At 38.1% G+C, this 72,089-nt stretch overlaps 2 protein-coding genes across 8 annotated transcripts; both read right to left on the reverse strand.

The window, feature by feature from the left end:
* Window positions 1-5,279: 5,279 nt before the first annotated feature.
* LOC149078026 (TD and POZ domain-containing protein 4-like) lies at window positions 5,280-6,266 on the reverse strand. Its single transcript, XM_089242088.1, has one exon. The coding sequence runs from the start codon at window positions 6,264-6,266 to the stop codon at window positions 5,280-5,282; it is 987 nt and encodes a 328-aa protein (XP_089098214.1).
* A 9,028-nt stretch (window positions 6,267-15,294) lies between these two features.
* On the reverse strand, window positions 15,295-45,300 carry LOC149078027 (uncharacterized). Of its 7 annotated transcripts, none has more exons than XM_089241587.1 (9): window positions 45,123-45,300; window positions 41,680-41,849; window positions 37,852-38,013; window positions 34,750-34,828; window positions 29,294-30,587; window positions 23,858-23,981; window positions 21,865-22,040; window positions 19,583-19,759; window positions 15,295-15,592 (listed from the first exon to the last, which is right to left on the reverse strand). In XM_089241587.1, the coding sequence occupies exons 2-9, from the start codon at window positions 41,830-41,832 to the stop codon at window positions 15,421-15,423; spliced, it is 2,337 nt and encodes a 778-aa protein (XP_089097713.1). In that variant the 5' UTR covers window positions 41,833-41,849; window positions 45,123-45,300; the 3' UTR covers window positions 15,295-15,420. The 7 variants fall into 7 exon arrangements, with proteins under 7 accessions (XP_089097713.1, XP_089097712.1, XP_089097711.1 ...); XM_089241586.1 differs by having other exon boundaries at window positions 29,294-30,584; window positions 45,185-45,292; XM_089241585.1 differs by having other exon boundaries at window positions 45,185-45,292.
* Between the last annotated feature and the right edge of the window lie 26,789 nt (window positions 45,301-72,089).

Below are 72,089 nucleotides of genomic sequence, written 5' to 3' on the forward strand. Positions count from 1 at the left end.
GAAAGCAAATAAATAAATTGAATGGAGAATATCATTTGTGGAGAATTTCTTAAATAAAAGAAGCTAAACTCAATCAAGAAGAAAGAAATTAGGAAAAATCGCACAAAAAAAGACATCCTTAATCTTTACTTAAAACAAAAAAAACTCCTCTCATTTTAAATAAAGTAAATACAGAAAAAAATGAATACATCATCTTTCCCATTTCCCAGTCATAAATCTTGGAGGAAAAAACTTATTCCTGAACAAAATGAGAACTCTCGGAAAAACGAAACTTATTTCAAAAATGAAATATATTTCTTCAAGTATGAAATGACATTTCACCCTTGAAGAAACGAATCAGTGACATGAAAAGCGCATTCGGTTTGAAGGAATCGAATTTTGATTGCTTTTGAATCAAGTTATTTGATCGGTCGGTGAAATTCTAATTTCAATTTTTGGGTTACTGTATCACTAACATATTCAACGGGGAAGTGTCCGGTGTCATAAAAAAATTTGTGTTCATCTCAATGTTGGTATGCAATTAATAGCTCATGTGCATATCTCACCACAAATACATTCATGCAGCCATTCATTTTAAAATTCGTATAAAACCCCAGTCACGTGTGGTAATCATTTTTTTTTCTCCAAAATACGGAAGAAAAAACTACACGTTTCGTATGTCAGAAATACAGTCATGTATACCAGGAAAAAGTTACGCTGAACGAACACATATGAAACATAGTTTCAAATCTAATGTCACATCTGTTTTTTTAACAATTCCATTCCTCCATTCCTCCTTTTTAACAATTCCTCCCATTCATATTAGCATCCTATTGAAATAGGGTCGCCTATCGATGAATATACTCAGTAATATGCCGACAAATTTTGCAGACTTGCCTGTAACAAAAATTTAAAAGAAAAATTAGCTGTTTTTACAATAATCAATTTTAAAAGCAGAGTGCTGCTTACAAGATTCCCCTGCATGTAAAAGAAAATTGAAATTAAATGGTATTGAAGCATCTATCTCCTAATAATTAAGAGATAAATGCTTCAATCTTGAGATTAAATTCCCTAATATTGGAAACTATATCTCAAGATCAAACCTGCAACCGGTCGGTCGCAGGAGGTAGATCGACCAACATTGTGTAAGGACGACAGTGGTCTCGAGCCCACTGACCTGGAAATTGTCCATTAAAGAACTGCAGGGAGAAGCAGGACGCTTACCACATCCTCGAAGCCTCTCCACCAAGCGGTCCTTGCATATCAATCAGCTCTGCTTCCCAGGGAACTCCTCGTAACCGTATCCTCATCCTCTAATGTCCCATCCTAATCACAAGTTCGATCTTACCTATCAGTAATCCTGGATAACTTCAAAAGCACCCAGTATAACTGTCCCAACCCGAAAAATTAAATAAATACTAATATTTTTTTAACTAAATCCCACCCGAAATTAATACAAACATCTCGTAAGCGAAATGCTGTAAAGATAATTTGCTTAAATTTTTAAGGTTATTGATCAAAAAATGGATCTTCACAATTAATGGTGTTCGTCTCGCCCTTGGGTTTATATAGTATTCCGATCCATTGCTGACCTCAACGAATAATCAAAATCATTGTTGACCAGCTGAAATTTACCGATACTGTTGTTGCACTAACAACAGTATCGAAAAATAATGAAAAAATTTTTTGTTGCGGATTACGTTCTGTTGTGTTGCACGGATGTCACCAATCTACAAATTTGGAAATCATTCAGATAATAATGATTATCGTCCTGTTTTACCCTGCTTTAATCAGGGCCGGGCTTAGGAATTTTGCGGCCCCTCCAAAAAAAAGTTTATCAGTCACTCTCCAACTTGAAAATTTTTAGACTTACGAACATAAATCTTGAAGGAGAAAAAATTGTTCAGGAAAAGAACTCATTTTATTACACTTATTTTTTAATTATTTCAGGAACGCATTGATAGTTGAGATCGTAATCAAACACAATATATTGAATTTTGAATTCAATATATTGGGGGGGGGGGTATGGGCGGGGTGCATGTGTGGTGTAGAAGTAGTAGGTAGGGCCTCCAAAAAATGGCTCGGGGATCCATGATGTTCTTAAGTCAGCCACCTCGTTGGGCAATTTGCCTGTTGTGGCGTTGTATTTGTATTTGAATGTAAATCGCGTTTTAATTAATTTGACGAAATTTATAAATGACTAATAATAATTGGCGTGGTCCACTTGCTTACACTTCTTCGTGGCTCGAATCATATTGAACAGACATACATTTCTGACATACTTTTAAAGCGTTGCATCATCTTTAGCAAAGATATGTTACAACTTTGATCATTTTTCGAATCTTTTATTGTTGTTTTTGCTGAACTAATGTATATAATAGTAGTAAAGGAATCAAGAATACTGGGATTCACTGGTATTCACACAAATAAAGTGTATTCCGTTTAACGTTCCCACTTGGAAAGTTCTCGCTGTGAGTACGACTTTTATTTTCGTAATTCTACCTTTTACTAACACAAGATACTTGGTCAGCCGAGCGAGCACACATTTCGGTGCCACAGTGTGTAAGGGGCGCTTGCAGGATGAATGTGAAAGTTATCTTTGAGGCCTACTTCAGTGATCTGAAAATGCCACGAGCCACTTAAATGCGCTGGAATTGTGCCGCTTAGTTCATTTTTACAAAATTAGGTTGGGGTGGGGGGCAAGCCACAGCAGATAACCTTCAGGGATACATTTGGTCTGCGGGTCAAGGGTTTACCATATACGGCTTAAATGGTGAGTCACAATGAATTTCTTAAAGAGAAATTTTCAGTTCTTATCGTTCAAATACCATTGAAATTAACAGAAATCGGTTATAATAACGCGTATAAAGGTATTTATCGGGGGAGGTGCAATTGGGCTCTAGGAGTGCCCCATTCTGAGCTCACTCGGGCTCCATTATGTAAATTAAATCGTAAATTAAGGTATCCGACTACGTCGAAAACGCCTTTTTTGTTAAGAAAATAAAGCCTTATTCTTTGCGATTCCGAAACAGGCCTTGTATTTTATATGACGTTCAGAATCGAAGCTACGTCCACTTTAGTGTTGCATTTTTACATTCAAGTAATCCACCAACAAAAACTTTGAGTTTGAAACATGATTTTTAAAAATATATTCCCATTTTCTACCATTATAAAATTTTGATAAGATACTCTGCTATATATTGTTGAGATTATGAACCAAAATCTATCACTTATGTTTGTTTAATTACAGTGTATTATGGACGATATGAGAATGAAATTTAAAGAAATTTTCACTCGTACATTAACAGATTTGAGTGTAACTTATGTGAGCTTATGATACATTCCGTCTCTCTCTATTTTATAATTTGGTTCGTAACCCGCACCATTACACCATTTTCATAGTACATTGCGCTGAATGTACTATGGAAATAACAAAGGATCCCATTCGTGGAATTTTTTGCAATCGTGTTTCGAATATCACTTGAATTTTGCTCAAAATTTGACATAAAAATGACTTTTTCATTGAAAATCGCATAGGTAGTCGAAATTTTTTCATGATTTTGTGACACTGTCTATCGAAAAATGTTATTTAGCCAGTCAGGCAGTTACGACGGCATATGCCATCGCGCCGACTTTTGATCAAATTATTTCAATGTTTGAAAACTAATTAGCAATTAGTAATTATTTCAATTACTATAATTTTGATGGTTAAAAAACAAACAGTTAAGAACACATGAGACGAAGTCAGTTTAAATCTATTCCTAAAAAAATTTAATCAGAGAAATTCATTTTATTAGCTTTAAACTTTTAAAAAGGGGAAAAAGGGGAAACTGATTGGTTTTAAATTTACTCCAGTAACATTTTATAGAAAAGTGCTCTCGAACGTAATCGGATACCTTAAGGAGTGACCATTTTATTACCGGGCCTTTACGCAAACTATGGGTGCACGGACTTGAACCCAATGGGCCGACTTGGCCCATTCCAGACTCTAATCATTCCACAAAGCCACAGAAAAAATATTTTGATACATCAAAATATATACACCATACAACATAAAGTTGAATTTAAACGAAATAAAATTGAAAAATCTACAAATATATATATACATTATACAGTCGAATCCCGTTTTAACGAATACCGTTATAACGGAAATCTCGTTTTAAGGAACACTTTTCTAATCCCTTAGATAAGCGTACATAGGAACAATGCAAAAACCTGGAATCCCTTTATAACGAAGTGATTTCTCCGGTCTATTGGAGTTCGTTAGAACAGTATTCGACTATTCGATCTGTGCGTCAAATTCAAGCAAACACGTTTTAGGGGAGAGGGGACACCTTTTAACATAGTAAAAACCTTCTTATGTTATTGTGTTAATATTGACAATATTATATTATGCTATATTATATATATAAATTATATATAGCTTTATTGCCTTGTGTATTGATTTCATTATTTATTTCAAATTTTTACCACATATATTGCAGATGTTATCCTATGACAGTATAAAATTTTACATATCACTAATATATACTTGATGTTTCTCAAATCTTTTTTTGATATTCTATATGAACTAAATATTTTATTTTTAATCAATTCATCTTTATCATATATTTATCTTTATTAGTATCAATTTTACTTTATCATACGTGGAGAAACTGATGTTAATGCATTCTTTCTAAAATGTATTCAAAATCAAGTATCAGAGATGTGTTAAATTTTGTACTAGCATATAGTATAGCATACACAATCAAATACATGCGGTAAAAGTTTGAAATAAATCAATGGATATTAACAATATTTTCTATAATATTTGTATATACGAAAGTTTTTACCATGTTAACATTAGGAGACCCTTAAATTAATTCCATCGAAATGTTTTCAAGGAGTAATGCAGTTCCTATACGTCCCGGAAAACTATTTCTGCTCAAAAAAAAAGACCAATGCAGAAAACTTCGTGCGCTCCCATGACATAAACAGTTGTAGGAATCATTTAAATTTATACTGAAGTTTTGAAAATTTATACAGAATTTTTTTTTTCAATGGAACCAAATTATTCACATTTATACGAAATTTTTAAGTGCTATCCGTCCCCCAAAATTTTCCTCTATTTCGCTTTATAAATAAATCCAATCGAAACTAATTTTAAAACGTCAGGAAATACGACACGATACCAATAAATAAAATCGACAAAGATTTAAAATTTAAAAAAAAATTAAAATTTATTACATTTTTACGGCACTGAAATAAAGTAGAAATTACCTCTTTTCGTCATACATTGTCACACACTCGGGGTGTGGACGTCATGGAAGGTCCGCAACAATAGTATACGACTTGTATTTGGACATGGCCGTAAAACTACTCACGTACAGTTCCGGGTCCATCTTCATCAACGTTTCAGTCAAGTTCCTGGACTCGATGTCCAAGGCGAACCTCCTCAGGTACTGCACACAATTCACTTTCAGATCCCTTGCACGGACGAGATCAGCGACCCTAAGAATGTCCGAAACGTTCTTCGAGTTGACCTGGTAGATCAGGTGCTTCTCGCACAGGTCCTTGAGCTCCTGGATCTGATACTTCTCGGCCACCATCATCAGTCCCAGAGCGGTGTAGACCGAACACAACTGGACTTGTTTGGTACGAGCGAAACGGATCAGCTCCATACCGACGTCGTAGTCGGTGTCGTCCATATTCACGGTGTTGCTACGTCGCTCCACCATATCGTGTCTGAATATGGCCCGGAAGACTGGCGAACAGGAACTCAGGACGCGTTTCTCGACGACGTGGTCCCCTCCGTTGAATTGTAGGCTCACGGTCCCCTCGACTGACTCGTCATCACTGGTGGGTTCTGGGCATTTGACTCTCTTTCGTGGTTCGGACGTTGTTATGGTGCACCTTACGGTCAGGGTCCCGTCATTGCCGAAAATATCGCTCCGGCTGTTGATGAAGTCCCTCGTTATAACCAAAGAGTTTAGTTCCTTCTGGTAGTAGAACTTGACACCCAACATGACCTCGTCCTCGGACGTGTAGGCTTCGTCGCCCTTGGCGTCCAGCAGCACCAGCTTCTTCACGATCCACACCGGACGGGGTGTCTGCCAAGCAGTTATCTCGTGGACCTTCAGCACGTACTCCAACCCACTCTTAATCATCCTCAGGCTCATGAAGAAGCTCATCCAGGTCGGACTATTGCAACTGAACGATGGACTATGCACGTATTTATAGCCTACCTGCCTGAAATCATTGATCTTCCATACGCACGAGTGCTCGTGGACTTCCTCGTACTTCTCCATAGTTTGACACAATATAGGCCGCGCGTTTACACTGGTCATCACTGAGATACGACAGAGTTCTGAATAAGTTCGAGAATGATTCTGGACAATTCTACTGAGGGAGGGAGGGGGATACCTACAAAGCCCTCGCAAGACCTCTAGTGGACGATGAGACAGCCAATGACCAAGCTGCATCCTTACATGGGAGATTAACTCATTCTCAACAATAGGCGGACATTTCGTTCTGGTGGAAGCATCGTAATCAAGATTAGCCCCTAGGTATCGATGTAATTGAAGGTTCTCAGGAAAGTGACCTGACAGGTACCCTTGGGACAGCGATAAGGAGGTTTTATTTTAACCTCTATGGTGATAATGCTACTGACTTGCTCTTTTATTTAAATTAAAGTCAATAACATTATCACGATCGATAAACATGCTGAAATATAAAGGGGCGTATACATTAGTGCCCCGATCTTGCAACGTACGACCCCCTGCAGCTGCTCTAATCTGTTCGCGGGCACCACACAAACTTCCTTTGTGTTCCTTTCTTCCCTTTGTGTTAGTTGAAAACCGATTCCAGTTAAAACAGCTCAAGAATTCGTTCACAACACCGTACAAATCACTGAATAACCGATTGCGAATGTTTTCATTGCATGAATCCGCGCGCTAATGTAATATACGCGCCTTTATATTCCTTGCATCCCCTCCGCCCAAGGCTCTAATGTTGCGGCCCAGCGCTCGAATTTGTCTATCATCTGTTTTCTTTTTTGCGGTCTGTAAATCAGGGTCTTCATCCCGTGGGCCAAATGTGGCCCTCCGATTTTCTTTTCTGTGACCAGCCGACCATTTTTAGAAAACCGCTAATATTTTACATAGAGAAACGATTATATTAAGAGGCCGTCCATCATCGATGGGGGGGGGGGGGAAGGTTTCCGAGATTTGTTGACTTTTGATGACAAGGGGGAAGTAGGGGGTTTTGGATAATGCTTACGTCATCAACCACCCTTTATGAAAATATGAAATATTTTTAATGGATCTTACTCTGTGCGCCAAAAACGAGAAAAACCTTTCGATAGTTTGTGGGCACTTGAAGTAACATCCCCTTCCCCATTGATAAGTGCCCTACAGAGTCACTTTCGTGATCTCTAAATGGTTCGCGGATCCAAGTGATCTGGAACTGTGCCATGCATCACTCAAGTGATCCGTAAATTACATGCGGCGGATCACTTGAGTGATGTAGAACCGCACTGGGAGGCCACTTACGTGCTCTAAAACTACGTTACATGTCACTTAAGGGATCTCTAAATGTGTCCCGGATCATTTAAGTGATCTGAAAATGTGCCACGGGCCGCTTAAATGTTCTAGAATTGTCATGGGACACTTAAGCGTTCTGTAAATGTGCCGCTTAGTTCATTTTACAAAATTAGGTTTGAGGAGGGCTGGCCGCATCAGATAACTCCCAGGGCCATATTTGGTCCACCGACCATGGGCCTTTATGCGATTTATCATTATATGGCTTAGAGGGTAGGTCGCAACAAAGCCTCCTAGAAGTAGTATCTAGGAGGCTTTGGTCGCAATGAATTTATTAAAGATAAATTTTGAGTTCATAGCCTTCAAATAGCATTGAAATTAACAGAAATTGATTATAATAACATATAAAGGAGCCCCCCCCCCACCCCCCGTGTACGTCTCTGATCCCACCAATATCCGTTAGGATTCAGATAAGACGCCTTCATATACTGTATTAAGGGGTTCTAGATTCAGAGGGGCAGAGCTGATGACGAAATTTTGCTGACAAGGGGAGGGGGGGGGGAATTCAGAGTTTTGCTGACAAGGGGAGGGTCAAAAATGGCTAAAAATTTGCTTACGTAATACTTGAACTGCCCCAAAAACAAATCGTTGAAAAAAGCTCTGGTCACTCAAATCTGTCTGCTATATTTAGAACTGAGATACTTTCCAGATTCAACTATAATGCTGTGCACCTGATACATTGGACTTGATAAAAATACAGTAAAAAACCTCTCTTTTGCGGATACCGTTGAAACAAAAACATTCGTCCGTAAAAGAGGGGTTACTGTTAATCAGTATTTAAAAGCATAGTTTCATTATTCACTGGGAAATTATTATTTGGCCGTAAAAGAGGGATGACCACATCTGATGGGTGTCCGATAAGAGGAGTTTTACTATAAATAATTAATGAGATTCATTTCCGAGGAAATTAAACTTCCCATGAAACTTTCCCGAGGGCCACCAAGAGTCGTACCGCGGTATTCTCGGGTATTAAATAGGTTTTTTCCAAATTTACTGAACACATTTATTTACTCTGAATTTATTTTTTTTCATTACATTTCACTTTTTTTATTCGTTTTCAAATAACTGCCTTTTATTAATTAATTAATTCTTTTTATTACATCTGTCCTGATAATTCTAAAATCATTGTTTTCATTAATTTCCAATTTTCATTAGTTATGGAATCATTTCTCTCATAAAATTCAATTTTTTTTCATGAGATATTACAATTAACAATTCTGAAATTATTCTTGACAATGCTTAAATTATTCTCAATAATTCGGGAATTATTTCTATCAGCAGTTACTTCTTTCAGTAATTATGTATAACTGCTTTTTAATTAGTTATAAGTTATCAGCTACGAAATTATTTCTTTCATTAAGATTTTGTAACATTACGCATACCTTCTGGACGCCGAATTTGGACTATCGACACTTGTAGCCTATATGAAATCATGAGCCTCAAAAACTGTTTTTGCTCGGGTCCCCACCTCCCGAATTTGTTACGACGGCTTTTTTTAATGTATCAAATGCATAACATTATACTGTTGAATCTGGGAAGTATCAAAGTTTTAAATACAGCAGTAGCCATATTTCAGTGGCCAGAGCTCTCTTAAACGATTTCTTTTTTTTTTTGGAATTTAACTGTTTTTCTATGTAAAGTAGCTATTTCCTAAAAATGGTCGGCTGGCCACAGCGAAAAACTCAGATGGACTTATTTAGCCCGGAGGCCCCGTGTTGCAGAGGCGATTGTCATTACATCCAGAAACAGCAGTTTAACATTATAGAAAAAGACATTTCCAAACAAGACCTGAAATAATATCGTTGTAGTGAGGTTTTAAACAACTTTTTTAAAAATATTTTTGTTTATTTGCGACCACTTTGGGTGAAGAGGAGAAATATCACCCCCCCCCTCCACGTGTCTTTTAATTTTTTGGGGTGGGGGGTCTCAGGATTTTACAAGATGCTTTGTTGGGGAAAACCGAATAAAAGGGAACTATATTGGTTTAGACTTTGTTTTCTAGTTTTCGATGCCCGTTGAATATGCATTCTTATGCCATTTTGAGAAAACGTGATATTCAAGATGTATAATGATGAGTACATGAAGTTGTGGATGGAGATAAGGTCCGAAAAATACTGGACAAAAAAGGTCAAACAGTATTCGGCTTTGTTCAATAACTCTCTTTTCTTTGAGAGCGAAGTAAACAACCGTCGACACGCAATTTGAGTCGAAGATTGTATTGTGTCGTAACGTGGACAATACCGGGCTTGACGTCCACTCAATCTCTGTGATGGTCCGAGGAAATCCCGTCTTTATCGCCTCCTTGAAACAAACGGCCATTATTCCATTATAATCGTTGTTCCTTATCAGTTTACACAATTTTGCAGTGAAAACTCGGTTTAGATGTAAATAAAATAAAAATGAATACTTTCGGATTTCTCTGTTATCTTATAAACGAAAGGGGTATCCAAACTATGGGGAACTTCGTATGGGGAACAGTTCCCCGGAGAGAGCCAACAGGCTTTTCTGGGAAAGGCGAGAGAACTGCAGAATTTCTGTGATTAAAAAATGAGGTTTAATAAATGGTTTTTTTTTTAGCACAGCCCAAGGCAGTTTTAACACATGGGCAGACCCGATCACGGTCCTGGGATCTCTATTCTCTAGTGCAAAAAGGGGCCTCTTAAAAATAAGATCTGGTTAAACTCTTCGACAATGAGCATGTAAATTGGTAGGCAGACATTTTTAGCAAGGTATGGGGACAAAAAAAACCGCTTTATTCTGGGGCCCACGATGCTCTAAAGACAGCCCTGGCACCAACTTGACGAAAAAGAGGCATGGGGGGGGGGGAAACATGCGAATTTTAGATAAAAATTTATATCGTATATAACCCCTTACTCGTGTATAAAAAGCCCCCCCCCCCCAAAACAACAAAACCCAACGTTCGTCAAGTTTTTTTCTCTGCCAAAAGTAGAGGCCCCCCCCCCCCCCGGAATTAAATTTTGGTAAAAAAAAGTAGGGCTTACACACGAGTGCATACGGTATACAGCCTTGCATACACTGTCAAGGCTTCCCACATCGTGGCTCAAAGCTCGGCCGCCCTGAGAAGTGTGCGACACAGTGGCGTAGCCAGGTTTTTGGTCCGTCGGGGGGAACGGAATTGTGAAAGGCGACATTTTTTTGTTCGTGCTTAAGGCACAAACTTAAAATTATGCATTAATGGAAAAAAACTTTAAAAATTTCCCAATTTAAAAAAAATCGAATTTATTTTGTTTTCAGTTGATGGTATTTTTCAGATTAAATTAAATTACCTTTCAATTAATGTAACTTTTTAATTAATTTTAAACTCCATTTTATGTTTTGTGTACCAATATACAAATGCAAACGCCAAAAACAACTGGGAAGTCACCCTAAAGGGTAGTTTGAAAAAATTTAGATTAAAATATAAAAAATGATATAAAATAAAGAGGAAAATATATATTTTCTCTCTCACTAAAATTAGTCCAAGATATGAAAGTACAGAGAAATCTTCATGCTTCCATTTAATCGCCTTTATCATCTTACTCTTATCGTAAGCACGTATCACATGTGCATGGCCTCCACAAGGGGTGGGCTGACAAGGCTGATTTTAATCATTTTTTTTGTTTTTCACGCTATAAATTCATCATAAAGGGGCCCCCGTGAAAGTCTGGTCGGGGGGCCCGTAAAAGATCCCAGCCTAGGGGGCCCTGCTTCAGGGTGTGGGGGGGGGGGCATGCACATGTGCACTACTACTACTCAATCATGCATGTACTTCCCAAGACATTTGTCTAATGGAATTTCTAACAAATTAATGCACGCCGGAAAGTTCTTTCTTATATTATGCGTGACCATAACATATATATGATGTCATAGTTATGCATGGTTTCAGTTCGAGAAGTTTTGCCATCTGTCTTCCACATTAGAAGTAAAACTGGCAGAAACCTAAAATTTCGTGTTATGAAAATCACGGTGAAAGCCTGCCTGCTCTCAGGGGGAAGGCTTTCTAAACACAAGATCGGTTAGCATTCGTGCCTAGAAATTGAAAAAAAGAAGCAAAAAAAAAAAAAGACTCGCTTCAGTCAACCGTCACTGCGCCACTAGTGGGGTTCAAATCGGGAAGAATCCATCACGATGCTCGTACCATCGCAGTGGTTATCACATACTACTAGGTTGCAGACGCACAAGCAGAGGGTGGCCTGAATCCAAAAAGGTTTAGGAACCACTGCTTCAAATGAATTGGCGTGCGCCAGAAATTGTCGTATGTGTCCGTAATCTACTTAAGTATCTCTGAGGCGGGTTTGTAATGCCACTGCTCATCTTCCGAATCGAAAGGCGACTTCTTGAGCCTGAATCTTAGAAATTACTTAATAGGTTCAGTGGTCTGTCCACAATAGGTTCCCATGCCTAATTTCCTCAAAAGGTGCCTTAGTCAATGCTCTTGGTGGCCCTTCAGAACAGAATGAGCATTTTGTGAAAGCCATATCTTCATACCTATGAAAGGTATTTCTAGGAGCTCTACCAAGAACGACCATTCAATAGCCAGAGAAAAAAGTCAGAGCTAGAAGCAGGCAAGAGAGATTCTGTCCTTTAATAAACGTGGGGGAAAAGAGGCTGATCTGAACGTACTTCCAGATGAAGAGCTTGAGAGCAATGGTCAAAAATGGTAAATGAAAACCTCCATTTTCTTTTTTTCCTTCTCTTAAACATTAGTACAAACCCAATCACACACACTGTGAAACTGCAAGAGGCGCAAATATAAATGTAGATTTTTCTTTACTCATCATTTTAGTCAATGAAGGTAGAAAAGGAAAAAAAAGTCAATATTTTTCAAGTTTTTTATAGATCAAAAGTCATTTAGAAAAAATAGGCGTCAATTTAGGCAAAATTTCGATTGGGGGAGCAATCGCTTCCTCTGCTCCCCCACCCCCTGGCTACGCCACTGACCATGAGTAACATAGCGGAAGGGCTTCGCGAGTTCAATTCAGCAATAGATTGTTTTCATGATATAGATCCCTCTATGGTACGTTCTTCACATGTATAAAAATTGGTAGAAGCCTTGTCAACATACTTGATATGAAGAAGAGCATCGCCAACAATCGCTGCCCCCTCTTTTACCTCTGCGTCACCCTGCTTTTCTCATGCTGTTCAATAAACACGATATACAAAGAAAAAACTATGGTTTCGGTTATTCACGGTCACCCCCGAAACGTAACCCCCGCGAATACGGGGGCCGACTGTACTTAATTCTACCAGAATCCGATATCTCCAATGGTTAGTGGTTCAGGCCTGGATCCAGAAATTTCGTCCGGGGGGAATGAAAGTGGTATAATGTGTATATATAGATTTGGCCATCTTTTACCCTCTTTTTAAACATTTTCTTACATTGCGGGGGGGTTGCGGCTGGCAGAACCCCGGTATGTCCAGTGGTTAGAGCAGTTTCCCAAACTTTTTGTTCCATCGCCTCCTTCTCTAGAAATTTTTTCTCTCTTCGCCTCCCCCCCCCCTCCCCCCAACTCAAGCGAACCCATAGGATCCTATCCCCAGTAGCACACTGATATAGAGCGACGTAGAAATGACATACATTTGTCGAGGCAGTTCGACATAAGAAATTCAGATATTCGTTCCGACGTCGAATGAATACCGAACGTCGTAAAGAGGTCGCAAATTTTTACTTGTCCGATATAGTGAAAATGCATCGCTCTTCTGGACCATTCCATTGTCCACCAGGTGGCGGTATGGCCCACTTTAGGAAGCACTGGGTTAGAGCTTGAGAAAGTTAGAGCTTGAAACATCATGAAAGTCGTGGATTCGAATTCCTCTTATTACCCACACACATAAGAGATATTTTTTTCCTCCCTACCATCCTTGCTTCTTGATCTTAAATTTACATTTAATTTTTTAAACCGTTGCGCAGGTTAAATGCAATTCATTGTTATATTTCACCACCAATCACCAGATGCACGGGGTAAGTTTTTCCCCAAACAACGAATGTGGCGAGACGGGGCCGCCTCCCATACATTAACGTTAGATTCCTTTATATATAAAAATACTTTTTTTTCCCCTTCTGATTCAATCCAAATGCGGTCCAGCCGCATCAAGTAGACAATAATAACGGCGCGCACAGCGAAGATGGGTCCTGCTATCATTTATTGATTCATAGGGAGAAGACCATTTCTTTGTTATTGGTTCATAATGAAAATAGATTCATTAGGAAACGAAACACAGAACTTACATTGCGGCAAGCCATTGTATTCTCTCTCTCTCATTGCATGTCAATATTATATATCATTATTATGTTATATATATTATCAAATTATTTATATTATCGTGCGAGCAGCTAGACGTCATGAAAAAATGAAAGTGAAATCGTCAATGAACCCTGGTGTTTGGCGATAAGTTGCCAAACGTAACAGTCTCGCACACAATTTACTGGAAAAAATAGCCTCCTCTCATATCACGCATGCACTTTCTAGTAATGTTCAACACTGCAGCAACTCTCGTCTAGGGGGGAAGCAAGGGACAAAAAAGGAAGGCTGCCTCCTCCTTAGTCGAATGGAAGAGAAATGGAACTATCTTGTTTTTACAGCATACTCTTCAATTGTGTATAATGCTTTTTTTTCTTGGTAGACGATATATTAAATCGATAGGCTTTCTGGATATTATGCCGAGGTGAGCTTGGGAAAAAAGTTCTGTTGGCTCAACTGGGTATCGAACCTAGGACCTCTTGCAAATCAATACAACAGACGACGAAATCCTTTTCCTCCCTTGAAACACGCACAGTGGTGTAACTTGCTGAGTAGCAAAGCTGCACTGAGTGTAATAACTTTCAAGGAGTTAACTTACTAAGGTTACCAAACATCCTTTTTTTTATGTCATTTTAAGTGTCTTCGAATGTTTTGGAAAATTCACCCTCTTGCTATCCCTGTCAGGTTTCTGGAATAATATTTATTTTTTTGGCAATTTTTTTTTCGCAGTCTGAGAGAGAGAATCATATATCTGTTGATACGAGTGTTTTCTCCATGCAAAAATAACACACTTTGATCAATATATATTGAAATTCCCAGAATATAAGAACCCAAGAAGCCTCCAAGAAAGGAAGATGCTATTCTAACCATAGCCCAGTTAGTTCCAGGATAACATGGAAAAGATAGTCCGAAACAGATCTGAAAGAAGAAAACCGCAACATCCCTCTTCAGAATATCATTGTTTGCCCACCAACAGCTAATGATGTGAACTTAAGAGTGTAACCTCTTTCCTTCAGAAATAAAGAGAATATCCCAGCAGCACAAAGATATTATTAGGACGTGGAATGAACATTGGAAAGAGGCAGCACCTCCTAGAGATAGGTCTTCGCACAGGTTGCCAAGTTCATCTGTAATGTCATTAAGGCTACTTAGCAAGTTTGTCAGATTTTGAACCACAGCATTCTATTTCATTTTTCTTATTTTGCATAGAATCATCCTGGTTGGCTCACAAATACCGCATAGTGATTGGATGTGGGGCATAAAAATCGCGAATTCCGATCATTTCTTTTCTGATACTGGCACGAGCAGGGAATAATTTTTTTCCCCTGAATATTCTGAGGGAAAATGGACTACTTACAGACATAACGAGAAACATGCTGAGGCCTATCTGTAGGAGGTGCTGAAACAGGTCGGAAATTTTTTTGTCATACTAAACAGTTTTCGAGAGAGAGAGGTTTGACTGCATCACAATACATGAGAGGAAAAATAAAAAATTGTTTGTATAAATAAATATTTTAATTTCTCCCAAAAAAAAACCATTTCTGTTTGGGAACTCAATTCAAATCACATTGTTTTCAAACAAAATAAATTTCCTAATTTTTTTTGTAAAACAACTATTATCATCACAGATTTTTTGGCAGAATGCCAGGCGGAATCAACTCGTATTTGTCCATCGACCCACCACTTTTGAGTATATTGAAGATTTCTCGAACAGGGTACTTCCGACTGATGACTAGCTCCTTACCACTTTCCACGGCTCTAAATGCAACCTTCATGTTATACCTATGGGCTTTACTGCAATGAAACAAATTAAATAATTTTAATGCAAACTAAACTAGAAAATGCTTTCCATGACATTTGCTGTTTAGATCACCTAATTACATACAAGCAGGGTTATAACTAGGAACAAAAATCAACTTTGTTAAACTGTGGCATTTTGGAATCCCCTCTCAGTAATTTAGAACAAACATAGAATGAATTTTCATAGCTCAGTACACCACATCTACCTGCTCTTTAGTTGCATGTGAGAAACAACAACTATGATAGTTGTTTTTTGGATCTTCATCTATCACCGCTATTATCAAGTCTATGGGGAAGGACAGAAGTACAACATAACTTTTTCAAGAGAGTACAATTTCAGACTAGAGTCGATTGGCAGTAAAATGCTGTACGGCAATGTGACTGGAGTCGACTGGTCTTACTAGTAGTAGTTAACAGATCTGATTTGTTATGTGTGTACTGGATCACATTTGAGCCACACAGCATTCCAAGCAACACAAGGTCTAATTAGACAAGGGCCTGCAATTTATAGCAGATTTCAAACAGAACTGCCATTAACTTATTCAAACAGTCGCATTGGACTCTTGGGGGGGGGGGGACAGCACTCGCAGAATAGGCTTAAATGTACAATGATTGTACATTTAAGCCCATGTCTAGGAATTCGAAATATATCTGTCCATCAACCAAGGATATTGGAAGATTTTTTGGCTTTTAACTTCATATAGGAAATATATGTTTTATAATTAACGCTGAGAGGATAGAAAGGCTTCAAAAACTAGTTGATGCCAAGATAAATCCAGGAAAAAAAATTCAACTGCTTTTGTAGGAAAACGAACAAACGTCCTCTTACTTACCTTGCTACAAGGGCGACAAATCCTTTCTCTACAGGGCTAGTGTACCCTGAATGGCACTGTACATGGACAGCCAGACCTAACTGACGTCAAAGAATTTTCTTGAATTATTTTTTCCTGGATTTGTCTTTATTCCTTTCCGGCGCGGTGTCCCCATAGCGAAACCACCTTGTCAAAATTCCATTAAAAAAATAACTAATTTTTGCACAGTAATCATTTAAATCCTATTAAATAGCTTAAGATTCCGATTTTTTGTCAGAGATGGCAGCATCATACTGGTTTTGTTTTGCAAGTGGTAAAAAAATCCATCATTTTTTTCCATTTTTATGGTACTTGTTTTAAAATTTATTTCCTAATAAAAAAATTTTTTTTTTTCAAAAATTGATGGTTTTTTATATATTTTGCCTTATTTGTTGAAATCAAGCCATTCAATAAACTTAAGAATAGTTTAAAATCAAATTATTGAAGTTTTAAAAAGGTGGTTCCATACTGAAGACACTGAGGACCTAGAGCAATGACATACACCAAGTGACGTCAGTGCGAAACCACCTCTCGGAGACGAAGCGACCTTGTTTTTTTCTTCATTTTCTCCCCTCTTTCTTGTTTACTAGAAAATAGGCGACAGCAGCCATGGTGTTGAAACGTTTCAGGGGTTAGAATGGAAGACATAACATATGCTATTTTTCGTCCAGCACATAACCATTCTTTCATTCTAGTGGTTTTAAAGCAGCCTTTTCTTTTGATGACTACTTTCTATGCTCTCTCTCTCTATTCCTTTAATATTTATTTTCTGGAATTTATTTTGCCTTGAGTCCCCCCCGATTATCGTGCATTTATTACTTTTATTGGTAGTGAAATGCCTATAAAATTCCTTAGTATAGAGGAAGCAATATTATACTAATATCAGAGCTTTTCTCTGATCCGGAGTCTAATGCATCTGATGATATCCCAGATAAAGAAAATAAAACAAAGCTTACTGCATGGATTATGACAAAAATGATGCTGATGTATACACTGCCCAATGCCTGGATCTTCTCGACGGTTTCATATGGTTCGGGAGAAAAAAACCAAAACTTAGATTTCAAGGAAGAAGTGGGACCATCTCAGGAAATTCTACCAATGCCGGATGCATCGCAAAACTTGATCTTATTTCTTTCAGTGCCACTGATGGAAATTTAGCATTACGAACAAATTTATATGCCACTCAAGAAGGAAAATTTACACTGCCATCTCATTGAAAGAGATGTACCAGCTATTAATATGCTTATGTTGGTCATTTTGGCCTACAAAATCGGTGTGGAAAGGGAATTTTTTTAAAGAAAATGTTGATTTTCCTGCATTACACCCTAGGGAAGCTTTCGGTGTTCTAGGTGGGCGGTGTCCCCGCAGTGCGGCCACATGTTGTTCGCTGGATTTTGATGAAAATAAAAGAATAGTTGCAAAATACATTTATATGAGTCCTATGTATCAAGTATATGAAGTTAGTTCGGCCGAAATTTTTTTTTTTTTATGTAGTGCCCCTCAAAGGGTTATATCAGCCAGTAGTTGAAGCCTTCTTTTTGATAGCGGAGAGTGACTTTGAATTCTATAAGGGTTCCAACACACCCCCCCCCACTAAAAATACTGAGTGTACTATCAGCATCTTTGGCTCTGATGCCACTGACATAAACATCTTTAAATACAAGCTTTAAGCAACAAATTTGGACAACATGCAGTTGAACTAGCAGAGATAAATCTCAAAAACTGGTATCATTGAGAAATGAAGGAGAAAACATGAGAGGGGAGGAGCGCAGGTTTCTATTCTTGCTCCCCTCTCTCACACAGCTACCCTTCCTATATTTATGTAATATTATATGTATTTTTAATTATCAAACTGTAGCGAGGGATCAATTTTCTCTACCCTGGGTTACCAATGAAGAGTCCCAAAAAAACAGAAGAGATAAAGTTCAAATGTATTTCTTTTACACAGGGTCGAGATATCTTGTTCCTGATAGTTAAGGGGTCAATGAGAGGTGCCCTCTAGCCGGCAATGTTCATGCTAGAAGTTCCACCATATAAGAAATTAGAGGAAATTATTCGCATTCGGAAGCGTCTTAAAAGCCCTAATTTCAAAAAAGGATTGTAGCAATAAACACTTTTAACAGGGACTTTTTGTTGCAGCCACATGCTTGCTGGTGGTTTCGGTATTACTGTAATGATGAAGAATACTTCTGGTCAGAGGAGAACCTGACACGAACTAGAATAGTTTGAATTCAGGAAACTATGGAATATCAGTTGGTAGTTTTTTTTACATGGATGTCTCAACTATGGTATATCACGTGTTTCACATCTAGGTATCAGATCCCTCTTTAAAACATGATAAAACATCAATTTTTGATGATTAAAAATAATACAAAGCAGGACCATATTTAGATCTACAAGACAAATTACAGATATATAAAGTTTGTTGCAAAGATAACATAAAATGGTGATCCCACAGACCAGACTCTGACACGAAGCTGGGCTGGAAGAGATCTCGGCAACGGGATAAGTCCAGTGGCAAAGTTCTGGATTCATTCATTCAGACCTACACTTTGAAACCTATATTTGAAAATATTACTCAGGATAATGCTGCACTCACCTTACTCCCTACTACATAACCGTACATGCACCTTTTGCATATTCTGCAGCTAAATTTTTAACGAGTCCATACATGCCAGAAGGTACGCGTGGCCCTAACATTTATGTTATTGCAGTTCTGCTTGTTTTGTGTTCTTGCTGGTACTGCCATCCATATTCCATATTTTGAGGTATAGATTATGAATGCTGGAATAATCATGTTATGTAAGTATCATGTCGTATCTCTGCAGAGAGATTTTTTTCAAATGGGAGGTCAGCTCGCATTTGTATCCCAAACTTTAAAAACTGCAGAAAACTAACTTCAGCTGACCGTCACTAAGCTGCCAACAAGGATTGAACCTGGATCTTCAGGATGAGAGTCCATATCGATGCCCACAAATGGCCCAAAGCCAGCTACACACCTCGAAAGAACAAAAAGTTAACCAAAATTTGAAGGTAGATAGAACAAAGAACCAACTTCCAAATGTTCTTCACATCTATTAAACCTGATCAGTTTACACAGAAACAAGAACATGATCAGCAGCATCATACATACTTTTGAATCTTTTGCTTTTGAGCTTCGGTGAATTCCGAGGAAAATACCAAGTCACTTGAGGGATTTGAAGCGGCATAGCCACTCAATATGGATTCCGCTTTGACATGAAAGTGGTGGTCTGAAGTTCTTTCGTCAGAGAATCCAAGACCCCTTCCATGAGAGTATGTGGCATCAGCCCTGCAAGAAAAAGGGGATAAAATTATGATTTACGAACTAACCAGAATAAAAAAACTGATTAAAAAAAGGTAATTTGCTCAACATTTTCCATCATCGAAAATTAAATGAAAATCACACTCAAACAAAAAACTATAATTAAATGAGGAAGAAATGATGAAATTTTTTTTTTTTTCCACACATGTAACGTTGTATTTCAATTTGTCTGACAAAAGACCTTGAAAGAAATAGTGCAATTCTCAGCATCTGGCAATCTTCAGACCACTCTCCCCCTCCCCTTCTCATTTTCTCCATATTTAAGCATAGTATTGCTTGTTGATCATTTTTGTCGCACCACAGTCTTTTTCTGCACACGAGGGCTAATTAGACCGGGACCTACAATTTATTGCTGATTCCGAACGGCAGGCTTGTTTTTTTATACTCATCGAGAGGTTGGTGTGCTAACCCCTCGACGGGGGACTCCCTGCGGTAGTAGTTTTTTTGCTGCGGTCAAATCACCGTTTTTTGTTGTACCCCTGTGTCAGGAAGTTTTCAGACAAGGACGAAAACTCAAGGGTATCGAACTCGCGACACCTCTAAACATCCTTTGGTACTTTAGGCGAGCATCTTATCGACCGGGCTACCGCGCCCCTTAGTATTGCTTGTCTTCCCACTACATGCACACAGGCTACTCTTTCTCTAACCAATACTACATGTTACAGCCCACTTAAATGGCATTCCTCCTATTTTTTCGCTTGTTTCTCAAATGTGAGAAAATCCTGTATAGTTTTGGCAGTTTTGCAGCAGCAAAACTCAGAAAAATATAAAGTTGATGCTTGCTATAACAATTGATCAGTTACAATGACTGATATGATGTGTCTCTCAATTGTCTTCATATAATGATTACCCTCAATGCTTTTCTTTCCATATAACAACTGATACAATGTCTACTTTTGATAGAATGATGGGGGTTGTTATAGCGAGCGCCAATTAAGGAACATGTATTAAGGATTTTGAATGCAGTGTATTCTGATTGTAAGTAAAGTGCTCACAAACATTCACAAAATGATGAGACTAGGGGGTTTGCTTAAAAGTACAAATGTTAGTTGATAGACTTTTTTTTTTAAATCTTTAAAGGTTTTTAAAAAAATCCATGATATAACCTCAAAAGACTACTACTACTTAACCGTACCTTGTTCCGCATTCTTCTATAGAATTTTTAATGTATTCGTAAACACGAGAACATGTTTCATGTGTATGTATATGTGTAGCTTCTAAGTGTTTATGTTGTAACAGTTATGCTTGTTTCATGTTCTTGCTGGTGAGGTCATCTGTTTTCTACATTTTGAAGTGAAGATAACAAATATTTGAATTTTCATGTTATATAAGTGATCCAATGCTTGTAGTGACAAGATAAAACACAATCAAAACTTAACAATTTAATATACATATATGAAAGAAATATAACGAGAAGGAAGACACATGTTTATACAAATCAGTGGTACTATTTTAACTGACATTCTTTGTTCTTTTTCACAATCACCAGGAGCGTGAGGAGGGTGCGCCATCTATACGGATAAGAACTCACTACATAAGTATCATGTTGAATGTCTGAAATGATAAAACGTAATTTCCATAATATGAATCATCCTTTCTGACAGATGATTTACCATGTGCAGGTTCATTGGATACTCCCATATTTTAACTGGCAGACCAAATTTTCTAATTCGATTCTTGGGAGGGATATAAATCTGTGCTTGGCCCAGATCGACATGAAAAAAAATTAATAATTATAAATTTAGTTATCGACAAAAACCAATTCATTAAGTAGAAAGGATCTCACTCCTTTATAAGAGAAAGGAGTCCCTTCCCTAGATCAGACAGGTTGCCATGAGAAGAAACTTTGGTTCAAAGTGGTCCATGGGCTAAAAAAAGGCACAAGAAACACTGATCATATATCACTTTGTGAGATTTTTTTCTTTTTTTCATATTGTTGCTCAAAAAATGTAGAAAACTCTGAACTCTTTTCTAATTACCATTTTTCTCATAGTCTAAACATATTCCGCCACCCTCCCTCCCACTATAACACATAAGTTAAAGATATGACAATACATGAACAAAACATTCACCTAACAGGTTCAGTGATTCCATCACCCATTTTCCCTATACCTCCACCTGACCAACCCATTGTCTTCAGCAATTTGCAGCCAATATTTTCTTCAGAGAGTGTAAAGATACTGTTATTGAGACCACCATCGAACTGACTGAGAGTGATCTTGATGTCTTCTGACTGCACCTTTTTCTCCTATTAAAATGGAAATGTAACACAAGTAAATGCCACATAAAATATTAATTGTATGACAATGTACCAAGTGTAATGAGAAGTCCATGGATTTTTAAAAAATAATTTGACATACATGAAATTGACATAAACCAGCATTATTTTTAATTTCATCATCTACTGTCATAGCAGATTTTCTACCCTAGAAATCTACTTATAATTATATCGGGACATATAGTTGGCAGACATTCTTTCCATGACACTCACAGAGACTGTAACTGTGCTAATAGCTCGGTATGAAGACTTTCTATGGTAGAAACATGCTGTAGACTATCCTCTTGATGCTGCTTCTGTGTCGCTCTATGCCGTTGATTCCCAATATGGGACAGTTTGATTTTTCAGGGGGGGGGGGGCAATTTGAGTTTTCCATGAATGCTTGTATACCCTTCCAGACTCCATTTATATTCTTACAGTTCAAAATTTAAAATTTTAAACAATTTCTTGTGATGTGATTTATTTCTTTTATTTTTCTCTTTCAGTGGAAGGGGTTTGACTAAAGGGTTCTTAATGTTTTGTGTTCCACGGGAAATTTGTGCCAGTTAGAAAAGACCCACAGAACACTTGTGCCAATAAAATGAAGAAAAATAAATGCCATGAATTCCTTTAAAAAATGATATTCTGTGTATAGCAAGAATCTTCAACTCATTGCTTGCGAGCACCATGGTGCTCCCTGGAACATCCAGAGTGCCCGATGCTCATGTCCGATTTCATGCTCGTGAGCACAATTGATCAAAGTTAAAATTAAAAACCTTGTACAAATTTGTAAAAATTGCATTTAAGGATTGAAATCGATCCTGATTTAATACATTCATTTTCATTTTCTTCCCTAGCCTGCAGTGAAATCACGTTACTATACATATGTATTAAGAGATTTCTGTTATACATCTATTTGGTTATCCATCACAGCCCTGGTCCGGAAGGTGATGGTTAATCAAAGTTTTACTATACTCTCATAAAAAATGCGGGATATCACCAAAAAAGTTGTCACGGCAAGTAAAGTTATCAGTTACAACCAAAATAATTATCAAAGGCAAGTAGAGTTTTCAGTTACAGCCAAAAAATAATACTGCAGATGCTGCTTATTAGAATCATACATAATGCTATCATTTAGGATTGTTATTACCTTCACCTAAGGTTTGTTTTCTGAATTCCGAAGCTGAGATACAACCAGATATTCATTTCCTCCCCCTTCACAAGTCATAGTTATCAGCCTGCAGACTCTCTGTGCCCTCCTCTTTCCCTTGCTGACAAACATTTCCCACCCTTAACAAAAGAGACTTTCTTTATATATTGATGTGAACATTTCGGAAAAAAAACATTGGTAGTCTCCGATAGGAATCAGACACTGATACTCTTACAATGCTCTTGTGCTTGCTACTGTGTATTATAAAGAAAGAAATTGTGTCTCTGTGGTGTAGCGGTCAGCACATTTATCTGAAATCGTGTCTGGGTGTGTTTTGGATATAGTTATCAATTAGTAATCATTATCAGAAACCTCAAGTCCCAATGTGATCACATTAAGTGTAGTGCACTGGAGTTTTGAAGTCTATTTTGTTCTTATTTTCATTCTAGCAGAGACTATGCGATAAAACAGAAAAATATCAATAGTAAGGCTAAAAAAGTGCCTTCTGCTTATCTTGATCTAGGTCTGCACGAATAAGAAATCAGAATTCAGTTTATCTTTGAACAAAGTGATGAGCATGTTATTTCATGCATAGAGGTTCTTTTCATATCAAAACACTGATAAATCTGATGAAATTAATGTAGAACAAAACATTTACCTTGATAGTGTAAAATTTCCTTCTGAGGGCTTGAAGTAAACTTACTACAGCACTTTTTGTGGAATCTTTTTTTGATCTTGCAATCGCTTGGCACACTAACTGATCACACATGTATATCTCACAACTATAAAAGAAAAATTCATATTGATCAATTAAGGCACACAATGAAAAAAAAATAATTCGCCTGAAAAAAACCAAATTAAAAATGCACATACCCTGACCACGGCCCCCCACATCCAGGAGTAGGGCTCATAGGATGGGATCTTTAGTGGGCCCCCAAACTAGACTTTTCGCAGGCTCTTCTGTAGAGAATTTATAGCATGAAAAAACAAAAAATGATGGTAATTATCTCAGGCCCCAGGGCTGAAGCACTCTCAGTCCCACCTCCCACCCTTGAGGGGACCATGACCCCGACTAAACCATACATATGCTGCACCTTGTAAGGATTCTACCAGAGCATTTCTAACAAATTTGCAAATGCAGGGAACTGTTGATTACGTTTGCGTGTGACATTAATGTATTCATGATGTCAAAGTTATGGGGCTTTCATGTAGGAAAAAAAAACAAGTACGACATTGAATTTATCTTTTGTTCACGTTTGAGAGTCAGTTGAAACCAGCACCTAAGAAACAGTTCTTTCTACACGTGCCTGCTCCAGAATTTTTTTTGTCATAGCTTCCCTTCCGACTTAAGACAGCTATTATAGTCTGTTTCAGGTTAACTCTCTCTGCAGTGAAGGGGAAGCTACGAGGGAACCGCATCACTCGTTACTATGGAAACGAAAGCCTCTAAACCAATGTATCGTTGCTTGACCTTGCTAACGTATGGCCGATTCTCGCCAATCTCAATGAGAAAAATCTTTTTTTTATGTGTAACGTAATGCATGTAAAAAAATTGCACAATGAGTTAGTAATAATTATAGAATTAAAAAAAACACTATTGCCAATACTTTCAGAAATTCAGGTGAGGTTTTCTTAAACCATTGTTTTTTTTTATTGAAAAGTATTTTGAAATTTAGAAAAAAATAATTATCTTATATCAGCGCGTCACTAACCTTTGACTTTTCTCCCTTCCCTCAGCTGAAATTTATTTATAAAAAAATTCCAACCAATAATATGAAAGCAACGTATAATTTTAAAACCCTGTATATTAACCGTGGCTCTCAAAAACTTGGGAATTTTTAATTGTTTCTTCCAAATTTATGTGGAAAAAATGAACATTGAATAAAATTTTTGAAGCCAATCAAAAAAAATAATAATTACGGTTGATGTGCTGCTCATGGTTATTATGGATGATTCTTATCGAGTTTTGCTTACAGCGAGTATTCAAAAACCAAAAATACAGTATTCAGGAATGGAAGAGCAGAGAACTTCTAAGCTTGGCTATCTCTGGTGAAAAGAAACATCAGGGCCGTCATTTCAACTTTTCCCGCGGGGGGGGGGGGGGGGGCAGGCAAAGCACATGTACTCAATGTATGTATATATATATTTGTATATATAAACTGAAGAGCCAAAAAAAACTGGTACAGGCATGCGTATACAAATAAAGAAATATGGAACCAATCAGAGTACAGCGCTGCGGTCGGCAATGCCTATATAACACAACAAGTGTCTGGCGTAGTTGTTAGATCGGTTACTGCTGCTACAATGGCGGGTTATCAATATTCAAGTGACTTTGTATGTGGTGTTATAGTCGCCGCACGAGAGATGGGACGTAGCATCTCCGAGGTAGCGATGAAATTTGGATTTTCACGTACCACCATTTCATGAGTGTACCGTGAATATCGGGAATCCGGTAGAAAATTAAATCTACGACATCGCTGCGGCCGGGAAAAGATCATGCAAGAACGGGACCAACGACCACTGACGAGAATCATTAAACGTGACAGACGTGCAACCCTTCCGCAAATTGCTGCAGATTTCACTGCTGGGCCATCAACAAGTGTCAGCGGCAAACCATTCAACGAAACATCAATATGGGCTTTCAGAGCCGAAGGTCCACTCGTGTACCCTTGATGACTGCACGACACAAAGCTTTACGCCTCGCCTGAGCCCGACAACAACGACATTGGACTGTTGAGGACTGGAAACACGTTGCCTGGTCTGACGAGTCTTGGTTCCAATTGCTTCGAGCTAATGGACATGACCTATGGAGACAACCTCATGAATCCATGGACCCTACATATCAACAGGGGACTGTTCAAGCTGGTGGAGGCTCTGTGATAGTATGGGGCGTGTGCAGTTGGCGTGATATGGGACTCCTGATACGTCTAGATACGACTCTGACAGGTGACAGGTACGTAAGCATTCTGTCTGATCACCTGCACCCATTCATGTCCATTGTGCATTCCGATGGACTTGGACAATTTCAGCAGGACAATGCGACACCCCACACATCCAGAATTGCAACAAAGTGGCTCCAGGAACACTCTTCTGACTTTAGACACTTCCGCTGGCCACCTAAATCCCCAGACATGAACATTATTGAACATATCTGGGATGCCTTGCAACGTGCTGTTCAGAAGAGATCTCCACCCCCTCTTACTCCTATGGATTTATGGACAGTCCTGCAGGATTCATAGTGTCAATTACCTCCAGCAACATTAGTCGAGTCCATGCCACGTCGTGTTGCGGCACTTCTGAGGGCTCGCGGGGACCCTACACAATATTAGGCAGGTGTACCAGTTTTTTGGGCTCTTCAGTGTATATATATATATAAAATTTTTAGTGTATTTTCGAAAGCCAGGGGGGGGGGGACAATGGCCCCTCTGCCCCCCCTAAATGACGGGCCTCAGAAACATACAACAGTCACATAAAAGATGCAAGCCGGAACCCTGTGGGTCCCCCCTTCTCTCACTTATTTTATCTGAAGAGACACTAAAGGCAAGGGGCGCATCTGGAGAAACAGTCCAGCTGTGCGTGGAAGATGGCGTTCGTGTGGGAAGACGTGACTCGTGTCAACACTCTGTGATCCGCTAGAGCATTTAGAAACAATGAACATGGCAAGAAATAATTAAAAAAAAGGAGGACCTAAAACCAAAACTTCTGCACCCATTAAGCGCGTCTCACAATGGTATCTATCAGCGCTCGCGCGGAAGCGGAACACTTCCTGTAATCTATGAGCGAATACTTGAATTCCTAGAAACCTATTTTCAGGAGAAAAAAAACTGACCGAATATTCATACTGATGTTCATACCTCATGCCTATAACTGCATGTAAAACTAAATGCAAAATTGCATCGTTATGGAAAATTCAAGCAAATAACGATATAAAATATATATATACAGTATATAATCGTGTAACGAAAAAACACAACAGTGATATTGAAGAGGAAAATTTCTAGTATATCGAGCCAAAATGTTGTTGCGCCTGCCATGGATTTTTGGTAATGGTAACCAATATTTTTTCTAATTTAAAAATTTTAAATGAATATAAACATCGGTTTGAAACTATTTTTTTCAGTATTTTTTCGAAATCATGAAAAAAAATTGCAATATTTTGTATTAAGGATCATCGTAAAGTAGTCATGAGGGGCTTATATAGCAAAGGCTATATGGCACAATCATCGCTGAGGAAAAGCTATAAATATGAAATTCGGCGGCATTATATTTTTTAATATGGAGACTCCCGTCAAGACAGGATTTCTGGAATTGCAACACCCCAGGGGGGTCATGAGGGATTCAAATGTTTTTAGAAGGAATAATCACCAAGCAATTTCCAGATTACCAAATCTATGTGAGCGAGGCTGCGGGTAACAGCTAGTAGTAGATAAGAGAGTAGATTTACCTTTTCACACTTCACCAAATATGTTTTATTTTGCTCTTACATGTATATAGTAGAGAGATACATTATATGTAGAGGGAAAAAAATCACTGACAGGAATATGGAAAAAGCAGAGGGAAGAAACAACTTTGGTTCAGTTATAATAAAGCTTCCAGATGATGAAGAGAGAGGAAAGAAAACACAAAGAACTGGATTAATTTATTCCACTGGCATTTGGACGAAATACTTCATCTGTGATTGAAAAGGGGTTAAGCAACTGCACGCTTTTGAAACTTTTTGTAACTAGAAGCATGTTTTAAAGTCAACAGTTGCAGAAATATCTGCTGTGCAAACAATTTGGGCCTAATAGCCTAATATAATATATATATAACCCTACATATAATAACCCTTATAGCCTAATATCCATAGTTTCCACTCTGTCCTTCTTCCCAGATCATTCCATCACCCACTTTAAGAAACACTAATCTAAATCTTCATATAAATAAGCGGAGTATACATTGACGCTTAGTGAACTCTTAACATTATGAGCCCAGAGACGCACGAATGAAATTTTTTCTGAGGATGGCCAATAATTTCAGGAATAACAGAAGTTATGGTGTTATAAAGCATAACCCTTTACACTCAATGGCAATAACCTACTGCTTAGTATGAGGCTGTAATCTATCCAACAACAACAACAGAGTCAAGCTTTTGCTGGGCACCTGGTCATTGAGGTAATGAATTGACTGACAATCTGGCAAAAAGGTGGGGGCGGGGGGGGGGTCTGCATTCTGTTCACTGGTCCTGAGCCACCAGCTTTGGGCATTTCACGGGAATCTATTAGAGATATTGTTTTTGGGAAAAAACAGTACCAAGATTGTCTGAACATTGATGGTCAGCAACAGGCAAAAAAGGTAAATTCTGACTGCTCTAGTTTTAGGCAGAAGCAGATGAAGATCTGCAAAAATGGTATTCGTAGCGCTGTTGGTCTACTTACTGGCCACTGCACTCTTAAAAGGCATCTTAATGCCATAGGAGTTGATAGTGTAGAGCAGAGGTCTGCAACCTTTTTCTGATTGCAAGCACTGCCTGCAAATATCATCAAAAGAAGAGCACCCGTACAGCAAAAATTTGAAATATGTATGCCTGAAAAAGCTGCGTGGTTTTAATCCTTGAATTTTTACAAGGTGTTTAGCTGGAACGTTGGTAGAGTACTCGTGATCACATCAAACAAGAGCATTGAGTACTCCGGATGCTTTAAAGAGCACCGTGGTGCTTGAAAGCAACAAGTTGAGGATGCCTGCGGTAGAGGTTATTTACATAAGTAAGAAACATCTATCACTAAACGTAATTTCACATAACTATGATTCTAAGCCACATCTATGGTCCAAACACCTGTGCTCACTAAATTATCGATAATCGAAATGCTAACAACATCTAGTGGACTATTTAAATACTAAAGCAAAGAACATAGTGTAATATTTTGATGTGGTTAGAATGCATTCTAATATAAGATTAGAACACCTCGTTATAAAACCATTGTTAAACTGGGACAGTGGTCGCACTTGATAATGGAAAGTTAAAAAATTGAATGATAATATCTCACTAGAGCAAGTCCAGAGTAAAATGCAATATACATATAGATTTTTGTATGCAATGATAAAACTTACTAACTTTTGAACGCAAGTTTCACCAACAGTGTATATTCTGTGCTGGAAATTGACAGGAATATTACAAAGAGTTGCAGACAATCTCAATGTTGAGAAATCGCTGTGCACATTGGTGACTTCAGAATTGTCATAGATAACGAATTTCGGTAGTGGTGCAGCAGGAATAAAGTCCACATTTTTTGCCAAGTAGACAACTTTTCCTTCCCCTTCAGGAGGAATGTCGGCACTAATATTTTTGGACATGAAAATTGTCTCTTCCAAAGGTACTAGTTTGGCCTTTTTCGATTTTTGCTTAGACACAGTGTTGACATTTTTCAGTGCAGCTTTGTTCAACTTCATCTGCTTTTTATTTTTCTTACCTTTAGGTACATTTATGACCAAATTATTTTTCTTTTCCCTTTTCTTCTTTTTCTTATTTGCCCTTGCCCGTTTTGGACCTGTAGGAGGTGCTGGAGGTGGATTTTGATGCGATCTTTGCTGGATGCGCTTCAAACACATCACTCCAAATTCATTTACTTCGATGCAGAAAGAATGACTCAAAATCAGATCATATGCTATTTTAACAGCCCGAGAATGGGCCTCGTCTCGATCTCTGCTAACATCTTCTGATAACAATATATCTTTGATCTTGACTGCGCAAGAATATACCACTTTCTGTCCTGAAAAATGCTCGCAGGGGTAAACTTTGGTTAAATATTGTATCGGCACCTCAAACCTCACGCAAGCACATGCAAGCACGTTCGTGACTGTATAAGTAATATGACTGGGTCTGTTCGCTCGTATAAAGTCAGCCATAAGGTGAAACATAGACAAATCCGAAAGGAAGGAACTATCCAGGTCTTTCTGTACACAAACAATATTTGGCGCAACAGTGGAAAATGACGGCTGCAATGTTGTTTTTGAAGTTCCACAATTTTCAGGTGGAGGATTTTCAGAATTTTTACGGTACCCCAATGGGGGATTTTCCAAAGTTTCACAGTTTTCCAATGGAGGATTTTCAGAATTTTTACGGTACCCCAATGGGGGATTTTCCAAAGTTTCACAGTTTTCCAATGGAGGATTTTCTGAAGTTTCACAGTTTTCCAATGGGGGATTTTCAGAAGAGTCCCCACCAACCATGCTTTCATGCTCATTTTTTCCTGTTTCTTCAGGCGGAATTGCATTCACACTCTCACACAGCGAAACAACATCAGGCAGTACATGTTTGGCTTGCACAACATCTGCAGATTTCAAAACTATGATTTCAGGTCTCTTCGCCTGTTCTTCTTGCACAGGCTGATCTTCAATGTGTGAATCTGCTATTGAAAAATAATAATAATAACTAAGAAATATTTCAGTAAGAAGAGAGCTATGCATACACTGCAATCATGTTCAATGTAGATATATTTACAAACATTGTTAACTCAGATGATTCAGAAAACAATAATTCAACCCCAGTATGCATGATTTTCAAGCTGAAATTTATAAAGTAATGGATTTGACAAATTTGTGCTCTCAAACAATGGTTCTCAACCTGAAGCCACGTGATCCCTTTTGGGGTTTTTAAATACTCAAAGGCATACATGTCTAACCCGTGGCCTTTGGAGTCAATCTGATGTGGCCTGCAACAAATAACCAAACCACTCAAGTGACCCATGAAAGATTATGAAATCACTTTAGTGGCTTGAGGCATATTTCTAGATTACTTTAGTGGTTCACAGCACACTTCCAAATCATTTAAGCTGCCAATGGCACATACCAAGATCACAACATTTCATTTCATACCGTGCACCGCCCAGGCTCTATCGACCATTGTCAATTTTAGCCATTGCCCGGATGAGGGGGCAGGGCGGTGTCGGGTGCTTTATTATGCATATAAAATACATGAACATAAAAATACGTTAAAAAAAAAATATATATACAGATTTAAATATATATTTCTATTATACAATTGGTGAGCTCTTATGTCTTTGTAGCTCTATTGAGCTTGAGCCCTTTGTTGTTCAAGATCACTTAACAACTCCAAGTACATTTTCAAATCACTTAAGTAATCCACAGTTCATTGAGTGGCATGTGGTACATTGGCAGATTACTTAAATGGCTGGCCAGCATATTTCAAGATCACTCTAGTGGCTCGTGGCACACTTCAAGATCACTTATGCAGTCTGCCACATATTTACAGTTCACTTAAGCTGCACACAATATTTTCAGTGATCACTAAAGTGGCTCTTGGCACATATCCAGACCTTTTAAATTGCATGTAACACGTTTCAACATCAATCAAGCGGCATGCAGCATACTTTCAGATCATTTAAGTGACACACAGCACATTTCCATGTAATACAAGTGGACCACAGCAAATTCTACGATAATATAAGTAGCCCATGACACGTTTCTGAACCAACAAAGTGGCTCATACTCTTCTAAAAATTGAGCACTTTTGCTCTAAAGCAAGGGTCTTCAATATATGACCTTCTGATTTCTTTGGTGACGTGTATGCATTTATTTATACAATATTGTTGGCAGACGAGGACTATACAAGAGAATGCATTTGAATGTGATACATAGAGGATGCATTTGAATGTGATACATAGAGGATGCATTTGAATGTGATACATAGAGGATGCATTTGAATGTGATACATAGAGGATGCATTTGAATGTGATACATAGAGGATGCATTTGAATGTGATACATAGAGGATGCATTTGAATGTGATACATAGAGGATGCATAGCTATCAGCTTGCACCACATGTTACTGGCAAATCGTTGACCTGGGAGGCGTATTTCTAATTAGAAAAACTATACAAATAACATGTAGTACTCAGATGTCATTAATGTTGCAAGAGGTCATATAGCTCTTAAAATAAAAATTTTAACTTTTTATATGAACAACCTGTGCTCGAAAACCAAATAAGAAAGTTGTTGCCTCATCTCTTCTGATGCCAAAAAAAAAAAAAAAAAATTCCATACGTCCAAGTGCAATATATACTAAGATGTTCCAATTTAAAAAAACGGAAGAAAGTTGGGGAAAAAAAACCAGTAAATATGGGAAAAATGGTTTACCCAACCTGTTTTAAAAACAGGTTGCATAAAAGTAAGCATTTTTATTTTAATAACTACACAATCCCTTGAAACATGAATGGCGTATCTGAGTATTACACTATTTGTAACAACTAGCTGTTACGAAGATGAATTTTTGGAAAGAGAAAAATTCAACTGCCTTTGCAGGGAATTGAACCCTTCCTTTCACTTTCCGGGTGAACGCCCTAGATCACCAGACTACAAAAGCAATCTCTTAATCTTTTTTTGGAGCTCCTGCACACTGAAAAGGACCATAAATGGACAGCCGCACAATTGTTGATGTTGCCACCAGATGGCGACTTATGAAAGGATGGCAGATTTTTAGAAAGAGAGAAAATTCAACTGCCTTTGTGGGGAAAGTGGCTTGAGTCAGGTCTGGCAGTCCATGTACAGTCTCTCTCAGTGCACACAAGCTCCAAGGAAAGATTGCGAGATTGGTTGCCTTTGTAGTCTAGAGGTCTAGGGCATTCACCAGAAAGTGAAAGGACGTAGGTTCGATTCTTTGCTAAAGCAGTTGAATATTCTTTCTTTCCAAAAATTTATCTTTGCAACAGCCAGTTGTTTAAAACCTTTGTATGGTAGCGGAGAGTGACATCATCCTTTCAGTACACTATTTTGATACTTTTTCTAATTTGAAGTATGACTCTAGGATCAACTGTTTGCCAGTAAAATGCCATATGCCCTGTTACCTATGCATCTGTATATTGCTTAACATTGGTGATTGAGGAAGAACCAACGATGGGGTGGGGGTGGGGAGTTTATTTCATTCAAATATGGTATGAGGAAAGAAGCTTTATTTAATGCAGTCAGCAGAAGCAAAAATGAGTACAAGTTTTTGGGGATGGTCAAGTCTTTCTATATGGAGAAATAGGATAGCTTAGCTAGAATTCCCGAAGTATCAAAGTTTAGATGGTCATGGAGAATCTTATAAAGCTTGATAAATTGAGAAATAATTCTCAGAGTAGTAAGAGGGTGGAGATTTAAGTTCAAATTTAAGTTCGCAAACAGAAACAAAAAAAGAACCAGCAGTTGTGGATGAAGCGGATGACTTCATTTTGAATTGATTTGAGATTGTCAATATTACTGGAGGTGTAGGGGACTAAGATTTCAGCTGCACAGAAAAGTATGGGCGAAATCTAAGTTTGATAGCAGAGGAGTCGGACACTGCGAGTGGAATGTTTCAGGTTGCGGTGAAAGAACAAAAGTTAACATTTATTCCTTCAACTGTGACAATTTCTGCTAGATGTAATCAACATGTTTATTCCATGTAGATTTGCAGAGAAAATTACATCAAGGTATATGTAATTAGAGAAACTTTGTACATAGTCAAGTTATTGATAGAGCATGAAAATTCCAAGGGATATATTTTAAGGGAAACTCTCATGGTAACTGTTTTTGAGGTGTTAATAGCCTCACTGAAATTCAAAAATGAGGATCAGTGCTGTAGTATGGCTTAATGACTTGCAGGCTTTATTAAAATGTCAAAATGGGGGCTGTGACGTGTCAACGATTGAAGGCGCCTTCCTTAATGGGACCACGGCTGAAGAATCATGTTGAAGGAAATCTAAAGCAGGGGATTAAAGAGAACAGTGAATAAGAAAAACTGATGCAAAGAAATAAAACAGACAAGTGAAAGTGAAACACTGTGACTATTTTGTAAATCAAGTGTAAACCCTTCCTCACAATCAGTCAAGCGAAAGATCTTAGGCACATTCATAATTTTTTTTCTCCTTTAAATTCACTCAGAAATCATTCTGATGAATAGAAAAGACAGACACTTATCTCCATCTAAAATTATTAGAATACTTTGACCCTTGGTTTGTATATAGTGGTGGAAATAAAACTATAACAGCTCATAACCCTTCCATCATTTCTTTCCCAATGAAGTGCAGTAGTGCACTGAAGCCATGATTGGTATTAAAAAAAGAGATGGATGATAATGATTTAAGAGTTATGCCACACCATCAAATGATGGTGAAAGTTAAGAAGAAATGAGAACTTTTTGATTGGAAGTACATTTTGGATTAACAGGTAGACTTTGCTAAGTGCACCCTGGGTTGTAATTAAAGAAATACAGTAATATCTCTATATAACGATACTCTGCGGACAAGGGAAAAATATAATTGTAGAGAAATTATCAATATTTAGAGATGCTGCAGTTCAATAATATACTATAGGTATTTTCACAAACAAGACTTGGAACAAAAAATATTTGTACAGGAATGTGTTACTACATTGAATCATACAGTGAGGTTTTATGGTATTCTAAATGAATGATAATCATTAATTGAAGCGACACTATATGTATTCACTTGATAAAACATCAACAGTTATGTGCGAGTAATTTTTAAAAATAAAAATCATTCAATAACTGGAAAAAAGAAAAAAAAAACTTACACGAGAAACAAAATTTGTGGGATGGTGCATATTCACCACTCTCTTTTCTTTCCGACCTGAATTCCGAATATGAATGGTCCTACACGTGAAACCAAAAATTAAAATATGTGAAAAACAACAAAAGAGTAATAGCACAAAAGGAAAAAAAAATAAATTGAAGAGTAAAATGGATATGTTTTTATGTTAACAAATACAAAAGGATCCTGATTTAACACATTTCCTGCATCACACATATTCCATTTCGTACATAATTTTTCTGAGGCTCCATCATATTTTATATATATGTAATGCATTTTTTTCCTGCTCGTACATCATCAATTGCTGTGATTTTCACTTTAGACATCAAGTTCTCTATTATTATAGTGTTATTTAATACCTCACCCCTTTTTTGAATTTTCACAAAATAAATGGTGTTTTTTTCGTAGTCTTTAAATATTCCTTGGAAAAAACCTTAAAATACCAAGTTGACTTAATGGGGAAATGGTTTGACTCTATCCCCCACTTATCTGTCAACAATAGCCACAAAATAAGGGGTTGGTATGCATCAGGGCTGGAAAAATCTTCAAAAATTTACATGCCCAGTCACGCATGTGACTTGAATCAATACATGCCTGAAAAATAGTGCTAAATATTATTAATGGATTTACTTATTTGATAGTAAAAATAATTTCTTATTGTTAAAAGAGAAAGAACAAAATAGTTATTTGCATAATCCCCCTTCAGAAAAATTGTAAATGAATATACAAATTTTTAAAATATGGCGAAAACTAATTCCCTTCCTAGTTAAAGCATCCTATTGGATTCAGGGTCAAATTTGTCTTTGGACTATCGATTTATATAGGAGCTACCGTCAACAAACCATGTTATACAGTGTAACCGGGAGAAGTCCTAGTTAACCGAACTTTTTTTTCTTATGGGTGCATACTTTAACTACTTCAAACTACCCATATGATTTTTAGCTTCGAATTCTGCTGACAGTGCTGACATCAGCAGAGCTGTAAGTTGGGATGGAATGCATATATTGCACATCATAATGGTGCAGACTGGGTAACTTGCTAACCAAACTCAGGGTCACCATTACCAAACACGGCGCCCAGTGCAGAAATATTTTTGGGTCCTTTTTGTGGAAAAAATAACATTTATTTTAGTTATAGTATTTTGAATATTCATAACATTGTCATGATTGTTGCACAGCCACCCTTGTTTTATTACACAAAATTATTTTTCAATAACTCATATATATAAAAGGGAAAATCATGCATGCAATGGTAAGTAGTTGTTCAGCTGAGTCGAGGCATTTTTTAGTTTTGACATATTTTTACTTACATTGCAAAAAATATAATGAAATTCTTATTTGGACATTTTCATTTTGGAGAATCTCTTGTGACCCCCCCCCCTCCAGTTCATTAAAGCAAGCCCTCACCCCCAGGGGGATCAAAACCCATGCACTGGCTTAGGCTATAGTGAGGAGGATTTTCATAGATCTACAGGTAATAATCATAGATTAAGGGATAAGGGTTGCAAAAAGGGTAACTTGTAAAGAAAAGTAAAAAGAAATTAAAGAAAATGAGAAATATGTAAATACATGGACATCCACAAAAATGTTTGAGTTTCTTTTACTACTCTCATAAGCAAACGTGCCAACTTTTGGAATCCAGAAATCCGTAGATTCTCTTCCCCCCCCCCCCGGCACTCATAGACTAGATGAAAAAAAAACCACAAAATTTTTTTCCCAGAATTTTTTTTTTAATCAATTAAATGGAAAAGTTCCACCCCCCCCCAAGGTAGGTTCTGCATTGCCCCTGTGCAGAATATAATTCCATGTCAGTCTTTTCATGCAGAACAGAGAAATCACATCTACATACTGTTCATAAAACATAAGTTTTTTCTTTCGTGGATGAACTCTTAAAAACTTTATATAGCTTAAAGTTTTATATTTTCTTTCTGAAGACATATTTAATCAGAGGAAACAATTAAAAATTTTCAAAATACAAAAGATGCTGACGAAAGCACTTGTGTTTACAGCACGGCTGTTAATGGAATACAATAACGATTATACAAGAATTTTGGAAACGAATAGCTTCCCCCGATAAATGATTGTCAATAAATGCTACACAAACAGTCACGTCTTTGCCTGTTGCTTCATCAACACATTTTTTTTACGGCTGCTCCATGGAAATGACCACGACTATCCTCTGTGGGTGTTTTCGCTAACGACGACAGCAGTCATTGACGTCATGACAACGTGAAAGCTCGCGTAAAATCTAATTTTCTGCCAAAATCCGGAAAATTTTTTAACAAATCCAGAGAGCAGGAGGAAGGATGAAAAATCCAGAGTCTCCCGCCTAAATCCGGAGAGTTGGGAGGTCTGCATAAGTTAATACAGAGATGATGCAATTTGACAAGGGATAAATGTCGCAATCAGCTAATTCAACAAAAGACTTATGGGGCTAAGATTAAGATGCCTCAAGGTTTATTTTCACACAAGGTGCAGGAACATCAACACTTTGTGTAGAAGAGAGGAGTGAGCATCAAAAATGAAGATAAGAGATGGACCAGAATTTAAAAAAAGTTGTTAGTTCAGCCTCCTCTCTCTCTCTCTCTCGACGGACTCCCGATACAAAAATACCTTGTGTTCGAGTGTGAGGATTATTACCATAATTTCTCCGTTTCCGTGTTTTGTGTTCTTTATTGTTGGGGGGAAAACTGCCCAAAAGGTAAAATAAAAAATCGTAAAGTTGGTAGAAAAAAGTGAAAAATATGTTTTATCAGTCAAATATTGATATAATGTTCTTTATGTTCCTTATAATTGATTTTAACACTTAACTTTTGAAATTTAATTTTTTTCACTTGAAAACTGATTCAACAAGTGATAGGCTATAACTAGTATTTTTGCTGCAAATGAGCACCTAATTATAAGCAGGTCCTACTGTACATGAAAAGTAATCAAACGCTTGATCTGTCATTTTAAACAATTTTATTTTCAATTGTATTTTGTATTTTCTCAAATACATTCGACAGACCTTTGGGTTCAACAAACACAATCATCAATTATACGTCAATAGCAATAATAAACAAGAAAATAAAAATTACAACACTTACAGAACTGATTCTTAAAACTTTTGTTTGCTTTGAAGGACTCTTTTGCCGTATATAAGCTCTTTTTGGCTCCGAAAGATCAAATAAAGTTGGCACAGCGCAAGGTTTCAGTTTCTTCCAACCATCTACTCTCTTGCTTTCGAATTGATCTGGCTCAAAATGTGCCTTATGAGAGAGAGAAAGAAAAAAAACAACAAAATTTTACAGAATTTAAAAGATTTCTGACTACCCACCTTTTGTTCACAATTAATTCAATGAACATGATTCTGATATAGTTATTTTATAAAGTGTATTTGACGAATGGAACTTAAATAAAATGTGCAATCTCTTCCAACATTTGTGCGCACTGGTGCATTTATGGGGTGGGGGGCTTAGCGGGCTATAGGCCAGAGCGGCAAGTTCAGAGGAGCAGCAAATTTGAAGAGGGGTAAAAAAATTTAGTAGAATGGAAGAAGGGCGGCAAAATTTGCATAAGGGTCATTCCTAATTTTTGAAATGAAAAATTCAAAGTTGAGTTTTTAAAATAAAATTGATCTCAGATTATAACCAATGAATTGAAGTGTAATATTTCATACTTTTATATTTTTCACTTTTATTTTGTAACAATATTTTATTTTTTGGGGTTTTATAACAAAAACCAATATCGTTGTAAAAAATAATTATTTCTGCTGTTTTCATGTTTTAAATGATAAAATCAACTTATTTCTTACATGTATGCTAAAAAAAAATTCAGTTTAAAAAATTTTGTTGACTTTTTTCTGTTGTTTTGATGATTTTTTTGAAACAGCACATGGAAAAGTTTATTTTTTTCTTATATTCAGCTACTCAAAATCAAAACTTTTTATTTCTGACAGACAATAGGTTGGTAATATATAATTCAACATCTTAGTTTGAAATGTTCTCAAATTTTTCTGAACGTGAATTGCAAAAGTGCTTCCCATAACAGAGTGGGCATCTTTGTAACAGAGTGCACAGAAATGTTTTTAACTGAGAGAAAAATATCTCAAACATTCTAAATAGGCCAAGCACAAATATACTTTTATTTTCTTAAAAACTGTATACAAAATATGATCCAGAGACTCCTCTAGAACCTTTGAAAAACTTTCACCCCACGAGGCAATTCTAAAAACACACGTCTTCCCCCACCTCGTAGTTTGAATTTTGGTCTGGTAAATTTTTTAAAATCTGGTCAAAAAGTGAACACTGATCTTGCTTAGCTGTATATATTATATCATCAGAATGATTTTTCTTTTACTTCAAAATTTTTGTTGAAATTGAATAGCAATTTGATGTTGGTATAAATCTTGTGTTTACGTGGGTTTAATGCCCCCAGGTGGCATTAACACCCACGTTGGGAATCACTCACTGCTTTAAATCATAGTTTCCATTCCGTTGTGCCACTTGAATTTTTGGAAAACGTAAAAGAGTGGACAAATTAGCAGAAATGATTTTTCATTAGAAATTTAAATGATTGATGAAAACTTTTTTTATATTTCGAAGCATATCCATGGGCGAAGATACGGGATGTGGGGGACATTGCCTCCCCCCGCCCAACATCCAAAGTGTGGAGTCGACAGATCTAATGTATATGTGTATATATGAATTGACATCATCATCATCGTGCCCCCAGCAATAATGACCTTGCCCCCCCCCCAGACTTCCATGTCTATCTCCGCCAATGAGCATACCTCCATGCACTACCACTTGATGTTGATATAGATGAAAAAAAAACCAATTATTTATGTAATGACATAACAGAGTGGGCATCCGACAGAGAAAAATCTGGTTTTAGACATATGAATATTAAGTCGTTTTGCAAAAGTCAAATCCAAAAAAGTTGATCACGCATTAAATGTCAACCTTTCAATGAGCTCAAAGTGTTATCAGATTTAATCTGGTATAAAAATATATTTACCAAAAGACCCACAATAGAGTAGAAATTTTAAAACAGGAAAAATTTTGGAACATGAAAGAAAAAATAGTTTTTCATGAAAAAAAAATTTTTCTCAAAATTTTATTCATCTACGACACATATATAAAATGTGATTCACTCACAAGTATGTGAGTGATCAAAACAGTATGCAAGCATGGGAATGACAAAAAGAGTTGACTTAGTGTGTGTATTAGCATGGGCTCATCGAGAGCCGAGAGGGGTCTTGGGGTGCTCTCAAGAGAGACACCCAAGACCACTTTCTCCTTCTCGTGGGCGGGACTTGAAAAGACCCGAAGATGGGGAAGGGGCTTTGTGTGCAGGGAACACCCCATCCTGCTCAATGGGCCAGGGCTAGTCCCTGTCACCAGAGGCAAATACAGTGTGCAAGCATGTGAATGATAAAAAGAATGACTTAGAGCGCAAGAATGTGATTGACCAAAACAGTGTGTGATTGACCAAAAACTGTGTGTGAGCATGGGAATGACCACAATAGTGTGCAAGCATGGGAATGACCACAATAGTGTGCAAGCATGGGAATGACCACAATAGTGTGCAAGCAAGTGTATGACCAAAACAGTGTGTAAGCATGTGAGTGACCAAAACAGTGAGCAAGCATGAAAGTCACCAAAAACAGTGTGTAAGCATAAAAGTCACCAAAAACAGTGTGTAAGCATGAAAGTCACCAAAAACTGTGTGCAAGCATGTGAATGACTAAAAGAGTGACTTACAGGAGTGAGGAGAGACCAAGCGAGATATAGCACAGGGTAACAAGTTCGAGGAAAGAGTAGTCAAGAAAACTAGACTAGAATGGGAGAAGGGCAGCCAAATTTGTGTAACCCACAGGCGAAAAAACCATCAATGTGCATCTGTGTCTACATCAGAAGCAGTTGCACTTGGGGTAACTGCCACATTCATGATAAGATATAAAAGTTAGGCTACTGTCATTAAGTCAGCAGCACATGCATGGGGTGTTGCAGACCCAGTTTCTCAAAAAAAAAATTCTCAATCTACACATGTAAACTTCATTCTTTCAGTACCAGAGTTCAAGGTTGTTATTTCCAATACGTCATTGATTGAAAAATGTGCAATTTCGGTTATACGAAAGTCATCCAGAATGTAACACCCATTTGCACATGCACACCACTTTGGCGGCAGCAGGTGTTGAACTCAAGGGCAACCAGTTTCAATCAGTCTTCCGCTAACTGTGCACAAATTCACATCGCGTTCTGACAGTCTTTGTTATTTTGGTGAGCGATCAAAACGTAAAAAAAAACATTTTGCGTGTCACTGTAAAGTGTGTTGTTATCTGAATACTAAAAATGTGCAACCAAGCAAAATTTTTTGGGAGATCAAAGACATGTACGGTGATGCGATACAGACGAGTCATCTGTGCATCATTGGTGTTGAAGTTTTAATGAAGGATGAACATGGATGTCCATGATGATGAATGAAGTGCCCCCCCCCTCCCCTAAAGAAGACTGTTTTGCATTGTTCTGCAATGAGCCCTCGGCTGACTGGAAATGTTCTATGGTAAAAATTCCCATAACAATGTTTCCTACACTTTTTCAAAAAGTTCTTCCAGATTGTTCTGCAGCAAAATGGATTGTTCTGTAATGTGCGTTGAAGATTTCAACATATTCTGCTACGGGGGGGGGGGAAGGAGAGGAAGTAGCCATCCATTTACCATTGCAGATGATTTGTTAGTTTGTTGATGAACTGATTGAGCAAGATCAGTGCATGACTTTTGATGAAATTATTAATAAGAAATTGCCAAACATGTCTTGGACAGAACACTCTTCATGCACCACTAATCATTTTTGACATCAGATAGGTATCACAGATGAAGGTGTTGGCTTCATTATGGGAAAATTATGTTAATTCAACCTTAATAATCTCACCTCACATAAACACGCATGCCTCATCCGGAAAACACCATCTCTGTTGCAGTTTATGATCCACTGCTTCTTTCTCATTGGATCCTTAGGGAACATGAACATTCTGAATCCTTTACGAGAGGAATTCGTACAATTTGGAGCGGAACAACCACCCATTTTGTTCTTGATAGAATCTGGAAAGAAATTTATTATGAAAAAGTTTCAAAATAAATCAATCTTCAAAGTTACTCTCAAACGTGATTACCTAATCAGCTGCAGTAATTTTCTCGCCATCATTGACAACACACAAACTTACAAAACAAACATCTTGATTCTTATTGAGTGACTCAAACAACAATCCATACTGACTACAGTGGTGACTTGCAATTTGAATTCACACACAAAAAAAAAAAAAATTCGACACTAAAATTCCTCAGGACCTCATATGCATGAAATAGCATATCAGGACTGCAATTAGATACTTTGTCACCTGGGGTCAAAAGCACACATTTTGGCACCCTAGTGTAATGCAGAAGAAGCAGTTAAAGGGCAAATTCGGCTGCCTCTCTGGTTCAGCGCCAGCCTGCTTCCGGGATCATCCCGGAAGGGACAGAGCACAGGTTGTGTCTGGTCTGGCAGCCTGCTTCCCATACCATGCTGAAAACACAGTTTCTCGCCTGATCACAGAAGTTAAGCAGCATCGGGCACAGTTAGTACATGGGAAAGTGACCACCTGGGAACACTGCGTGCTGTTGGCATCACTTTTCTATGGCTTGACGGACCAAAATGTTTAAGTGCCCGAGTGCTGTGCTGGCAAGATGCTTGTCTACCACTGTGAAGGTAGCTGTCACAGTCCTGGGTTTGAACCCATGGCCGGATTTAGATATTTTCCCTAACGAGCTTGAGGGGACCACCAAGAGACAGCGCTTTCCTTTCCAACCCATCTCATTAATGGCAGTAAATTTTAATATAGCGATATGGTCCGAGTTGATGTTTGGTGAAGTAGTAGCCTGCTTCCCCCCTCCCAGTTGCAGCCCTGTGGAATATTATATACATAAAACGCCAAATTAGCTTTGAATTGTGAGGCACCACTCTGTTAGTGATGCTATACTAAAAAAAAGAAAAACATGCTTTCAGTGTGATGATATTCATTGAAAGAAAAGTTTCACAACTGCTACTAAGCATCACAGTAGTCTACAATAGTGTTTCTCAACCACCAGGCTGCGATCCAGTACTGGGTCCTGCCCGAATGGCACACACACACACAGTGGTAAGATGCTTGTCTTCCACTATGAAGGTTACCATCATGGTCCATGGATTCGAATCTGGGCATAGAACGTCAGAAGTTCTTTTTCTTTACTTATTGAAGCTGGGGCGACCACCGATGGATAGAGAGCCTTCATTTCACACCCAATTCCACTGGTTGGAAATTGCCGGCCGTATGGCGATATATGACCAGAGTTGGTGTGCGGTGAAGTAAGTACTGGATCCTGACATCAGCCAAATCAGGCCACAAGTGATTCAATATTTCATTTTCTCCATTTGTTGCTCATTAGTCGTGTGTATGACTGAGCCGTCTACTCATAGAAAAGAAATCAACCAAGCCCCTGGCTTCCAATGGAGCCAATTTCTATTCGGAAATTACAAGGAGTTAAAATAGAACTCAAATGTGTATCATGAATTGCAATATTTCTTATAACGCAGAGATGGCACTGGCGTGTTGCTTTCTAGTTTCAAGAAGAAAGAAAATCACAGAGGGGAAAACCTCTCAAACTTTTTTCTCCCCACTCTTTCTGTCTATCATGATGTCCTCGAAAAATAGTTTTTACCATACTTTTATTACTTTGAAGCGCAAATGAAGCATTTAACTATACTGTATTGATACAACCCGCTGGTTGTTGAAGAACGAGATGATATATATCTTGTTGCGTCCCTGAATGTGTGACGAGCTGTGTACAGAATTTTCAAATTTTGGAGAGTTTTCCCCTGCATGTTACATACTGGAAACTGGTACCTTCACGGCTATCTACTGCCATTCAAAGAGAACGTCTATACGGTGTAAAACAAAGATTGGAAATACACATTTTTTTTGAAAAACCATATACGATTGGAAATTTGCGAGATCATTGGGAATCTGTAAAAACTCTACCTTGAATATCCACTTGTCTTCTAGCCGCCACACAGTTGTCACTGTTTCACATCATGAAAATCAAGGGTGCCTGTCTGCACAGAGAATCGGGTTTTGGAGAAGCACAAAGATTAGAAGGATTAGATGACATGCTAATCCCTCTGTGTGGGACTCCCTGTGGTAGCAATCTTTTTTTTGTGGTGATGTTGTCACCGTTTCTCTGCATCAGGAAGTTTTCTAACAAGGACAAACTGATGACATCACTAAACATCCTTTGGTACTTTAGGCAAGTATCTTATCGACCTGGGCTACTGCACCTATAATTGTAGCTAGAAGGGTGTTTGTGTGCGGAACATGAGAGTAAAAGTTTTGGTGACAATTCGATTTGATTTCGAACTCCATCAATCTTCCAGCAGTTGTAGCTCCCCATAATATTTAAGTATTCTGTTGGAATAGATTTTACCTCTTATAGGATTTCATTTGCTCTTTTCAAATATGTGCATAGGTTGCGTGTAGGTCTTGTTAAAGCTTCACATATTCTCGTGATTTTTTTTCGGACTTGATACTTTTTTTCCCATAATCGATCACCTACCATAACTCGAAAACGGTTCGAGATAGTTGAGGGTTGGTAGTGGCATGGCCCTTCCAACAAGGGTTGGGCTGACAGGGCTCAAGACAATTATATATTTTTTGTTTTTTCACACTATAAATTCATTACAGACACCCGTGAAGACTTTGAAAGCTTTGGGGTTCGCCAAAGATCTGTCTATGGGGCCATGTTCCTGAGTTGCAAGATGCTCGTTTCCTACTATGAAGGTTGCCGTCAAAGTCCATGGGATCGAATCCAGTCAAAAGAATATCAGGAAAAAAGTTCTTTCCTATCGAAACTGGGGTGACCACCATTAGATGGCACCTTAATTTCCCACCCAACTCCATCAGTTGGAAATTGCCATATGGCAATGTATGACTGGAGTTGGTGTGCGATAGTAGTCTAGGGGCTTTGTCTCAGATGCAAAGGCCATGGTAGGGTGTTTCATGTTACACTTAAGCTCTTAAATTACCCATCCCCCCCCTTCTTTCGTTTTACCGAACAGGTCACTCTCAGCCTGCATGGTGAAGATTAATATTAGATACAAATAAAGATAAAATATTAGAAATGTACAGAAAGAAGGTGCTAAAATTGGCACCCTAACGATGAGCCCCGGAAATTTGCGGGTGCGTGCCCTACTTGCCCATGCGAGAAACACGCCCTAGATGACCCCCCCCCCCCAAAAAAAAAAACCCTTATATCTCCACCGATAGTATTACTGCAATTGTACTTTGAAAAAAAAATAATTACCGTAATTATATTATTATACATGCATACTAGTTTGTATTTAATTTGAAGAGAAATAATATAACCATTGAAAACAACTTCATTCGCAAACATTTAAATTATATTCAAATGGCTTCACGGGAGAACCTTTCGTCGCAGCTCCTTCAAACACGTTTCACGAGAAACAATTTGTTTATTATAGGAGAGTTGGAACGTCATTATGGACGTCTTTGATCGAGGATCTGTACACGTGGCGCCATCACTATGACCTGATTTAGACGGATCATATTTGCTCAAGAAAAATTCGTGAAATTGAGATTTGCTTGTTCTACATGGCAATGGGCGTCAAAATGCCGGTTTGCCCCGGGTGACAAATTATCTAGTTGCGGCCGTGGCTCAGCCTTGTGCCCCCATCCCCCTTCTGGAGCAGGATCTCTAGGCCACTGAGCTATAAGTTAAATACTTATAGTTATATCACTTATATAATACTTATATCCTCTATAATGAATTTATGGCATGAAAAAAAAAATTTAATCGTCCCAGGGCTGGAGTCCTGTCAGCTCCACGACCTGTAGTCAATCAGGATAGTATCATAAGGCAGGGCGTTGTGGGGGCGGTGAAATGCTGTTTGCTCCGGGCTGCAAAAATCCTAGCTACGGCCTTGCCAGAAGGTGCTTAAGCACCTCACAATTGATACAGAAATCAAAATTCTTCATGTAAAGCTTTAGACGAGCACCCACGAGACTGAAACACTTTCGAAATGCCCCGGGTCTATCATAATGACGAATGTCGCTGGTCCAGTGCCCCTGACGCCGGACCCACTTGCTCCCCCACTAGTTGCGGCCCTTCCCACTGCAACTAGATGCCAGGGCAAGCACGCATTTTGGCCCGCTCTGATCCGACGTCCGCGTCACAAGACCCACCTGCCCCCGAAGGTCGGTCTCAACCAGAGGGGAGCAGACTCGGGACGATAATTCTAATTTTTTGTGGGGGGGGGGGGATGGGCATGAAAAGTTTGGCCTGGAAGAGAGTTTGGCCACCAGAGATCCCAGCCTTTGACCTTTGAAGACCGGACACACCCCGCTTCCCATCTCATAGAGATATCGAATAATATAAGAGAAATTTGTCTGTTCCGTGAAATACGGATGATCCAATGGGGGGGGGGGGACTTGGGGATCTGGTCCCCCCCCCCCCCGAAATGTGAGAAAATGACCGAAAAAAGGGAAAAAGATGGCCAAATCCATTGTTCTGTCACTTTGGTCCTCCCCCGAACGAAATTTCTGGCTACGCCCCTGCTGCTACCTACTTTCGAAATCAGAAGTGCCTTATGTGGTGATGACGAAGCTCAGCCATAAAAAACTAAATTTTTCATTCACTTTTGCTTTTTATAAACAAAGCTTATAAACTGACCTGAAAGATCAAACTTCCAGTTCAATTATTTTTTCAAGAGCCACAGAGACATCTAAAACAAAGGACCTCCAAACAAGCAGACGACAGGCAAAACCGCGAGAAATGAATTTCCACACTTCACTTTATAGTAATGTGCTGCCATCTAATCTCAATTTTTAAAATGACTAATGTGGTGATGAGGAAGTATAAATAAAAACTATATTCTTTATTCCATTCAGTTCCTTATTAAGAAAGCTCATAAACTGAACTGGAAATTTAAACTAAAAGTTCGGTTATTTTATTTGAGCATAAGGAGACGTCCAAAACAAAGACTCCTTTAATGAGCAGACGACAGACAAGAAGTCGGTTCCCTACAAGCTAAGCTCACAAACAGAACTGGGAGTTCAAACTTCCAGTTCAGTAATTTGTTTCAAGGCACGAGGAGACGTCCAAAACAAATAACATGGAGAGAAGCAGACGACGGAGATTCTGAGGCTTTATTAAGGTGACCATACATAGCGTATTTTCTCGGCCAGTCCCGGTTTTTTCTGTTTTTTTGGCCATCCCGAATTTTTAGTGAAAGTGTCCCGGTTTTTCTCGTTTCTTACACGAAGCTTACTTGAATTTTTATTCTTTATTGAAGTCAAAGGATAAAATGATTTTCCACTCATAAATTATATTATGATAATTAAAATTATAAGGGGTAATATGAATCTCTCCCATTTGTCTTGGTGAACGTTTTACTTCGTGGAATTCATTTAAATCCACTGCAATTTTCAGTAATGCTTTATTTTCCACCATTTTGACAAATTTTTTACGTAATTTCTCCAATATTTTGCAACTTTGTTCACTTTTGCCGTCATTTTTGGTCAATAATTTGCGATGTCCCGTATTTTACCGTATTTTGGAACCCTAATTTCCCGTATTTCTTTCGAAGAAATATGATCAGCCTAGGCTTGATTTATATACTGTTGGTGCTGCCATCTAATCTCGAAATTTCAGGCAACTCATGCGATGATGAAAAAGCAGAGAGGAGAGAGAGAGAGAGAGAGGGAGTTCTTTGTTATTTTTCAGCATAAAATTTTTTTATGAGACGAAAATTTCAGTAACAAAATTCGTACATTTGCAATAATCGATTTCATGCAGAAAAAATAATTATTTCTTTCCACAAAAAAATACGGACAATATGGATGATCGAACAAATAAGTGAAAACACGGATTATGTGCTCTTCAGATAGGGTTACCATATTCAAAACTGAAAAAAGGAGGATGCCTGGTGCGAACCTTAGGCAGTGCCGTCTCAACGCATGCCTCCCCCCCCCCGTAATTGCCCCAACGGCCTCAAGAGAAGAGATGCTTCAGAAAAACGAGACGTAGTTGAATTTTTCAGGTAGGGCCTCCAAAAAATCCCTTGGTTCTGGGGCCCATGATGCTCTTAAGACGATCCTGCCTGTCATCCCCTCCCCCCATCCTTGTGGGGGGTCATGGAATTCCAGTACTTGATTTCTTTACGTCTATTAATTTACATTAATTAAACAAAAACAGCAATAAAAAAATTCGAAAAATGATCAAAGTTATCGAATTGCAACGTATATTTGATAAAGATGTGATGAAGCGCTTTAAAAGAGTATGACACGATGAATGTCAGCAGGTGGACCACGCGCTAATTATTGTTAATAATTTATGAATTTTGTAAAATTAATTTAAATGCCGTTCCCTCTCAATGGATCGTGTTTGATTACGATCCACACTATCGACGCGTTCCTGAAATAATGAAAAAAAATGGGTGTAGTAGAATGCGTTCTTTCTTTCTTGAAAAGTTTGTAAGTCGGGAAGCAACTACATAACATTTTTTTAGAGGGGCCGTAAACAATTTCTTTTTTGCAATGGGTCACGAAATTCCTATAAGCTCGGACCCGTCTCTGATTTTTGAATTTAAATATCCCGGAAATAATGCAGTTAAAAACATGTAATTTGATTGTTGGGCTCAGAAGAGAAAGAGCAACAACTGTCTAATTGAAAGTTAGAGGACGGGAGGGATCGTATAAAAATTAAAATTTTTATTTTGGGTACACAGTATTTTCATCTTCAAAACCCTTACAGGGTGATTTCTGGTCACATTTTGAGAATTTTTAAAATTAGAACCATACCACTACGGCGAATGGTTGATGAGATAACGGCTGTAACAACACTCCAAAAGAGAAACCATTAAATGTTATAATGGTCATAATATTACCAATAGGCAGGCCATACATAGTGGGGGGGGGGATGCAAGCACATCTGGTGCCCCGGGAGCATCACAAAAGGGGGCGCAAATTTAACCTATCCTTCAGCATTACGAGGGGGGGGGTGCCCAAATGAGTGGTTGCCCCGTCTAACCAAGTATACAGTTGCGGCCCTACCAGTAGGTATCTTATTTCTGATGAATCACCGTTATAGTGGGTATTTTTCTTTTAGATATTTTCTCAAGTTTGTAATTTACAAGTGGTAGCATTTCCATTACTTCTATAGATCAAACCACACAGTTGATCCACTAATGACCCACAAAAGTCTTGTCCTCATTCTGTAGAACTTGGTTTACTGCACGGGCCGATCTTGGCACTTCTGGCACCGGGGTGTCAAGAGACAATTAGACCTCGTTCCGATTTTCAAGAGTAAATATCAAATAGGTAGGTAGTAGTGCCCCTCTCTCAGAAAAATCGCTTTGTACGTGGGCGTATGATAATGTTAAGACAGCCCTGGGCGTACTTTATGAAAATTGTGAAAAGCTAATCGAAAAAGAGCAAAAAATAATGTGAAGTCTAGTTTGCAGTATTATTAGTTTCTCATCTTTTGTGCCATCCTTGTGATAATGATCTTCAACTATACAATCACAAGTGTTATTAAAATTTTAGGATCTTCTATCGGATGATCGATGTTGAAAAAAAATTGTACATTTAAAAAAAAATACCGTTTGATATCTTTTTTGTGGTGTTCCTTTTGTACTGATGCCCTAAGCACATGCTTATTTTGCTTAGCGGCCATTCAAGTATTACGTAAGCATATTTTTAGCCATTTTTGACCCCCTCCCCCCCTCCCTTGTCAGCAAAACACTGACCCCCCGCATCCATTGGTGGGGATAGACCTGGAAGTCTGGGGGGGGGGGGAGGCACGGTCATTATTGCTGGGGAGGGCACGATGATAATGATGATGAGGATGTCAATTCATATACACATATATACATTAGATCACAGTCGACTCTACCTTTGACGTATACCCGCCCCCACCGTATCTCCGCCCATGCTACCCTCCCCACTGTCAGCAAAATTTCGTCAGCAGCTTAGAATACTCAAAAAGGGATGGTTGATGACGTAAGCAACCTTCAAACCCCCCTCCCCACCTTGTCATCAAAAGTCAGCGAATCCGAAACCCCCCCCCCCCCCGATGCTGACGTAATACTTGAATGACCCCTTATTAATCCTTATTATTACCCCTGTTAATCCGGCTCTACCTGTGCAACTCATCACGAGAATTTGGAGATCCGTCCTCTTTCACCTGAACCGATACCTCCTGTACTGCGTCTATTGTGAAACGGGGTTTCTTCCTATTTCAGGACGAACAGCCAACGATCGTGTGGTTTCAAATTTCGTTAACATACTCCAAAGGTTTTTAACATTCATTGGACCTTTTCGAATTCTTTTCCAAGTCCAATATTACCGTAGAGCAGTTACTGTGGAATTGCTGTTTTAGTAAAACAATTTAACCAAGAAAGCACGATCTCGTAAATCAGCAGCAAAAACATTAAAGCCGGGTTTTCCTAGGAGCAGGTTTCCTGTGCCGTGCGCAACGTGATTCGCCCAGCGCGACAAGCCGTCCACTCACCAATAAGAAAAGTAGCATGACTGTTTTCCTACAGAGCGCAATACGCCTCACGACAGCGATTTACGTCGGGCGTGATTGGCCGACAGCTTGTGGAGGAGTCAAATGCGTCGTGCGCAGCGGTTTTGCTGATATTCTCTTCGCTCTCTCTTGTGTGTTTTCTTTCCCTTCAAACCAGACGACAGAGTAGCTGATGAGTGCCCGAGTGGCGCAGTGGTAAAGATGCTCGTATTCCACTACGAAGGTTACCATCAAGGTCCATGGGTTCGAATCCCGGCATAGAACATTAGAAGCAAGTTCTTTACCTACCGAGCCTTTATTTCCCACTGAACTCCACTGGTTGGAAATTGCTGTATGGCGATATATGACCGGAGTTGGTGTGCGGTGCAGTAGTAGAGTAGCTGATGTCAAGGCCATATCTGATGCGCCACGTTAGGAAAACACAAACGCGTAGCGTAATCATGCAACGCGTTTCTGCCAGCGCAAAATGGTCTAATTCGGTTCACGCGGCGCTAGAAACCTATTCCTAAGAGTAGAATTTCTGCAGCGTGAAATGCCGATTTGTTAGAAATTCAGGTTTTTTTTTTACCAATGAGTTTTCACGCTGCATGCACTGTAGAAACCTGCTTCCAGGAAAACCAGGCTTAAGAAACAAGATCTCCGCGAAAGTTTCTAGGTTTTATAACAGCTGCTGCGTAACATCACATAAATCTACATGTTTACTACAGGTATTCAAAGTGAAACGCTCTCTGGTGGTGACACATGTGCAAGTAATTTTGTTCCCCCTGAAACAAATTCCCATCACTTCATGAAGTCCTCCACAAAATTTCACACTTTTCTGATGATTGGTTTCGCCTGTATATAGGCTACTTTAAAATAAGGTTTTTTAATTATGGACGCTCAGTATATACAGGGCGTCCATAATTATGTCCTGCATTTGAAATGACGGACGTATATATACAGGGCCGTCATTTTAACTTTTCCAAGGGGGGGGGGCAAAGACATGTACCCCTATGTATGTATATATATATATCTCATTTTTAGTGTATTTTCAAAAGCGAGGGAGGCCCTCCCCATATGACGGGCCTGTGTATATATATATATTTTAGAAATTGTCATCATCGCATATGTTGGCTGTAGGGGAAATTGTTTCCTGCGGTTACCAAGTGTATTTTCAATCCATTCTGTGATAATCTAAACCTGTGAACACACCAAAATAGGAATGTGAGCATAACTCGCTACGTCGTGGTACTCTACTGCATTTATACCATTTGAGGTTCGACCAGCACCTCCTAGAGATAGAGGTGCTGGTTGAACCCATGCCGTAGGTTGTTAATGAATAAATGAACGAAATTACGTTAAAACTTATGATGATATAATCCACATAGAAACACTTTAAATATAATTTAAATGTCTTTCAATTATATTCAAGAATATAATATTTCGTTAAAAAGTTTTTTGTGAATACTCTGATGGGGTATTTTGAAGTGATCATAATTTTTTGACTGTGAAAAATTGTGACTTGATAAAAATGTTACGCATTTTGTTGTCTCCTAGATGGCAGCAAACATGATCGCGAAATTTCGAAATGCTTTTCGAAATCAGCGACGAAATTCCCCCCCCCCCTTCTCGTAAATTTTGGTAAACTTTCATTAAAATTCTTAAATTCTTAAAATTCACCCGTGGAAAGCGCAAACCGATGTTATTTCTAGGAAAACGCTTGACCAAGATCTCTTTCCATTATTGCTTAACATTTTATTTATTGTGACACAGATAACTATACCAGATAATACAAGTATTTGTGGATTATGCGCAGAAAACTATACTCTGACCTGTCCTTTGAATATTTTCGCAACGAAAAGATGGATGAAGAAAGAAAGTGGTTCATTCCGATTTCAAGATTCAAATTCTTGTATTTTGTTTCATATTCGTCTCTTAATTGAAGCGAATATCTAGTTTTTTCACGATGTAAAATATCATGATATGAAAGAAAACGATGTTTCGAAAAGGATATATAATTGCATAATAAATAATAACGTACTTATCTGATTGAACAAGTCAATCAAAGTGGTTCGCGTATGTGTTATCTTTGTGTTTGTATTAGTCTTTTACTGTAACGTATCTTTCCATCATACGTAGAGATACGTAAATTTCGCAAAAAATGCGTTGAAATCGGAAAATTTGCATTTATTCACAAAAAAACAACAACTTTAAATCAAAAACTTGTAAGCTAAATGAAAGACACATTTTTTTGAAAGTGTAACTTGGGCTGTTTTTCAGTTAATGCATGTTTTTAATTTAACCACTTCACGTATAAGGTTTTGGCAAGAAATTTGGATTATCTCTATTTGACGAATCAGCGATAATTATTCTGGTAACCTCATCCTAACATAACCGTTCGCGTTAGAAAAGGGTTTAAAAACATTTCGCCAGAAAAAAAAAAGAAAAATAATTCTGGAAACCTGAAAATGAGGACAAAAGGACAAAATTTTCCGAAACTTACGGTTGAAAATAATTAATTGGTTTAATGAAGACAAAAAAGGTTAGAGACTATATTTTTCCAAATTTATCGCACTTTCCATGGGAATCATGCATATAATCGTCGGTAAAAGTGGTAAATGCAGCGAAATTTAATCAAACTTAATCCAGACGATTGGTGCGATTGTGCATCTCCACTTTGTAGCCGTAAAGGACTGAAAAGTCCTTCTCCAGCAGGTTCTCATTTTTTTTAAAGTGTCGTTCCTTAAATGTTGGCTATATTGGAAGTGTTTCTTGCATGTACGAAACCAAGTTTTTATTTACAATTATGGCAGAATCTAAGTCAGGGAATAACGCACTAGTCCTGAATTTTCTCTAGTTGAATATTCCAACAAGTTCCTGACTAGAGAGGAAACGAACTTTATCCCGGCTGTCTCTTACAATTAGAAAACAACATGCTTAGCCCTCAACATTATTTTTCAAATGTGTATATTATGTATAAAACCACACTTTGAATAACAATCAAACACTCATATTTCACTGATAAAAAATGAAAAAAAATTCTGATCTTAAAAAAAATCTAAATTTAATTCTGGTAGTACAGTTGAATCCCGTTATGAAGGGTCAAGAGACCGGAGAAATCACTTCGCTATAACGAAATTTAGTTATAAAGAAATTCCAGTTTTTTTGCATTATTCCTATGAAAACTTATCGATTAGAAAAACCATCCGTTAAAACGAGATTTCCGCTATAACGGTATTCGTTAAAACGGGATTCGACTGTAGTGAACTTAATATTTGGTATTATTTCCAAAATATAGGAAATGAGTCAACAAAATAAGAAAACAAATCACGCATTTATAAGAATCCTAGGTAGAGCAGCACAAATACTTATGGAATTTCAGAACCCTGTTCGAAATAAGTGACCAAATTATACAGGGTGAGCAAAAGGTCCGTAGAAACTTCAAGAATTCATAAAAACCGGACAAATGACCGAAATAAAAAACGGTTTGCAGGATTAGCAAATGAATAAAAATTCCATTATAAGATGCTTCAATTCTGAGGATAACCTTATAATATCTCCACTTAGAATAAATAGCGTGGACCACTAAAGCCTTTTTTCAATCACAAGAAACCCATATCATGTGACACAACATTTAACAGCAATTTTCAACACCTATTATACGTAATAAAAATCAACGATCATTGACATTCCATCATATTGTCATACGTACATAAAATTTGTTTTTTATTCAGTGATGGAAAAGAAAATACACAGTATCACGGCTCATTTGGACAGAAATTCTATGATTAGTGTGCTGCCATCTATGAGAATATAAAACCCGTGTGTTATGTAGCATTTGTGTTTTGAATTTTGAGATATAAATCTGCATTTTGTTACTCTCTCTCTAATGCATAAAATATATATTTACATGTATATATTGTACTTGAATTTTTCTTTTGAAAAATAAAAAAACGATTAGTATAATTTGAATTAAACTACAAATATGATTTAAATAAAATAAATATTATCATAACATATTGTTAGTATTAAAATATCCCTGCCATCAGCCCTAAAGCGCTGGTTGTTCTTTATCCGTAGATGATTTGTTTAATGTTCATAGTGATGATAACCAAGAGACTGGCATCTCTTTAATCAGCAAAAATATGACAAAGAGGCTATCAGTTGATCCCTGCACTCAGTGTGGACCCTCGCACCACCATTAAAGGTTTGAAGGTGATCTTTTTGGTGTTCAATCATTTATGAGATACTTACCCCGGCATGGTGAATGTGATTCATAACACGGAATACCCCGAAAGGAGTATTTATCCTCTCTCTGAACTCCCCCCCCCCGCGCCTATAAATTAAACATTGCATTCTACTCCAGGGAGCACCATTAACATTCTCGCGAGCAGTAATTTAGTGCACCTGATGTTCCAATGAATATTTTACATTCTTGCATTAATCATTTAGAATTGAAAATGTTTCAAGATATTTCACGCACTGTGGCATGAGGCACTGAAGTAGAAAAGCATTAGTAGCCTCTCTTAATTTCAGCAAATCACCCCCCCCCCCTCCTGGTGGGATGGTAGAGATAGACGACTTTTTCTCAGCCCAATTTATCAAGTAAATTATTGATATTTTCCGGATTTTTGCTGAAGCTGAAAGGCTACTAATGCCTCTACTTCAGCGCCTTATACCACAGTGCGTGAAATAAGGAAGGCAGGGTCATGTCTCCAGTGGCGCAGATGGTAACATGCTTTCCCGGAATCCATGAAGGCCTGGATTTAATTCCCGGCCGAGACCAGAAGACTTTTCTTTTCGAGTTCACCTCGGCATAAAATCCAAAAATTGTGATATATCTGGCTGAGAAAAAAGCCGTTTATATCTAAAGAATATATCGTTGCAGAGAGGGATTTATCGTTTTATAGGGTAATTTTTGTACCAGGTTGTTTCACTGAAGTTAATCCCAAGACCGTACAGCTGTAATTCCATGGAAAACAACATTTGCAACCTCTTGAGAAATTGAGAGTTTTATAATCTTCTCATTTCTAGTGTCTATCGATGATGATTGCCCCGACATTAGTTGCGAATGTGCTTCAATTATCAACTGAAGAAATTCAGAAAGTTCGCAAATACAAATACAACGCCACAACAGGCAAAATGCCCAACGAGGCGGCTGAGAAAAAGATGCCCATAAAAATATGGATGTCATATATTTCAAAAATACAGCAACCCAATTAAAAATGCAATTAACAAAAATTATAGACAATATAAACACATGATTAAATATTATACAATGCCCATAAAGAATACTTATGGTTGTCTTATTCTAGGTATGGATAGCTTCTCGATTTACCCCAACATGCTTATCGTATTTCTTTTTAAACGTGTCAATTGCGTTACAATTTACAACCTCCGGAGGTAAGCTATTCCATTTATTGACAACCCTATTAGAGAAAAATTCCCTGCGACACCATAGCCTTGCATTGTGCCTCACCAATCGATACTGGTGTCCCCTTGTAAAAGCAGTCGATTGGCGGTGTACTAAAAGTTCATGGTCCATCCTATCCATCCCATTGAAAATTTTGAACACTTCGATCATATCTCCTCGATACCTGCGTTCGTCCAATGTAAACATATTCAAAAAATGAAGTCTCTCTTCATAACTCAAGCCCCGTGCGCCAATAAGGACACGCTTAGCTCTTCTCTGCACCCCTTCAACCAAGTCTATATCCCTCTGTAGGTATGGTCTCCAAAACCTTACAGCATACTCCAGTCCCGGACGAACTGAGCCTCGAAAAAGCGGAAGAATGACTTTAGGAGAACGCGAAGAGACCTTTTTAAAAATGAGACCAAGCATTCTATTCGATTTTTTGACCACCGCTGAACAATGTTCAGAAAACCTAAGTCGCTCGTCAATGAGAATTCCCAAATCGGTGACCCTAGTTGCATCCAGGATAGTGAGACCATTCAACTCGTACGAGAACCGTGGGTTGTTCGAACCAAAAGAAGCGACCATGCACTTATCAACGCTAAACGTTATGCCCCATTCATTTGCTCATGCTGCAATCCTGTTTAAGTTGGTCTGGAGCAACTCCCTATCGCTTTCATTCCCGATTAATCCCATTAGCTTCACATCATCTGCGAATTTGCTAGTTATCCCATCGATACCCTGATCGAGTTTATCGATAAAAAGTGAAAAAAGTATGGGGCCAAGGACACTTCCCTGAGGAACTCCACTTGTGACGTCTGTCCAACCAGAGAATTCCCCGTTCACCATAACTCGTTGCGACCTATCTCTTAACCACGATTCTATCCAATTCAACAAGTTGCCCCCAATTGCAATCTCGTGTAAACGCTTCAAGAGTTTACCATGTTGGACCCGATAGAATGCCTTCTGGAAATCAAGGTAAACAACGTCGACATTTTTGCTCTTACCCAAAGCCTTAGTCACCTAATCATGGAAGCAAAGGATGTTAGTTACACATGACTTCCCCTTCCTGAACCCATGATGATTATCCGACAATACATTATTCTCGTCTATCCACTTCACAAACTGTCTTTTGATGATAATTTCCAAAATTTTCGAGAGGGAGCTCGTCAAACTCACTGGACGATAATTTGACACAGCTTCTCTACTACTCTTCTTAAATATCGGAACAACATTAGCAAGTTTCCAATCCCTTGGGACGATACCCTCAGGAACACTACTACTGTATATCTGTGCGAATGGACCCAACAATTCATTAGCACATTCCCTGAGGACCCTGGGATAGATATCATCTGGTCCTGGTGCTCTGCTTGCACATACACATTCCGACATGCACCAATTCGTTACAAGTTCCGCAGAGGAATATGGACGAGGTGCATGTCTGGTTCAGTAGTCTTACATTACCGGTGACTGAGCTGGTCTTAACTAAGGATTTCAGCGAATCTTCCAAGTAGATTGGAGGCAAAAGGCAACAGATTTGGACTTCGAATTTTCCTTGGAAGAGTCCCTTCCGCGAGTTTTCCAGGTTTTTCTCTCAGATTTGTAGAGTGAGTGTAGGATGGGACGTTGATTTTTTTCTTGGATTTTGACTTTTGATATTTGTCCGCAGATGTCTCCAAGTCTGTAGAGTTTCTATCCCTGGACTGAATTTTTCCCACGACTGGCCGACACTTAGAGCCTTTCTGGACTCGTTGTATTTTTTCCAAACGAAGGTTGTGTTGGAATATGTCTTGCCTGATTTTTCGAAAGACACAGTTAGAATTTCATCGGAGGTTGGGGGAACTTCATTCTGATTTCGTATGTAGGGACTTTATTTTCGTCAAGCATTTTCTCAAGTTCTGGTTTGCAAGTGCTACATTTTTATACATGACAAGGTGAAATTTCTTGCAGTTGACATAAATGGAGAGATTAGTTCCCCGAACGTTGTCACATGGCCGTCCGGGATGAGAATTAACGCACTCAATCAATCTTTCCATGAAGCTGATAAACAAATCCTATATTCCTAGCTACATTATAGCAATTTAGAGCATCGTGATTGGCCCAGATGATTGATGAAACATTACGTCATAGTGAAATCTTTACTGGTGACGTTTAACCGATAGATATACTTATTTGTGCTTGCATCCGACATCTGCAGTTGGAGCAATTTTTAAAACGCGGGACGCATGTACCGAAGGCTGCGTTTTCGATTCATTCTCAATCTAATGCGAGAATTTTTTCTTCCATCTTTGCATTTAACAATTTACTAAAAATGACTAAAAAAACACCTTAATTTTTTTATATTCTGATTCAAGCAAATGCAGTTCAGATACATCAACATGACAATAATAACGGCTCGCGAAGCTGGGCCCAGCTATCATTTACCTATTCAATAAGAAATGCTTCAATTTTTCGTTAATAAACTTTGAAATTGAGTTTCACCAAAAACTCCACCCACACGTCTGTCCCACCCTGACGTCTTGCCAGCTTTCTTGCTCATAGTAACCAATCACCGGCGTGCTAAAGCCTCTTGTGTTACTAAGAGTATAGGGACTGTAATTACGCTTCCGGTTACGGTTTGAAAGGAAAAACTAAATAGTTGATGCCCTATAAGTGTTCGCCAATACGCATTTCGACTCGTGATTCACTCATCAAAATTAATTTCCTCTGAATTTTAGTGAAGAGTGAAAACACTCCTTCACACAAATTTCAGGTAATTTATTTTTGTGGTGTTATTCCTCGCTGCTTAAAAAAATATTCCTCATTTTTACACAAATACTATTTAAAATTTTGGACAGGAGTGAAATTACTCTCCAGAATTACATCTTCGGAAGACACTGGGCCCTACTATGTCGATGTGCACGAGGCTAAATCGATTGAGATACGATTATGATCGGACCAACGCCATCTAGTATTTCTGAAAAACACTTTGAAATGCATATTGAACTGATTTCTCAAAAGGGATTTTCTGAACATCTTAATAGAAATTCATGCAAGAATTTCAATATATTTAATTTAAATATTTAAATAACTAATATTTTGATAAACAGAAAATTTTTGGTTTGTAGTATGTTGAAACACAAACTTTATATAAATAATATGTTTTTTAACAGTAGGTTCATACCTAAGGTACACGTTCAGTTATCCATGAACTATCCTTTCACTGCCATACAAGGTGTGAATTTAAAATGTCATCTTAACCCATTATAGGGACACGGTGCCGGAAAGGGGTTAAGCACAGGAAATGATTAACACTGTTTGCCCTGTGTCAAGTTTTGGAAGAGAGAGAGAGAGAGGGTGGACAGAATTTTTTCAAGGGAAATAACACATCGATGTCAAAACCAGAGATCATGTCGACCTGGCCAAACAACACACCTATAGATAAAATTGTGTTTTCCCACCTGGTATATGTATAAAAAGAAAAGGTACAGCATGTGTGCGTGTGGTGATCATATCGAGGGGAGATACTGTCAGACCAGACACGAGCCAGTCTCTGTCCCTTCCGGGATGTAAGACTTTTACCCGTGTGGAGGGAGGTACTGACGTGCCCCGTTAATAAACACATGTGAAGAGGGCGAGTAGATATGAACAAAAGAAAAACAGCACTCTTTCCAGTACGCATTTAAATGTATAATTCCTACAGAAAAAGTGAAAGGAAAACATTTTTCTTTTAGAAAAAAATCGTTGTCGTTATAGCGAATCTGTTCTGATTTCCATTCACAAATGATTGCCTTTGAGCAGATATTTTTCGTATCTTTAACATTAGCTCTTTGTCAATGACTTGCGAATTACTCGTCATAGTGAGATTGTCGCTATCAGTCGTTCTCGTTGTAACGGACTTTTATTGTGCCTTCAAAGCAGGATTTACCAAACTCGAACATCTCATATGCCGAGTTGGCACTTGCCACAGAGCCAGATTCCGATTAAAGAACCGTGGAGTCTGCTGTCTTGGATGCAATGTGTGTGTGTCATGACTGATTCAGCGACTTGGACGGTCCATTATCAGTGAGAGGGCTGCTCTTGGCTAAGGATTTCAGAGAATCTTCCAAGTTTTCCTCCAACTCAGTAGATTGGAGGCAAAAGTCCACAGAGTTGGAGTTTGAATTTTCCTTGACAGCCTCTCTTGCGAGTTTTTAAAGTTTTCTGCCAGATCAGTAAACTGGGTTAGGATTGGACTTTGTCGTGCCTTCGGAATTTCAAAACATTTAAGATGTTCGTAGATGTCTTCAAGTCGGTACAGGTTTTATCTGTGAACATTGAATTCTTCCCACGGCTGGCCTACACTTGTACTTGGGAGCCTTTTCCGTACTCGTACCTTTTCCAAACGCTTCGTAGTATGAAGGTTGTGTTGGAATATGCTTTGCCTGATTTTTGAAAAGTTACAGTTTGGATTTCCTCGGAGGTTAAGGAACTTTTCTTTTATTGGAACTTCATTATCGGCCAGCATTTCCTTCAGTTCCGCAAGCGCTGCATTTTTATAGCTGGCAGGGTTAAATTTGATGCAGTTGACACAAAAGGGGAGATCGTTCCTCTTACCTTGTCACACGGCCGTCCGAAATCAGAATCAGCGCACTCAATGCATCTTTCCGGGGACGAGTTCAGTTTGAAGGAATAGTAACGAAAAATAAAAATGGTTGAGGCCCTACCAGTGTTCACCAATACGCATCTATACCCGTGACATTAATTTCCTTCGGATTTCAGCGAGGAGTAGAAATACTCCTTCAAATTTTAGATATTTTTTTAGTAATGTTATTTCTCGCTACTTTAAAAAAATCCTGTTTTTACAAAAATACTCCTTAAAATTTTGGAGAGGAGTAAAATTATTCTACAAAATTATACTATTTTCAGATAACACACTGGGTTCCACCATGCCGATATGCACGTGGCTAAATCGATTGAGATACGATTTTAATCGGACTAACACCACCTATTTTCGAAGACAAATTTAAAAAATATATTCTAATGATTTCTCAAAAATATTTTTCTAAATACATTATTTTGATAAAAATTTATGTAAAAAATTCATAAAAATAATTAATATTTTGATGATCAGGAGGTTGAGATTTGTGAATATGCTGAAAAAGTAAAATCTGATATCAGCAATAATTTGTATGCACAAATTACAAGGTACATTGCTATTCAAAGCTTCTGATGTGGCCCTTGTATTACCGGTCGAGGTGCTGTCGTGGTTTCGGAAGGCCCCTGATGTTGGAAGAAAAGTATGAATTTTCACAATTGGGAAAAACCATTGCAACTGCTAAACTCTAATGATGATTATCAACGTTGTTTGAGGCCAGGATTACACTACAAAAGTGTTTGCATAAAATTTGTGAAAAATACAACGAATAAGCTGATCGGTTACATTCAAGTTTTATAAAATCACCTTTACAAAACTTTTATAGAGTAATCCCGTCTTAAGACATCGCTCGAGCTCACTGCGCCAACTTTTTTTACGTAAATGTTGCGTTGATAGAGCATTATTTTTGTACTGCATGGGTACGGATGTGAAAAATAGTATGATAAATAAAAAATAAAAGTTTTCAAATGTAGTGCAATACTTTATTAATTGCAAATAGTACATGTAGCCTACTCAGGGCCGGAATCAGGGGTGGGGAAGAGGCCGATTGCCCCGAGAGGAAAAATTTAGGGGGCGACAAGTTTTAGGGGGAAACAAAGAACACCATTATATAAAATTATCGATCTTTCAATTGATGGAGGCGGTAAAAATCATGTTTTCCATGGGCGGCAAAAATCCTAGTTACGGCCCTGCATGCACTTGACTACATGTCATCACCGAAATGATTTTTCCTAAACCCATGTTGACAGTGGAACAGTAAGTTAAATTGATTTAAATAACGAGTTAAAAAGTTTCTCAAAAATAATTTTTCGAAAATAGAATTAAAGAGCAGGGTAAAACTGCAACAGGACGATAATTATTATTATCTGAATGATTTCCAAATTTGTAGATTGGTGACATCCGTGCAACACAACAGAACGTAATCCGCAACAAAGTTTCTTTTATACTGTTGTTGCACTAACAGTATCGGTAAATTTCAGCTGGTCAACAATGATTTTGGATGTTGTGAAGATATTTATTATTTGAGATGTTAATTTTTTAAGGAAGGAAAAAACTCATCTCTGCCTCTACCGGGAGTCGAACCCGGGTTCCTCGATTCCCGGACGAGTGCTCTGACCGCTAAACTATAGAGTCTTCTGTATATCTTGTATTAACAAGTGGAGAGCGACATTCATGTCATAACAATGATTTTGATTATTCGTTGATTTGTCAACAATGGATCGGAATACTATATAAACCCAAGGGCGAGACGAACACCATTAATTGTGATCATCCATTTTTTGATCAATAACCTTTAAAATTTAATCAAATCATCTTTACAAGTATTTCGCTTACGAGATGTTTGTATTAATTTCGGGTGGGATTTAGTTAAAAAAATATTAGTATTTATTTAATTTTTCGGGTTGGGACAGTTATACTGGGTGCTTTTGAAGTTATCCAGGATTACTGATAGGTAAGATCGAACTTGTGATTAGGATGGGACATTAGAGGATGAGGATACGGTTACGAGGAGTTCCCTGGGAAGCAGAGCTGATTGATATGCAAGGACCGCTTGGTGGAGAGGCTTCGAGGATGTGGTAAGCGTCCTGCTTCTCCCTGCAGTTCTTTAATGGACAATTTCCAGGTCAGTGGGCTCGAGACCACTGTCTTCCTTACACAATGTTGGTCGATCTACCTCCTGCGACCGGTTGCAGGTTTCATCTTGAGATATAGTTTCCAATATTAGGGAATTAAATCTCAAGATTGAAGCATTTATCTCTTAATTATTAGGAGATAGATGCTTCAATACCATTTAATTTCAATTTTCTTTTACATGCAGGGGAATCTTGTAAGCAGCACTCTGCTTTTAAAATTGATTATTGTAAAAACGGCTCATTTTTCTTTTAAATTTTTGTTACAGGCAAGTCTGCAAAATTTGTCGGCATATTACTGAGTATATAGTTGAAAACTTCATCGATAGGCGACCCTATTTCAATAGGATGCTAATATGAATGGGAGGCTCGGAATTGTTCAAAAAACCGATGTGACATTAGATTTGAAGCTATGTTTCATATGTGTTCGTTCAGCGTAACTTTTTCCTGGTATACATGACTGTATTTCTGACGTACGAAACATGTAGTTTTTTTTCTTCCATATTTTGGAGAAAAAAAATGATTACCGCACGTGACTGGGGTTTTATATTTTAAAATGAATGGCTGGATGAATGTATTTGTGGTGAGATATGCACATAAGCTATTAATTGCGTACCAACAGTGAGATGAACACAAATTTTTTTATGACACCGGACACTTCCCCGTTGAATATGTTAGTGATACAGTAACCCAAAAATTGAAATTAGAATTTCACCGACCGATCAAATAACTTGATTCAAAAGCAATCAAAATTCGATTCCTTCAAACTGAATGCGCTTTTCATGTCACTGATTCGTTTCTTCAAGGGTGAAATGTAATTTTATACTTGAAGAAATATATTTTTTGTTTTTGAAGTAAGTTTCGTTTTTCCGGGATTTCTCATTTTGTTCAGGAATAAATTTTTTCCCCAAAGATTTACGATTGGGAAACGGGAAAGTTGATAAATTCATTCTTTTCTGTATTTTTATTCAAAGTGAGAGGGTTTTTTCTTGTTTTAAGTAAAGATTGAGAGCTTCTTTTTTCGTGTGATTTTTTTCCTAATTTCTTTCTTCTTGATTGAGTTTAGCTTCTTTTATTTAAGAAATTCTCCACAAATGATATTCTCCAATCCTCAAGATATTTTCCTTCAACCAATTTATTTATTTGCTTTCTTATGGCCAGGGCTGTGTTGAAATACATCGGCCTCTGCCATCTTGACACAAACAGCAAATGGGAGGAATTCGATTGTCAAGCGAATGGTTCTTTAGTTGATGTTATGCGATCGATTTTCCTGTTTTCTCTACTGCGACCGACAACAATGCATTCTAGGAAACTGATTATGGGGATGACGTCCGATGAAAAAAAACACAATTTGATCTATTCAGGAAAATAGAGCCGTTTTTCATCCTCAGTTGATAAAAACCGTAATGGAGTGTCTCCACTTCGGATGACATGGCAAGTACCCATTGTTCATTGCATCTATTGTACTCGATGCTCATTGGCTATCTTTGCTATGCATTATGTCCGGTAAATCTGATTCATTTGATTATGACATACCAGTTTAAATATTTTCTTGAGCTAAGAATAATTTTAAAGCTGCTGTAACTAATAAATTACAAAATAATTTTTTTTTCAATGGAAATTCAGTACAATGTAGGTTTTGTGGTTAATGTTTAATTATGCATGTCGAAAGATGTTTGCAACTGATTTTTAGCACTTCTTCACCTAGAAAAATTAAAGTGTATTTAAATCTCCTAATGGGAAATCGTCTCGGTAAAGTATGTAACACATCAATGTTGAGAGACACAAAAAGTTTCAAGACATTTTAACAAGTGGTGTTTGGAAAAATGTTCTTTATCTGGCAAAAAATGAAAAAAAAACCTCAGTTTTAAGGAAAGAGCGTTTTAATGGAAGACATTAGCATGTACATATATATAATGCCCGCTAGTAGTTTATATTAAAACAAATTAAAAATGTCCCTGGCACAGGGTAGAACAAAAACTCAAACACAGTTAGCACGATGTTATGACAACATGACAACGATTATAAGCAACCACACGATAGGGGCCGTTCAAGTATTACGTAAGCAAATTTTTAGCCATTTTTGACCCCCCCCCCCGCTTGTCAGAAAAATTTCGTCATCAGCTCTGCCCCTCTGAATCCTAACGCATATTGGTGGGATCAGAGACGTACACGGGGGGGGGAGGCACTGGGGGGCTCGTGCCCCCTCCCCACGATCATAAATTTATTTTTCTAATAAAAAAAATTTTTTTTTTTAAATTTGAATTTTCGGAAGAAAATACCTTTGTATGTTATTATGATCAATTTCTGTTAATTTATTTTTTTTTTGAAGGCTATGAACTCAGAATTTATCTTTAATAAATTCATTGTGACACACCCTTTGAGCCATATAATGATAAGTGTTTACTAACACTAACAAATTCCCTGGACGGGTCATGCTGATCCCTTGGGAATACGCGAGGATCACGTTATTATTATTAAAAAAAAAAAAAATCGCATAAATAAAGGCACTTGGCCAGCAAACAAAATATGGCCCTGAGGGTTATCTGACGCGGCCCCGCCCTCCTTAAACCTAATTTTGTGATAATGAACTAAGCGACACATTTACAGATCGCTTAAGTGTCCCGTGGTACAATTCCAGAACATTTAATCGGCCCGTGGGACATTTTCAGATCACTTAAATGACTCGGGACACAGTTCCAGAACACTTTAGCGAACCGTGACACATTTAGAGATCCCTTGAGTGACATGTGACGTAGTTTTAGCGCACTTAAGTGATCCCCAGTGTGGTTCTACATCACTCAAATTACACGCGACACATTCTCAGATTATTTAAGTTGCTGAATTTAATGCTAAGTGGTGACGGTAGCGCAATTGCATCTGACTCCGTATGAATGAGACGTAGTTCTAGATACATTATCTTTAATTATGATGTTATATAGAAGATATTATTTACAGGTTACATATATTAAGAGAGAGAAAGACGACGTTGGTGCATCTCGTGTGAGAGCTGGAGCTGAACTGATGTTCTCACACACATGGCCCTTCGGACCCTCCGAAGGGGCATCCGGTCACGTGATCATCTCGTGTTTCAGTACAGAATGTACTGAGATTCTTTCACGTGACCAGAGCGTGCTTGTTAAGAAAGAGAGCCAATGTGCAAAGTATAATAATAATAATACATATGAGAATATATATTGAGGCTCTACAAAGTGATTCGCAGCATATAATTACGGATCACTTGAGTGATGCGTGGCACAGTTCCAGAGCACTTAAGCGGCCCGGACACATTTCCAGATCACTTGGATCCGCGAAAAAATTAGAGATCACCGAAGTGGCTCTGTAGGGCACTTATCAATAGTGGATGGGGGGGGGGGGAATATTACTTCAAGTGCCCACAAACTATCGAAAGGTTTTTCTAGTTTTTGGCTCACCGAGTAATATACCATTAAGAATATTTCATATTTTCATAAAGGGTGGTTAATGACGTAAGCATTATACAACCACCCCCCCTTGTCATCAAAAGTCAGCAAATCGGAAACCCCCCCTCCCCCCCATCAATGATGACTTAATACTTGAACGGCCACTTACGAAAACCTGCGCCCTTCGGGGAGATATTGTCAAATATGAGACCGGCACGCATTCACGTCACGATGTTGCAAAACCGCAGAAAATGATGAGTGATTGTGAAGCGCGTGTTTTTACGTTTTTGACATGTATGAGAAATATTTGGAAAGTAAAACTCACCAGAGGGGGTTTTTTATTCGTGTCTTAAAAATCGGTTCCATCTGGCTCTACGAAAAACTGGGATCATACGATTCATCACCAATTATCGCGGAAAAAGTTGTAACAGGTTTTTAACATAAAAATTAAATTAACAGAAATTGATCATAATAACATATAAAGGTATTTTCTTCAGAAAATTCAAATTGAAAATTTTTTTTTTTTTATTAGAAAAATAAATTTCTGATCGTGGGGGAGGGGGCACGAGTCCCCCCAATGCCTCCCCCTCGTGTACATCTCTCATCCCACCAATATGCGTTAGGATTCAGAGGGGCAGAGCTGATGACGAAATTTTTCTGACAGGGGGTCAGAGTTTTGCTGACAAGCGGGGAGGGGGGGTCAAAAATGGCTAAAAATTTGCTTACGTAATACTTGAACGGCCCCTAGCGTGTGGTTGCTTATAATCGCACTGTTAGCTGTACCGGAATGTCTGTTGTAGAGAAATTCGTATTTTCAGCCCAGTATGAAAAAATTTAAAACAGTGCCTACCACCGTCCAAATTTAAACTTACAGGGAAGCGTATTTTATTCTGAAAAACTATGTAAATCGAAATATCATTGTCGAAAGATACCGGGAAGACGATCCCCCTTCCTACGCATTAACAAGAACCAAAAGAATTGTTGTAGACACCTTTTAATAATAAATTTTTTCATATAAAATACTAACTTGATGAACATTTAAATATTTGTTTTTGTCGGAAAAATAATTCTTTTTACAAAAAATATTTTTTGATGGCCAATTTCGCATTTATTTCGGAATCGAGTAATTTTTTGAAAAAAAAAGATATATATATATATATATATATATATATTTGTAAATCATTCTTGTGACTTATAGATGGCAGCATAATTAGTTATTCATAACTCAGATTTCAAAATGCCGTTGGAAAATCAATATAATGGAATTTCATTTTTGTCTCTGTTTCCGAACACAAAGCGAGCTCTTTACGAAATTGGAAAAATGATGACAAAATAAATGAGTATAAAATCGTTGTTCTTGGTTATTTTACGCATTCAAATAACTGTTTGATGTTAAAGCATATCCTGTGTCTCTTTTGATTAAAAAAGAACACTTTTGTTTGTTTCCAATGGTCATTGTGTTATAGGAATGACATCCTTTCACAGGTTGAGAATCCAATTCACTACGTTAGGGGCCGTTCAAGTATAACGTCAACATCGATGGGGGGGGGGGGAGTTTCCGATTTGCTGACTTTGGATGACAAGGGGGGAGGGGGTTTGGATAATGCTTACGTCACCAACCACCCTTTATGAAAATATGAGTTAGGATTCAAAGGGGCAGAGCTGATGACGAAATTTTGCTGACAAGGGGGGGGGGGTCAACGTTATGCTGACTTTTGCTGACAAGGGGGGGGGGGGTCAAAAATGGCTAAAAATTTGCTCACGTAATACTTGAACGGCCCCTTATCCATGAATCAAATGACCTCTGCTATTGGAATTCTTTCGTCTCGGTATGATTTCCGATAGAAAATTGTTTAATACGTTTCGGTTTGAAACATTTTAGAAGAGCAATTTTTTATTTTATTTTTCGAATTGTCATATGGAGAAAAAAGTTTCAAAATAAGTCTACGATCTACGAGGGCAAGTGACAAGTAATTGCTTGTGAGGATTGATATATACATGTACGCACACACATTCTATCTGAAGATCAGTTCGAAATCAGAAAAGTGAAAAATAGTTCCGGGTATCACTTAGAGAGAAAGGCGGCATGAAATCATTTTAAACGAACTCTCTATGACTGAAATTTCTGTGTTTTATTCTCAATTTTCATCAATTTTTATCCCCTTTTTAGTTAACCGCATTGAAAAACTCAATCGTGCAATTTCTCACGCAGTAAGTTGTATTTTTCTCGCAGGGAAATAATTTCCGTAGAACGTGGCAGTGATTCAAACAGAAGCTCATCGCATGCCAAATCCATAGTCAGGTGAAACTCTATGCCTCCAGTGTAGTTCTCCCCACCAGAAATCTGAAGAATTGTTGCAGGAGAATACAGACCAATTCTTGCATGGGATGAAGTAGATACCAGATTCTCTGGAGGGTGAGATAGGATCTTAAATTCAATTGGCCGACGAGTTCCGGCTCCTCAATGGAGAGCCGTCATCAGGACCTCGTGGTAAGAATTCACACAAATGAGTCGTGGACGGGTGATGTTTACGATCCCATCTCACCCTCCAAAGAGTCTGGTACTTACTTCATCCCGTGCAAGAATTGCGAAAATGGATATATTGGCCAAACTAGGAGAAATCTAAACATTCGAGTTCTCGAACACCGAAAGCATGTTGAGAAGGGACGGACGGATAGTTCGGCTATTGCCCAACACTGTTGGCAACGTTCACATTATTTCGATTTTGATAAAACGTTTGTTTTTGAAAAAGCAACACACAATTCCGAACTGAATTTCCTCGATGGATACTTCATCAGAACATGCCGGAATTTCCTCGTTAATGATGGAAGAAACACGCCACCTATTTCGTCAGCTTGGACAGGCTTTATTAACCTCAGTCGTGACAAAACTTTCAACACTTTGCAACAGATGGCTCCCCAATTCGCATCCAAAGACCACTCGGACGCAGCAAATACAAAGGCGAATGTCTTCGGACGACCAGACGTAAACATCACTCCTCCACGACTCATTCGTGTGAATTCTGACCACGAGGTCCTGATGACGGCTCTCCATTGAAGAGCCGAAACGCGTCGACCATTCGACCAATTGAATTTATTTGTCTTAAAAACGTGGCAATTTTTGTACAAACTCAATATACGCGTATTTTGATTGAAAATTCGTATTTCTTGTCCCTCAAAAACATATAATTTGGCATATTGGTCAAAAATGTGTAAGAAAAAAATGGCGACTGAGATATTTGGAATGTATATGAAAATCTATTGAATAAAAAAAAAAAATTTAACTGGCCACAACAATTCATCTGGAAAGCATTTTCATCGCCTACTATATGCATAACCACCGGTGTATCATTTTATATGCGCCTAATACGTGAATTTCTCGTATATACGCCTAATAATGTGAAAGGCGCATATGCGAGTTTCTACTGTATACCTTACCTCCCCAATAGCGAACTATCCCCCTTATTGGACAAAAGTTTTGGTCCCATTTGATGTACGTTGTCGAGAGGCTGTGACAGAGATCGGGCTGGACTCTCACTGTGAGCATCCACGCTTGAACCCCATTGATGCACTGTGATGGTCGTCTGAAGTTGGTTATCTACTTTGAGGCGTGAATGCGAGCCCGTCTCCCATTTAAAAAAATCTTTCCGCAGAGAGCAGGCACACACTTACAAGACCGTTATAGACATGACATGGAAATTCAAGCATTTACAATATTTACTTCCAAATATGGAACACACATGGCAGCACCAGTCACTGTGATGGTCGGTCGAGTGGTCATAAAGTCCCGGGAACCCGGGTTCGAGCCCTACCGTCGGCACTGTGGTGGTCACTTATTGAACACTTTTATTTACTCTGAATTTATTTCGTCCGTTAAATTTGAATTTTCATTAATTTTCAAGTAATTTACTTTCATTAATTAATTAATTTGTTAATCACTTATTTCTTTTATGAAATCTGAAATTTGTCCCAATAATTCTGAAAAATTATTTTTTTACACTTTTTCAAAATTTTCATCAATCATGAAATTATTTCTTTTAAAAAATTATTACAATTAACAATTTCGAAATTATTGTCAATAATTCTGAAATTATTTCTATCGGTAGATCTGCAGTTACTTCTCTCACTAGTTGCGTAACTATGTTCCGATAATTGTAAATTTTCATCAATCAAGGAAATTATTATTTTTTTTATATAATTCTTTTAAATTATTTCTTTCATAAAGGGTTTTTTCTCGAGCATTTTTATCATTTCTGTAACTATGTTCACCTTTTGGGTGCCGAATTTGGCCACAGGATTCGTTACGACGGCCCTTTTAATGCATTATTATTAAATCTGGAAGGTTTCTCACAGTTCTCTGAATATGGCAGCACAGATTTCAATAGATAGAGCTCTTTTTAACAATTTTTCTGTGAACTTTGTTGCACATTTACTCCCTTTCGCCTGCTCTGACTGAGTAATCGCATGAGTGAGTAACCGTATGAGTGACAAAGTGAGAGACTATGTGAGTTGGACATTCAACCAAAGATATTTTACACCTGACATTTTGCCTCCATGTATTAATATTATGTGAGTTATGTCATTCACTTTTTGGTCATTCCCAATTCACTCATTCATCTAATCACTTGGTCACTCTCATACGGTCAGAGCAAGTGAAATGTTAGGTGCGAAATTTCCGGGGATGAAACGTACGTATAGTTTGTGACGATTATATCCTTATACACACCTTTTATATTTTCAACCGTCGAATCAAGCTTACACATACAAAAACGCATACTTTAACTTAGAAAAGTATCCAAATAACGTGTTCGGGCGTTTTTGAGATCCATAATTTATTCCAATAGGGATCTTTGAATACCGGAAACTCCACTAGAGGGCGAGTTAGTAAGCAGTTTGTTAATTAAGAAATGTGCTGTTGGATCTGACAGTTCAAATAATGATTACAAATTTAATTTTTTCACGGTACTATTACTTCGTCGCGAGCCGCACAAAATCACTCATCAATCACGGGCCATCTGTTGGCCACCACTAATCTATACAATTTAAATAGAGTATTTAAGGATCTTAATCTCATTGGTCATTTTTTTCTCGAATTTTAACTTCAACAACATGGAGCTTTTTCGAAAACCACTGAATTTACTTCTGCTGCGCCATAAAATGTATTTAAAACCATTTTAATGGGAAATCCTCTCGATAAAGTAAACTGAAGAGCCAAAAAAACTGGTACACCTGCCTAATATCGTATAGGGCCCCCGCGAGCCCGCAGAAGTGCCGCAACACGACGTGGCATGGACTCGACTAATGTCTGAAGTAGTGCTGAAGGTAATTGACACCATGAATCCTGCAGGCTGTCCATAAATCCGTAGGAGTGAGAGGGGGTGGAGATCTCTTCTGAACAGCACGTTGCAAGGCATCCCAGATATGTTCAATAATGTTCATGTCTGGGGATTTAGGTGGCCATCGGAAGTGTCTAAAGTCAGAAGAGTGTTCCTGGAGCCACTTTGTAGCAATTCTGGACGTGTGGGGTGTCCCATTGTCCTGCTGAAATTGTCAAAGTCCGTGGGAATGCACAATGGACATGAATGGGTGCAGATGATCAGACAGGATGCTTACGTACCTGTCAGAGTCGTATCTAGACGTATCAGGGGTCCCATATCCCGCCAACTGCACACGCCCCATACCATCGCAGAGCCTCCACCAGCTTGAACAGTCCCCTGTTGATATGTAGGGTCCATGGATTCATGAGGTTGTCTCCATACCCGTACACGTCCATCAGCTCGAAGCAATTGGAACCGAGACTCGTCAGACCAGGCAACGTGTTTGCAGTCCTCAATAGTCCAATGTCGGTGTTGTCGGGCCCAGGCGAGGCGTAAAGCTTTGTGTCGTGCAGTCATCAAGAGTACACGAGTGAGCCTTCGGCTCCAAAAGCCCATATCGATGATGTTTCGTTGAATGGTACGCACGCTGACACTTATTGATGGCCAGCATTGAAATCTGCGGAAGGGTTGCACGTCAGTCCCGTTCTTGCATGATCTTTTTCCGGCCGCAGCGATGCCGTAGATTTAATTTTTTACCGGATTCCCGATATTCACGGTACACTCGTGAAAATCCAAATTTCATCGCTACCTCGGAGATGCTATGTCCCATCTCTCGTGCGCCGAC

Source organism: Pholcus phalangioides, unplaced genomic scaffold, assembly GCF_987345545.1.
Source record: "Pholcus phalangioides strain wild (caught in Gottingen) unplaced genomic scaffold, Ppha-v1.0 ptg000014l_1, whole genome shotgun sequence".
Lineage (NCBI taxonomy): Eukaryota > Metazoa > Arthropoda > Arachnida > Araneae > Pholcidae > Pholcus > Pholcus phalangioides.

Excerpts from the sequence above, each read along its gene's own strand:
- LOC149078027 (XM_089241585.1), bottom strand. The coding sequence starts at position 45,212 with ATGTTTGCGAATGAAGTTGTTTTCAATG. Across the intron at positions 23,982-29,293 it reads GGTGAAACTTGCGTTCAAAA|TTGTGAGATATACATGTGTG; the intron begins GTTAGTAAGTTT and ends TTTCTTTTATAG. Across the intron at positions 22,041-23,857 it reads GGAAATTTTACACTATCAAG|GAGAAAAAGGTGCAGTCAGA; the intron begins GTAAATGTTTTG and ends CCATTTTAATAG.
- LOC149078026 (XM_089242088.1), bottom strand. The coding sequence starts at position 6,266 with ATGGAGAAGTACGAGGAAGTCCACGAGCACTCGTGCGTATGGAAGATC.